General features: G+C 47.0%; 1 protein-coding gene across 1 annotated transcript; it reads left to right on the top strand.

The window, feature by feature from the left end:
• The first annotated feature begins 11,818 nt into the window (after positions 1-11,818).
• Positions 11,819-44,432, top strand: ATP1A1 (ATPase Na+/K+ transporting subunit alpha 1). Its single transcript, XM_068964615.1, has 23 exons — positions 11,819-12,085; positions 23,189-23,293; positions 23,895-23,954; positions 26,658-26,861; positions 27,487-27,600; positions 27,984-28,118; positions 28,228-28,345; positions 28,804-29,072; positions 29,608-29,806; positions 30,058-30,167; positions 32,059-32,193; positions 32,865-33,057; positions 35,226-35,401; positions 36,394-36,530; positions 37,797-37,947; positions 38,521-38,689; positions 38,804-38,958; positions 39,313-39,436; positions 40,728-40,873; positions 40,999-41,129; positions 41,619-41,720; positions 43,795-43,886; positions 44,238-44,432. Exons 1-23 carry the CDS (start codon positions 12,074-12,076, stop codon positions 44,264-44,266), a joined length of 3,066 nt encoding a protein of 1,021 aa, XP_068820716.1. The 5' UTR covers positions 11,819-12,073; the 3' UTR covers positions 44,267-44,432.
• The last annotated feature ends 26,727 nt before the right edge of the window (positions 44,433-71,159 follow it).

Raw genomic sequence — 71,159 nt, 5'->3', positions numbered from 1 at the left:
AGCATCTCTGATTTATCTGAGGCCAAGTCTTCGGTCAAGAATGCAACATCCAGGACTTCCTTGGTGGTCCAGTTGCTGAGACTCTGTTTCCATTGCAGGGGTTGGGTTTGATCCCTGGTTGGAGAACTAAGATCCCTCAGGCACACTGTGTGGCTAATAAAAAAAAAAAAATTAAATAAAAATACTTTTAAAAAGGCAACATCCAATTAAAACACAGATCCCATGGGTAAAATTAGATTTAGGATTTTCCACATGGTTTCCAGAAACATACTGCAGCAACAATCAACTATTTTTGGATATTTTATAGTTGTCTAATGCCACTTAGGAGAGGCCTGTTTTCTTAAATCTATAGCTCAGTTTAGAGAGAATGACTTCTTTGCAATAGTGAGTCTTCCCAGTCCATGAACATTATTTATTCTTGCATTTATTTAGGTCTGGTATCAGTCAGGGTTCAATGGAGAGATAAAAACCAGACCAGGCTTTGAACGGAAAAATTCTAATATAAAATTTTTTTTTACAACGAGTAAAAAGGTGAATATTCAGAACCTTGGATATGCCTCTAAGGGGTACAGAAGGAGCCTCTGTAGAAGGAACCTATGACCTCTGAGGGCAGAGGAATAGTAAATGTGAAGATACTTGGAAAATTTTATTTTATGTATTTGTTTATTTTTGGCTGGGCTGGGTCTTTGTTGCTGCATGCAAGCTTCCTCTAGTTGCGGAGAGTGGTGGCTCACCCTCTAGCTGTGGGGTGTGGGCGTCTCGTGGCAGCGGCTTCTCCTGTTGAAGAGCATATGCTCTAGGGTGCATACGCTTCAGCAGTTGTGACACATGGGATCAGCAGTCGTGCACAGGTTTAGTTGCCCCTTGTCATCCTGGACCAGAGATTGAGCTTGAGTCCCCTGCACTGGCAGGCTGATTCTTAACCACTGGACCCAGATGCATGGAAACTTTGAAGAACCCACTGAAAGGGAATGGAGATTCAGACTTCTTTGGAGGTGTGGCTGCCATAGAAACATGCAGTCCACTAGTGATGGAGAAACAGGAGGGTGTGGACCACAGTTGAGTTGTAGGAAGGAGGAAGAAGTTGCTAGAGGCATGGGCTGAACAGCTGGTCTCAGGACTTCTGTTACGGTGTAGAAGTGGTGGTAATGGGTAACAATCACTCATTCCCAACTTTAGGGTGAAAATGTTCAATATTTCACCAGATTTGTTTTCTTCATGTTTTCAGGGGCTGTAGGCAACACCCAGGGAAAATCACAATGTAGTTTCCCCCCAAAAAGGCAACATTTTATTACCAGTCGGGTAAGAGGGGCAGCCTTAAAAAGGAACATGAGGTTACCAAAGAAATCTCTGATCCCCGTGTTGAAAAAAGTAGGAATTTTGCCACTAACCCAGAAGCTCTTACCTCGAGGGCACTGGGGCTTATCGGTGCCCCCATCTCCCCAGCAAAAGGATCTAGAATCAGTACTACACCACCTACCACCACTATTCCAAAGCGCGGGGATCTGATTTTCTGTACATTAAACATGATCCAGATTCGAGCAGATGGAGTTTTTCTGATTAGAATTTTCAGAGGAGCCATGAAAGGCTGCTCTGTGTTAAGGCATGGCTGTGGATAGATGGATGTTGTGGCAGTAGAGAGAGAAACAAGAGTGGGCAAAGGAACAAGGAGATTTGAGACACTGTCCATTTGGCAAGAAAGAGGAGAGTAATGATACAGTAATGCTTCAGAGGCTATATTACTGATTGTAGATCAATATTGAAAGAGCCCTATCAGACAGAAACTAGTTTTGAAGAGGAAATTGGAACTTAACTGCTTCAAGACAGGATATGGTGGATAAAATATTTTATGGCACCTTTTCAAATTTAGGCAAGTGCCCCTTTATTGGATTAAGAAACGAGATCTGAGCCAGGTTGAGGGAGCAGAAGAGAGCCTGCTGGGAGTTGGACCAGGCAACTGGAGGCTACTCCAAATGCCTCAGACTTCCCCCTCCCCTGCCCCCCGTTGTCTGCCCAAGCCTTACCCCAGCTCTGCTTCCAGTCCCCGGCCCCCGTGCTACCACCCTCTGTGTTCTTTTTCGAATGTTCCTCCATCAGCTGGCAGAAGGAAGAGAAACTTGAGGATGTTGCAGCCGAGACGTCCATGGAATGGAGCTGGGCATTGTCACCCAGCAGCTTGAGGAGACCCCATGCAGGTGTGATACCAGGCCCAGGAGACTGTCACTGAACAGAGAGCAGGCTTCCCAGGAAAGAAGTGCAGGAGCCTCGTCCAAAGCCTGGGACCCCTGCAAGAGATTTTAATTGAATTTTACACTGACACCATCCAAGGCTTCCTTGAAGTGAAGTCGCTCAGTCGTGTCTGACTCTTTGTGACTCCATGAACTGTTGCCTATCAGGCTCCTCTGTCCATGGGACTCTCCAGGCAAGAGTATTGGAGTGGGTTGCCATTTCCTTCTCCAGGCGATCTTCCCAACCCAGGGATCGAACCCAGGTCTACCGCATTGCGGGCGGACGCTTTACAATCTGAGCCACCAGGGAAGCCCAAGACTTCCTTGAATTCTCTCAAATTAAAAATAATAATATGTGTTTTGTCTATGTGTGTGTATCTTTGTGTGTGTGTGCATTCAGATACACCTTCCTTGATGTGAAAAGAGGTCAAGATTTTTAAGATGAACCTATATGAGTACCCAGTGCATCATGGAAAATTCTATTTTCAAAAAGCTTCTTTAAATTACATGTTTTGGATAACCCTCAGTTTTTGGTTTGGAAGCAAAACAGCTCTGTCCTTGAGTAGATGTTTTCAAGTGGTCCTAAAGCAAAGGAAACAGTGTAGCGTGCTGGAAAGATAAGTGACTGGGGTCTCATTTTGACATTAAGCAGGTGGTCGGTTATACCAGGAAAAGCATACGCAGACTTGATTCCTCTGTAAAGGAGGAGAGCATGCCAGGTTATCTGTGGTGTAGAAGTCTCATTCCATAAGCTCAGTGTCCCTTGTAAAACATAACTGCCTGTGAGCAAGATTCTGTCCAGTGCAGAACTCTACTCCCAGCTCTAGTATCCCATGTTGCCTGAACACGGCTCCTAACTGTACTCAGTTCTATTACAGACATTTCAGATACAGGGAAACAGACTTGAAGAAAAGTGTAAGGACTTGCTCAAGACCACCCAAGTTCCCAGCATTCTGTTTCTTTTTTGTGTTTGTTTTTCGATTAGCCTGTATTTCTTTTTTTAATATAAATTTATTTTAATTGGAGGCAATTACTTTACAATATTGTGTTGGTTTTGCCGTACATCAACATGAATCTGCCACGGGTATATCTCTGTCCTCACCAATCCTCCTGCTTGACAAGCTCTGCTGTGCATGTAAACAGGAGGCGGGGTTACAAGTTGCATAAAAGGTACTGACTTTTCCTGGTGTGTTGGTGTCTCAGATCAGGAAACAGGACTGTAACCCCATTCATGCTGCTTGATGGTGCCTCCCTTTGAGGCACAGGGGTGGGAGCTGAGAAGGCTGCTAAGAAAGGCAGAGCATGGCATCCAGCCCATAGACACATGATATTCCTCCCAGGCTGCCCACCCCTCTTTCCACCATCCAAGGAACTGGAAACACTCAGCCTCCCGAAACCTCTAAGAAAGCAAGGTGATTTCACTCACACATATTTCTATGACATGGATGTCCAAACAGGAAGCCAAAGAAAACCAGCTTTTCAGTTTTTGGTTTTTTTAAAGCAGCATGTGACCAGGAATGGATGAGACCAACACACTTCTTTAATTCTAAATGTCTGCAGTCTGAGAAATCTGCCATGCCTTGAGGTAATCTGATAGAACACCGCTTTCGCGACTCAGAAATTAAGCTTTCTGTACTGTGCGTGGACCACGAACCTGCATTTAAAGTCAGTGCAAGACCTCGACTGACACTTCCATACCTGCCAGGAGCTGCTGATGAAAACCAGGTGCCCTGTTTAAGCAGAATTCAATTACCCAGATGGCAGCTGTTTCTTAATTCAAAACTTTAACATCACCTTCCCCCCACCCCCACCCCCCATTATGAAAAAAACCAAAGGGGGAAGAGAATACATTGAGTTTGAGCACTTCTGGTTGATGAGTTTAAAGGCATGACAGGGAAGTGGATTCTTGCCCCCGCCACTCCCAACACCCCCTCTCCCTAGCCCCTCACTCCCCAGCCCCAAGCTCCTTGCAGCTCTAGCCTGCAGCACAGTGTCTGGCAGACTTTTACCAGGAATGGGAGTGATGGTCCTGAAACCCAGCATTCTCTTGGGTCATTCTTAGGAAGAGAAAGAACTCTGGCTTGCCAATTAGAGACTACCTTAGCAGGTGGTATCTTCCTTCCTCTCTTTCTCTTCCTTTCTCTCTTTCTCTCTTTCTGTGTGTGAAGGGGGAGGGAGGATGTAAAAAGGAAAAAAAAAAACAAAACAAAACCTGTAATGGTTTTAAGTTACACTTGGACACAATGCTTTCTCTCTCTCTCTCTCTCCCTCCCTCCCCGTGCCCTGCCCACACCCCATACAGACAGGTTGCCCTGTATCAGCCCCTGCAGTCCAGAACATGGATAGTCAAGCTTCTTATTCCAAAGGTGACAATTTCTCAGTAAGGCCAGTGCTGCTGTGTTTCCGTGCAGGGTTTATTTCCCTGGTCCTCACCTGCGGTTTGGTGATGACTAGACCAGTTCAGACAGGTGGAGTATTACCCAACACTTTCTCACCTAGCTCCTGCATTCTGTACTGTGGTTTCTGCTACAAGCTGGCTGCATATCCCTAGACAGGCCCGCTGTTGGATACAGGAGGTTGCTGGGGCAAGAGGAAAACCAGCACAAAGCAGGTTCTGTTCTCACTCCCTTCTCCTCTAGACAAATTTTTGTGGATGTCTTCATCTTTCTTTGAACCTTGTTTCTTGCAGGCTGAGGAGGAATTTGAAATCAACAAGATCATTCCTTACACTGTTTGAACAGTTACAATGTGACAGGCAATGTTTCCTTAAGAGTACCATGTCAATTGATTCTCACAGCAGCAGCCCTGGTGATATGGTTACAGATAAAATAGGCTCAAAAGTTACATTTGAGGAAGGAAGACTCAATTTGAGCCACCTTTTAAGGTCAGGGATTTGTATCCTAACAGATTGCTAAAATTATGTCCAAATCCCAATTTTCCACCATATCTAGCAACTTGAAAGCCTCTGTTTGGGGGAAGGAGTAGATCATCGGGATCATGATGAGGATCAGGATATGCATGTAAATACACAAAAAAGGAAGAAAAAAATTAACATGCCATCTCAGAGCTAAACATGGATGCCCTGAGATTCTGAATCCAATAAAATGATCAGAAGAGCTTTGGTAAATGCACAGATTATGAAAGCTTATCCGACAGCTCTGGTGGTTGTTGTTGTTAAGTTACTAATTTCTGTCTGACTCTTTATGATCCCATGGACTGCAGCATGCAAGGCTTCCCTGTCCTTCACTATCTCCTGGAGTTTTCTCAAACTCATGTCCATTGAGTTGGTGATGCCATCCAACCATCTCATCCTCTGGCGTCCCCTTCTCCTCCTGCCTTGAATCTTTCCCAGCATCAGGGTCTTTTACAATGAGTCAGCTCTTCACATGAGATAGCCAAGGTATTGGAGCTTCAGCTTCAACATCAGTCCTTCCAATGAATATTCAGGTATGAGTTCCTTTAAGATTGACTGGTTTGATCTCCTTACTGTCCAAGGGACTCTCAAGAGTCTTCTCTACGACCACAATTTAAAAGCATCTGTTCTTCAGCACTCAGCCTTCTTTGTGGTCCAACTCTCCCATCAGTACATGACTACTGGAAAAACCATAGCTTTGACTACTGTTTTTTTAATGGACATTTGTCAGCAAAATGATGTCTATGTTTTTTAATATGCTGTCTAGCTTTCTCATAGCTTTTCTTCCAAGGAGCAAGCAAATACCACCACAGAAATCTTTCCAAAGCACAAATCCGATCATGACACCTCCCTGCTTAAAACCCTGCAGTGTCTCCCTATGGCCTACAGGATAAAGTCCAAGCCCTCAGAATGGTACCGAAGTCCTCCACAATCAACCCTGCTCACCTCTCCAGGCTTATCTCCTACTGCGTTCTTTCTCTCTCTCACACACACACAACCTATGCTCTAGTGATTTTAAACTCCTGGCCAGTTCTCCCCAATAGATTAAGTTTATTTAGGTGCCAAGGGTCTTACTCATGCAGCTGCAACCACCCCACAGTATACAAGCACACACGCGCGCGCCCACAAGAAGCTCCACTTCACGAACTCCCATCTATCTTTCAAGATCCACCCCGGGAAGCCCTTTCAGCTCCACAGGCAGAACTGACCACTTCTTCCTTCATGTCCCCATGATATGCTACATAGATACAGCATCTCTCACTGTGTTACTAATATCTCTTTACATGTCTTACTTTATGCCAGATGCTGAACTATTGGAGGGTAGAAATTGTGTCTTAGTTGTCATCATATGCCAGCATCAAGCATGATGTTAGGCTCAGAGTAGATCCCCAGTAATGGCTATTTTGGATGTTGGGGTTTGTTTGTTTGTTGGGGGGGGTTAAATTTAATGTTTGTTTGTTTTGGCATGAGTTAGCCCTTACTTCTGTTAAACAATGGAGAGTGCCAGAGGTAGGGGTGGGAGAAGGGATGAAATAGAGAGAAATTCTCTAGCGGGCTTATCAGTAAGAGTCCACATGTAGAGGCTTACCCGTCAACCAAATGGCAGCCTCCAGAGTAAGACCTAAGCTGTTAAAAATGAATTGAGCTGGTTACTATTTTTGTACCTGACCTACTTTGGGGTTACTTTCATAAAAAACTCCCAGGCTTTTGTAAATGGACCAAACAACTTTTTGATGATTCTGTATTCTCTCCTATTATGGTGATTTCTCACTTCAATGAAGGGAAAATCTGCCAAGTCCCTGAAACCCCATTTTAGTGCAAAGGGATCTAAGGAAGAGTGTTGTTCTCAGTGGAACTAGCCTTCACAGAACCTTCTCAATTGTTTTTCCATGGAAGATTTAAAGGCCAAGAATAGCAGATCTATCCACCCCAATGGCAGCCCTCATTTCCTCAGTGCTCATGGCTGTATCCCCTGAGAACAAGGAGGGTTCCACGACAGTTTGCTCCTGCTGCCTCTCCTCTGCCTCCAGCTTGCCTGTGCCGGCTTGTAAGCCTGCCTGAAGCCATGTCTCTGCTGCCTGGGTGCAGATAGGACTCTGGCAGTAGAATACTTTTAGTTCCAGACCCTTTGTTTGTTGCCATTTAATTTTTGTTTGCAATGCCCCATGGTGGTTGATTTGTAGAGAACAAAATATGCATTTTTACATGCCAGGATATTGTAACATTTAATAATGTTTTGATACTATTATCACAATAATAATCCCTGGGGTGAGAGGAGTAGCAGTGTGTTGAAAAGTGCTAGAAAAGAAGACCGAGCCTGACTCTGAATTTGACTACACAGTGTAAAACACTTGGGGGGGACAACTAATGAGTCCTTTATAATTGTTTTCTTGACAAAAACTGCTATTAATAAGAGCAAATTAAGTGGCAGTTGTAATAAAGGAGGGCTTCCCAGGTGGCTCAGATGGTAAAGAATCTACCTGCAATGCAGGAGACCAGGGTTTGATCCCTAGGTTGGGAAGATCCCCTGGAGAAGGGACCGGCAGCCCACTCCAGTACTCTTGCCTGGGGAATCCCAGGGATGGGGGAGCCTGGTTCCTAGTTCCCTAACCAGGGATCAAACCCAGGCCCTCTACATTAGGAGCATGGAGACTTAGTCACTGGACACAGTGGTGGGATAGATATTGGCTAGGAGAAACTTTGAAATTGTGAGAAGAACTGGCTTCAGTGCAGTAAATATTGTAACTTTTAATGCAGTAACAGTGGCAGCTAAGTGGCTTCCTGGAGTACCAAGGAAATGGTAAAAAATAAAGATGCAAGCCTAAGATTGTTTCCATGGTACCTCTAGGGCAAGCTGGACCAAAGACTTCTATCTTTCCAGTTTCCGAGCTCACTGATCTCCCAAGTGTTTGCTTCCAATGGAAAATGCTAACTTTGTTGTAGGTTCCAACTCTTTTTCTAAAGCCCTTAATTGCAATGGCATGTTTATTCATTTCAGCAAGTACTTACTCAAAGTGCTAGCACTCTTGGCTCAAAATACTGACTTGCATCATGTTTTTCAGATGTCTCCTGACTGCTCACAATGACTGGGCCAACACTCCGTGGTTGTGTCAAATCCTCCTCACAGCCATCCACATTTGGCAGCCTTGGGGGCTGTAAATGCTGAGTCTCTGGTTCCATCAGTTTAATTGTTTCCCAAGTTAGGAGCTTAATTAGAACTGATAGTATAAGAGGTAGATAGAATAGAGAGATGGAATTTGTCCCCACATTTTCTTCTGGAAGTTTCTTTATCCTCAGCACTGCTCTGGGAGTTTGAAAAGATGCCCAATAGTTTTGCCAATGTTCAGGGACTGTCCGGTTCCAATCACTCCCTGAGCCTCAGTTTCTTCACATAAAATGAGAGGAATGTTTGCTTTCCAAGGTTCCATTCGGAAAGCTCTCCCAAGAGGGGAAAGAGGCCTGTCCTCCAAAATGGTATTTCCCCCTTTGGTCACCCACGTCCCAAGGCATCTGTGACTTTTGCACCTCAGTTTCGTCCACAATATCTCTTTGTCTTCATTTTATAGGCATGCTCAGGGCTCCATTGTACAATCCAGCAGGGATTCTTTTCATCACTCTTTCCCATAAAAAGTTTTCAGCTCCAGCTTCCTTACCATATTTTTTTCCCTTCACCTCTTAAGATTTGTCCTCAACACCTGACGATAAACTTTATCCCTAAAAACACTCCTGAGAATTGCCCAGAAGTGCCTGGACCGTAACACTTGGCTGAGCACTTATAGAAACATCAACATTAGAAGAACAGTAGGAGAAGGCAATGGCAACCCGCTCCAGTACTCTTGCCTGGAAAATTCCATGGATGGAGGAGCCTGGTAGGCTGCATTCCACGGGGTCGGTAAGAGTCGGACACGACTGAGCGACTTCACTTTCACTTTTCAGTTTCATGCATTGGAGAAGGAAATGGCAACCCACTCCAGTGTTCTTGCCTGGAGAATCCCAGGGACGGGGGAGCCTGGTGGGCTGCTGTCTATAGGGTCGCACAGAGTTGGATACAACTGAAGCAACTTAGCAGCAGCAGCAGCAACAACATAACTTGTCTGATACTCTGAAATGTTTTCGTCAAATTATGTGTCTTTCAACAGGACTGAAATTAAAAAAAATGGATTATCAAATGACTTGAAAATGGAATGGGATATACCTTGAGAAGTGGGATTAGGTGGGTGAAAACAGGGGTGAGGGACTGTTTGTTGATCTATAGCAAACATTTTTATAAAATGTTCTGACTCAATGATTCACATGGTACACTGATAAGAGTAGAAATAGGCAAAAGAGGCTCTCGCTGGGGACTTCTTGGTTATAAAAGAGGAGAAGCACATGGAAACCCTCTGTACCTGTGACGACAGCCCCATTGAAAGCAATCAGTATCCTTCCACCAAAAATTCCCTGGTGCCATGCTCAGAGACCAAATTTTACAAATAGGAAGACGGTTTCCATCTTGCAATTTTGAGACCAGGCTCCGTCATCACTAGCTGAGTGGCCTTGTTTTGAGAAAATCCTCAAACCTCCCGTTTCCCACTCTGTAAAATGCATCTAAAGCCCTTTGCCTTCCAGACTTGTGAGAATCCCAGGGAGGATTTTATATGTAAAAGTGCTATGTGGAGCAAAAGTAAATTTCAGATTTTAATACCTCTTCCTTTTATGCCTTTTCCCCAGTCTGGAATATAGCTAGAACTTTGAGGTCCTCTTGAAAGGACCTTCAGCAATCTTCAGCTGCCAAATAAACAGCTGAAAAGGCCAAGGGAAATAAATGCCTGATCTTTCAGGGTTATGTTGTTGAATGAAAATTTTAAAAGTGATAATATTAGTTAGTTGGGTGGTAAAGGTGATCCACCAGCAGGAGAAACCCACATTGTTTAGACTTTTGCTGTCTACATTTTGTCGTTGTTCTTGCTGTGCTTTTTCCGCTGAGAGCAGGGCCCAAGGGATAATTAATCTCAAACAAGCTGAGAGATCTTTAGTAAGCAAAATCCTCCTACAGGTTAGCAGTAATGGGGGATATAGTGCATGAAAATAAAGCATTTTCTAGACCTTTAGAGGCACAGCCTTGATAACACTTCATTAATTCCTTCTGTTGAATTAGCAGCATTGGGAACTCTGTTCTGGATTTAGGGGTTCTTGCCCCAGCAGGCATGAATTTGAATTTACAGTTCCTCTGCTCTTCATGGCCTGCGCTGATTTAACCAAGCCTGAAGGTCGCTGGAGGAGGCACCAGTCCTGAACAATGCATTCTTGGGCAAGAGGAAAGAAACAGTTTCTTCTTAGAAGGAACAAGATTTACTCTAATGGCCTAAGACTAACACAGTTGCTAGTTTTTTCCCCCTTCGATTTTCTTTCTTCCTTCCCTTCTTCCCAGTTTCTTTCAAGGCTTCACCTCTTTATTTTTTCATGTTAAATTAATAGTTGAAATTAACAGGGCCAGTTTTAGCTTGCTTAGAAAGTTAATGTTTTCCCTGTTTGTTGTCAGAATTCCCAGAGACATGAAGTGACTCTCTCCTGCAAACCTTGTGCTTTCCCAGAGCATGCCTGACTTCCTGAAAACATTGTTAATAAAACCTTCCTTTTTAACTTCAGGAAACCTTCAGCCGTTGCAGCCTCTGCAGAAGCTGTAATGGGAGGAATGCCACACCGCGCAGCCAGGCCAGGGCCCTCTGGGGGGTTTCTGGGCTCCTCACCACACTCGGGGCCCAGATCCCTCAGAGAACCAAAGGCTGAGGTGAGAGAGGCCCTGCTGTGCCAGGTGGAAGGCCAGGAGACAGGCCCTCAAACATCTTCCCCTCCGCGGAGTCCCTTTTGCTAAAGATATGCATTCCCTTAGGTTTCAGGTGTTCCTCCCCCGTTAAAGTGAATCCCCAAACAGGACAGTTTATATTCACACAGCAACATGAATGAATTAATCGCAGGCCCTCTGGATTATTATTTGGGAGTGTTGAAGCAAAGGAGGGGGAGGGCGCTTGGGACCTCTGGCAACGCCAGCCCAGGCCCTGTAGGATATAGATAACGAGGATCCCAAGACCATAGGAGGCATTCGTGAGAACACCGAGAGGCTGGCCCCAGAGCCTGGTCAGGGAAGCCATCCGCAGGTAGGCGCGGGGCCTGGGGTCTGCAGGGACGCGCAGTCCCTCCTGCGAGCGCTGGCTTTTCCTTTAGCACCAGAGGAGCTCCCTGATTCCCAGGAAGGCCCCTCCGCGCGACGATTCTGTCCCGGGCCCGCAGAGATTCGGAGGCTCAGTTCCACGGACATCCCCGCACCCACTGCGGACCTTGCGCGCGCTCCAAAGCGGGCCGGTCACGCTGGGCGGAGAGAGGAGGTACGCGGGAGCTGCATGGCCGCCGAATCCCCGCTGCCCAGCCGGCCGGGGCGCCCCGCAGAGACACGGTCTCGGCCGCCCGGGACGTGGGCACGCGCGCCCCAGGCCCCGGCGCCCTCCTGCCTGGAGCCCGGGCCGGTCGCAGCCGGCACGGCCCCGGCCTGGGGGTGGGGTTGGGGCGGGGGGCGGAGCCAGGCCCGCGGTCGGTGTCAGGTTGCTCCGGTAACGGTGACGTGCCGGGCGTGGGCGGGGCTAGCACGCAGGTTGCATATTTTAGGAAGTGAGGAGGAGGCGCGGGCTTGAGCTGCGGCGGGGTCTGGGGCTCAGAGCAGCGGCGGGAGGAGGCGGACACGTGGCAGCAGCAGCAGTAGCAGCCCCGGCGGCGACGGCGGCGGCAGAAGGCATCGGCCGGAGCCGCCTGCCGTCTTCCCTCCTTCCCGCCTTGCGGCAGCCCTAGCTCCTTCCTCTTCGCTCCCCCGGCCGCGCTTCTTGGCCGGGAGCCGCTCTCTTTTCTCTCTCATTCTCTGAACAGAAGGACCCGGCGCGGGGCGCAGACCACCGCCGCTATGGGGAAGGGGGTGAGTGTCGGGCGAGCCAGGGGAGGGGCGCGGGGAGCCCTGGTCGGGAGGCGGAGGAAGGGGAGGAAGTCTGGAGGGCGACCGCAGCCGGCGGGAGGCGAAGGAGGAGGAAGCGGCGCAGCGCGGAATGGGTTGGCACAGCGGCGAGGCTTAAAAGGCGACGCACTTTGGAAATGGAGGGAGTGCGGTAATGAGAGGCGGACGGGGGCGAAGAGAGCGCCCAGGGGCCGGAGCGCGGCAGCTCCGGGCGGTGCGCAGACCCTGAGGGGCCGAGCGCGCCCGGGGTCTGGGGCTCCTGGAGGCGGCGCTCGGGAGCCGCCGGCTCTGGAGGAGAAGGAGGGAGCACGGCAGTCGGGCGGCCCTGGCCAGGAGCGGGCCGCCGGCGGCATCCCCAGCCCGCTCGTTCCCTCCCTCCTTCCGCCCGCCCTCACCTCCCGTCTCTCGCCTTCCTTTCTCCCTCCGCCCTTCTCGCCGGGAGGAAAGGCGTGCTCCTCCCCTTCCCCTGTGGGCGCTCTGCCCGGCCGGTTCCCGGGCTGCGGTTCCCGCCGCGGCTCCGGCCCGGGCCCTGGGGGGCTTGCCATGCGGGGCCGGCTTTGGGGTCCTAGGCTCCTCCTGGAGGCGCCAGGGTTTAGCCAGTTGTCCGCAGAGGCGGCCGCCCTCCCCCAAAGGGTAAAAAAAAAACCTGGCTTTCCCTTAGCGTGGAGCCGGTCAGGCGGGCTGGTGCCAGAAAGGGTGTGCCTTCGCTCTAGGATGGCCTTGAAGGTATACTTTTGAGAGCTTTGATGGGCCACTTTCCATAAACACGGGATGCACTCGGGGCAGCCTGAGCAACAGGAGTGGTCATCTTGTTGGTGGGGAGGGTGAATGTAGATTTTTTTGGAATAGCCTGGAAAGAGCACAGGCTAATCCACCAGAGTCCCCGGGTACTATAAATACGAAAAAAGGAAGGGAAGCGAGGACAGTACAGGTTAGGAGTGTCTACGCACGGAAGAGAGATTCTAGAAGCAACGAACCTCCTCCTCCCCGGGCAGGAGAGGTGAGCACTGTGGGAATACCAGAACGATGGCTGGTTCCTGCATTTTTGTAACTCAGTTAACCTATAGGCCCGAGGCCAAAGTCCAGTCGAGAAAAGTTTATACAAAATGACCATCAGAAGTATCAATTGATGGGATAAAATGACCAGGTCGTGAGAATACCAGTAGGAGAGAATCCCCTCCATTGTGTCCAGGGCTTGCAGGCTATCCGGCGGTTAGTAGGACTTTGAAGGGTCTGAGGGCTCCTCCGTGTGGAGTGAGTGATGGGGGAAGAGGGAGGGTTCATTCTTTGGGGACTCTAGATGGATTTTGAAGGAGGTCATTGAAAGGTTTGGACCTGGTGGAGAAGGGAAGGAGAAGTGGGAATGCACAGCTTGAATCTTTTAAAAGCATAAAATCTGGAGGGCTGCTGGCTCAGGTCAAGTAGCTGAAGAGAACTGAGTGCCAGCCTCTGTCCTCGGGGGTGCAAACTAGGTTAGTGGCCTATGCTTATACACACCATCAAACCCTAGGTCATTCCAGTAAACAGGCTCTTAAAAGCTTATTTCTTTGTCTCTTCCTCCTCAGAAAAATAGTTGATTTCTTGAGCCACACATTACTGATAGCAGGACGGTAGAACCCTGTAGATGTGTACCCAAGCTTGGCCTAGGAAGGTGAAGGGATTTGCTCAAGGTCAAATGGTTGGTTCGTGACACACCAGATGTCCCTGATTCTTGAACAGGCTGTAGTGTCCAAGCCTAAATACTCACTCACTCCTTAACAATGACTTATATGCAGAACTCTTAAGTTATTTTTCAGATGAAACTGGGGTATTTGTTGGATTAGTGAAAGATCTTTGAGTAAATTTAAATTATGTCCGTAGACCTGTATGTCCCTTGGGTAACCACACACTTGCACAGTAGTGGTAAAGATAACAGCGTACCCGGGCTGTGGAGGTTCAACCTTGATGTCTTATGGATTCTAATAGCATGTCTAGGGGCTAGCAAACCCAAAGTTGGAATTGTAACTGGTTAACACAGGCTGATATGCTGCTTATCTGCTGGGTTGTCATTAGTATTTTGAGTACTCTGATGAATTGAACATTAGGGAGGGTGTATCTCTGTGTGTCTGTGTTCTGGTGGTGGTGGTTAATTCTTCTGGGATAAAATAACTGCTTTTGTCCCTAGTGACTTACTCTGATAGTCCAAATGTTCAGAAGGATATTTTATGCTGAAATGTTGGGATTTTTCCACATGGGGATTAAAATGTGGGTGGAGTGGTGACTAAAGCCCTGCTGATAATTGGTTAACCAGGAAGCCTGTGCTGGCAGCTAATTTTTAAGGTCATTGTTCATTTCTTCCCCTCCTCTTCCCACTACTGTTGGGGGCCCAGGTTTTGACTGTATTTCAGGTGATTTTAGTTCTCCTTAAAAAATCGATCTCCTAAGCTTTGGGTAATGAAATGAAAGAACCAGCTCCTGCTGAATCATTCCTGGATGAAATAGGATTTTGTCCTTTTTTTTTTTTTTTTTTTCATACTGGCTGCTTTTGCCAGTGACTTGGCTTAAATCTGCAGCTCGGCCTACCACCCACAATTCTTTAGCCAACCAAAGATATGCAAGAAACTTTATTTTTCTCAAGTTTACAGAAGACCAGGGTGGGGAGGAGGGATGTCACTAGGCCTTTCTCCGCAGTTCTCCATTGTTAGAACATTACCTTAGTTACCTAGCTTATGGGTAGTGATGTAAAGAGGAGCTGGGGAAAAGGTGCAGGTTACACAAGGTATACACATGTCAGCAGAAATCCTGGTTGCAGGGTAACACTGTCAGCTGCCCTTTTGGAGCTCAACTTGAAAGTGACTGAATCTCCTATGGCTGTTGTAAAGCCAGGACTTTAGACTGAAAACATCATAAGGCAGAGTGCTCAGGATGGAAAGTTGCCTGGGCCCAGCTGGAACAAGTGGAGTGGTTAAGGGAGGAACTGGGGACAGAGAAGGTTGGGGTTGCATCACATCCTTTGCCTGTCAAGTGTTCAGTGTATCTGAGTGTGATTTTTTTTCCCCCTGCCACCCCCCCCCCCACGCCCCCACTTTCTGTACCCTGCTGCTGCTCTGAGGGTGTATTCTCTTTGGGTAACTTACTGTTGGTTAATTTGTAGTTTTCTCTGCCAGTAAGTTTGTAACACTCTGGTGACTCACCTTTGGGTGGGAGGGTAGGAAAGGGGAGGTCTGCATCATAAATCTGAGAAGATTGAGAGTAGGCTCAGCCTGACAACCCCCCTCCCCCAAAAGGAGGGGGAGGAATTTTTAAAAACCTAGTAAAATGTTTAGGCAGGGGAAGAGTAAAGCTTAAAATATCCAGCCCCCACCCCCTGCCCAAGTGTTATTCTTAAATTGCATTTTAAAAAGAAAAAAGTGGATTCAACGTTTATAGCCCATCCATTCTCCACCCCAGAACCCTTTTAGAGCATTGTTTGCTGGCCATTATTTTAGCAGCAAATGAATAGATTAGTGACTGTCTTCAGTCAGGCTGTGTTCTTTCACATAGTATATCCAAATTTAAGACTGACAGTGGCTTTAAAGATAATTTTCTTGAAAGGAGTTTGTGTGGAAAAGTAAAACTAGTTTCTTTATTTAAAACAAAAAAGGTTATAAAAGCCCCGAAGCGTCCGTTTCTCATCTGACCCTTAGCTAGAGTACTCACACGTTTATAGAGTGCAAGGCAAGTGAGAGTGGCACCTGTTATCGTTGGTCTTTTGGCATTGAGAGATCAAGCATGTATCAAGTATGGGTTTGTGCTGTTCACCAGTTAAGTCTTAAGCCTTTTCAAAACTAGAAAATAGTTTTTCTCTCACCTGAAAAAAAAAAAAATACTGAGGGTTGGAAAGAATGGAAAGTATTATGAATTACCCACCCCAGGGAGGCCAAGTGAAAGTGTCAGTGGCTAGGATGACGGCTTTTTAAGTTCTCATCTACTTTCACTTTTCAGGTAAAAGGCTTTACATTTTCAGAGTCTTGGTCAAGGTCGTATGAAATGAAATGGGCTTTTCAGCCCTCTGAGGGGTGGGAGGACTAGCATCTGTGCTGTGGTGCCTCCTCCTAGCTGCCCAGGGCCCTCTGCCAGCCAGCAGGCCAGAAGAAGAAACACGAGTGTCAGATCAGATGGCCTCACAGTAATCAGAGTGGCTGCTTTTGGCCAGCACAACACTGGGCAGAATGTTTCCCTGGCCCTGCCAGAGCTGTCCAATTCTGGATTCCGCTGAAATTACATGTCCAGTAAGTGATAATGTGAAGGACAGAGATTTTTAAAATCCACTAACTATTTTCTTAAACTCATCTTCATTTATGTATTTTTGGAAAAGGAGACGTAACCAAATCAGGCTTGAACTTTCTCATGTTGCTATGAATCGAGTGTGTGTGTGAGAGGAAGTGTATTCTTTGGCTGGAGTCGGAGAGAGACTGTTCCTCTGCATATGAGTCACCTCCTTAGTTGTGCTTAAATCTGTCATCAGGAATCCACAAGAAGTTCTTCATTTATTTGACTAATGTTTGAGATAGCAGATTCTGTCAGTGAGAATAGAAGCACCCCACTCTACCCCCCAACCCACCCTCCAGTTTTCCTCTCTGGTTTCATATGGATCCTGAGTCGAGGGAATTTTGGCCAGTAGACCCCATTCCTTAGTTCCGTTTTGACTTTACAGTGAATTATATCTGGACGTTAATTAGTTCTGTATCTGGTTTTATTCAAACCCTCTGTAGTAACAGCTAGTAGATTTTTTTCTGTTGGTGATCTGAACAGTGGATCCTTGATGCCTGTGCTTTGATCTTTGGGACCTGCATTGTTTTCAGTGTTCAGGTTTCGTGGATCAGGGGGCTTGGCACTCAGTTTATCTTTCCTGTTTGTCGGCATGGTGAGGGCAGATCCTCATGCACTTTGGGGTGTTACCCTCTTGTGTTTTTCTTTCATCCTCCATATGATGCTTCTGTAGTGCCATATTGGTTTTGTTTCAACCCAGGGGGCATTTCTCTAGGTTATCACTGCCTTTGTTCTTTTCAGCCCTACAGCTATATTACTTCCCACCCTAGGCTTCGGGGTACCAATTGAGGGGAGTGATCAGGACTTTGGAAATTAATTCAGTCTGCTTTTAATGCTTGTGCCAGTTGTTAATCCATGGTCTCTCAAACCGACAACTTCGTTCGAGTAGCACTAGCCAGAGTGGTCTGACAAAGTGAGAAAGGGATGAGGAGGGCAGCAAATGGGGGGAATAGGCAGAATATTTTAACTCTTTACAACCCAGGCACCTAGTGTAGAGGTAGAAAGTAACACCCCATTTTTAAAACTGAAAAAGCACATTTTTAAAGAGGTAGTAAATCTAGAGTATATTGATTATTTAGATGCTTTAGATTTTTTTTTTTTGAATGATCATAAATGTATACTAACTATTGCAGGTAGGGTGGGCTGTCAGGCTCCTTAAATTTCACATGCAGGTAGATTGGAGAGGAAGGTTAAGCCTTGTTCATTTTGGGCTGAGGGAACCCGCCGGCTAGAGCTGGACTCTAGCTGCACTCTGCTGGCTGATGGACTGCAGCCCAAGTTTGGAGGGACTGAGCTGAGTTCACGAAGAGACCCACTGCTGTGGCCTGGCTGCTTGGTATTCCCCAGGTCCACCACGGTTTAGGTAAGGGAGAGAAGGAGTGTGAAGGTAGGGTGTTCCCTTGGGTCACCTCCTGTTCCTCACTGCCCTAAATGCTGCTCTGGGCTGCTGGCTGTAGAATCACAGCAGTGCCTGCCCTCTCCCATCTCCAGCCTCAGATCCCTGGCCAGAGAACATTCTTTGTACATAAACTTCTTAGTCATTTGGGAGTGATCAGAGCTGTAATGAACTTGGTGTGATAATAATTTCTGTTTTCTTTGTTTTAGTTGATGATAAAATTTAAAAATGCCCAAAATGAGGTTTCTTTTTTTAAGATTATGACTTTTCATAGTCAATGAGGGATGGCAGTGATATGTCAATTAAAACCAAGTTATAATAACTGTCATGTAGTGCTTTGCACAGTACCTTCACATACACTATTGGGTTTGATAATGATGTAATAATACATCAGGAAGATCCGCAGGCTACCCCCCCACCCCCGCCCCCGTCCCTTTATATATAAAAGAAAGATGTAGTCTACTCTAGGCAGTATTCCTAGGCAACCAGCAGGATCAGAGAGAGATCATCCCTTCGACTTCCCTGCCTAACTGGAATCAGAGGTACCTTTTCTACAGCCCTCTTGGCCAGCTTTTAAACAGGCTGCATTTGGGGCAGTTACTTTTACTCTTCTTCTGGCCCCTCTTGATAGTCCAAAGCTTGCTTTGTCAGTTTTAGAAACAGTGCTGGCTTTAGGTGTTTTGGTTTTGGATTTGATGGTAGCTCCTTGATTCATCAGACTATTGGAATGCCATCTAGAGTCTTTAGTAGTTACCCCCAAGTGTTATTTCCATTTTAGACGAGGAGGAAACTGAGGCTGACTGTTCAGGATTGTCTTGCTGGCATATGGCAGAGCTAGAATGACCTGGGGCTGACTTAAAAGCACCATCCATAGTCCCATCCCAAGGGTATAGATGTCTTTGCTCCCAAGTACTCTCCAGACTTCATCAACAGCAACTTCTGAAGTCTGAAGGTCTCTGACCTCCCTATTGGCTACAGGGGATTGTGCTGATAGGGTGGGAACTGTGGTCAGATGTCCACTCTGCTCAATTGAGAACATCTCCAAGGCCTGCCCTCCTGGGGGCTTGTAGAGATGGATCTGAGGGCCTCGGGGCAACTTTAGCTTATGCAGACCTCCAGTGACTCAACCTCTGGGATAGAAACGTCTCTCCTAAACTCCTTGTACCTTCTTTGTGTGCCTTTTAAAAAAAGTTAGGGATAATTCTTGGCTTCCCTTATGGCTCAGCTGATAAGAAATCTGCCTGCAATGCGGGAGACTCCGGTTCAATCCCTGGGTCAGGAAGATCCCCTGGAGAAGGAAATGGCAACCCACTCCAGTATTCTGGCCTGGAGAATTCTATGGACTGTATAGTCCATGGGGTCACAGAGTCGGACACGGACACGACTGAATGACTTTCACTTTCATATGGATAATTCTCTGTACCTGTCATATCTGTTTCCCACTCCTCCCTCTTTAAATTGTCAATTACTGAAGAAGAGGAAGGTGCCTCGTCAGCCCCAACAGATCATGCTCATTGTAAGGATTCAGTCTGTGCTTTTAAAGAAGTGAAGGTTGGGGCCTCGGCCTGGGGGCTGGAGTGCTGAGGGTGGGCACCTCCCCTGTGCTGCATACCAGCCCCATTCTGCTGTGTGCATAAATTCACAGACATGAATAGATGACAACAGAAAATGGTATTAGAGCAGCGAAGTGAAGTCGCTCAGTCATGTCTGACTCTTTGTGACCCCATGGACTCTAGCCTACCAGGCTCCTTCATCCATGGGATTTTCCAGGCAAGAGTACTGAAGTGCGTTGCCATTTCCTTCTCCAGGGGATCTTCCCAACCCAGGGGTCGAACCCAGGAGGAATCAGCAGCTTTGTACAGGAAGCTTTGGAAGATGTTATTTACTGTTGTCTGCCTGCAGTTGGGACAGAATTGAACAAACGAAAGGGGTTTGGTGCTTGGGGCTGTGGGGAAAGCTGCAAGTGAATTCTGTTCTTTTCTATCAGGAGAAATCACTGAAACGAATGAAGCTCTTGCCAAAAATCCAGGGCTTGTCATCGCATTTTGTGGTGAAGATGGTTGGCTAATCAAGATGACACTCAATAACCATTCAGAACTAGATGAGCTAATTCAGATGAAGAAGCAACTGAGAAATACATAATCTGTCGAGAAGTGAAAATGAATCCCCTAAATAAACGAAGTTGAAACAATTTAAAATAAATACTAAATAAATGAACCTTGCTCCAGGTTTCAGCCTTGGCTCCTTTGGTTAGGAATTTTCTCTCCCTACATCCTGAGCACCGTTTTCCTCTACCCAGATCAAAGGGTGGCAGAACTTATAGTGAACCTTTGAGAAAATGAAATCCCCTGGAAGCACAGGGTGAAGTAATAACACTTTTGGTTTGAGGCTGTGTCACACTGGGCAAGCCCCTGCCCTTGCTGTGACCTCCTACTTCCTAAATTAGAACGGGGTGTGGGGGAAGGTTTGCAAATGGCCCTTTTGAGGAGGGTGTAACAGTAACCTTGAGCCTCCGTTGTATTTATCCTAGGGAGACAGCACAGTGGTGCCCCAAGGGTGCTGCCCACAGAGCGTGGTACCTGCCTGGCCTCTGGGCATTTCCTAATTAAAAAATGACTTGTATACCTGAAGGAGTGGGAAGGTCATGGGAGTAGGTTGGGGAGGCCATGTTACCATTCCCCTTTTCATGACCTTTGTTTTTCCCAAATGCTTTTCAAAGAAATAATAGAATATTATCTACCCAATTTTAAGTTGTTCCCTGTTCCACCCTGCATTCCACCCTTCCACACAGACAGATTCCCACTCCCCCCACCCCCCGCCTTGAAACTAGTAATTGAGATTGGTAGGGACTGGAGTAATGTTTGGTTCCCATCAAGATGAGCTGGTATTATTGTTTTACTTGTAGGAAAGAACTGAATTGCATAAGTAGCCTGGTCTTCTGGACAAACAGTGCCTAGTGAAACAATTAAAATCTTGACGGAAAAGAATTATCTCGTTAGTACTTCCCCTGTCTCTTTTACAAATCTCCTGCTTTAAACTTACCCCCTCTTAGTATGCCATGAATTGATGGAGAAAGGGGAGGGTTATTAGGGGGGCTCTATTTCCAGCTACCTTAAGCATTGAGAACTGTGAAGCTTCAGGCAAGGGGTCTGTTTTTGCAAAGGGGGATAGAACTTTGCAACATATCCAAGTTTTAGCTGCTCTAATAACTCTCTCCCCCTCTTTCAGAGTGTAAGATGTTGAAAGCCAGAAAATAATCAAAGCCTGCAGATGGTGAGGCAGAGGGATTTTAACTCTGATTTTCATATATTTAAATTAAATATCTTTTAATGATACTCAACTTTGCTTAGAGAATTTGTGGAATGGATTTTAAAAATAAATACAAACTGGCCACGTGAGTCTTTGAGAGCTCCCTCCCTAGTCAATGTGTTTAACGTTTCAGTGTTGTGCTTCTTCATTAAAAATACGGAGGCAATCCAGTGGTCCGCGCGAGGAGGGCAGAGGGGGTGGCCTTTTTTTTTTTTTTTTGGTTTGTGTTGTCTTGTTTCCTTCCAGTGTGTGTGATGATATTCCATTTTACCTCTGGCACCAGGGCTCTACCAGAGAGGCGCTCACCAGCGTGGTTGCTCCATAGTGGAGAGAATGTTGAGAATGTTGACTATCTTTAGCTCTCCTTCATTCTTAACAGATAAGATACAGAAGCTAAAGGACACTCTGAAAAAATTAATCTGCAGGGAACACTGTAAATGTAACCACACAAGTTGAGCAGTGTGAATACTGTACATGTCCTTATGTCTTGGCAGCACGAACTTGAAGTTACAATCTCTTTAGAGTCTTAAGAGGGTATTTTTCAAATTCAACTCGGACAGTTCATTTCCAAGTGTTAGACAAGAACCCAGTTTCGGGCCCTGGAAGGGGTCCGCCTTCCTGCAACAAAGTGATTATAGTATTTATTTACAACCATATCTGCTATAAGATATTTATATGTTTTGATTTTTTTTTATTTTCAACACAGTATCATTTTAATCTAGACAGTGTTTCTACTTACTGCCTTAGTACCTGGTGTACTCCTGAAAATTAGAAATGAATAAGGGAGAGCCGTGAATGAACAGAAATTGCACCACAGAGCACCCATTGTAAGAAAATTGCCAAGATTGCCTTTCTTTTCCCTTCTTAGGAGATGGTGGTGGTTGCAAGCAGGTTGTGGGCTGGGGGCCTCTGGCGTGGGGGGGGGTCTCTTCTGCTCTGGGGACCACCCTTAGGAGCACTAAGTTCCGGCCTTGTGTAGCTGAGCGCAGGCATTTTCAGCAGGAGGTGGGGGAGTGGAACAATCTAAATTTAAACTATGGAATCAACGTTTTCTCTAAAAATTGTTCCAGTTTTCAAGAGGCGTAGGTGGATCCTGTGAATTGTGTGATAATGCACATGCTTCTCCTATATCCTGCCTCTGTCAAAACATTTCCAGGGACTTTTCATTTGGGGGCTTTATTCTCAGGCTGCAGATTAGGGTGGGGAGTCCCTTTTTTGTTTTTCACTTAAAGAATTTGAAAGACTCTTGGGCTGACTTCTTTTTTTAAATAAGGTAAAAAAGTTCGAAGGTATTATATTTAAAGTTGGTATGTAATGACTTCTTTGCAAAGATAAGAATTAGACATGATAATCAAGTCATTAGCATTTAGGTGTATATCGTTTAGTCCTCTCAAACATCTAAGGGAATGGGCACCATTATCTCTGTGCTAGGGAAGAGAATAGAGCAATTTCAGAATCAGTGATTTGCCCAAGGACACACAGTTGTTAAGTGGTGGAGCCCAGGATTTGATGTCTGATTCAGAGTACAAGAAGAAGGAAATGGCAACCCACTCCAGTGTTCTTGCCTGGAGAATCCCATGGACGGAGGAGCTTGGTGGGCTACAGTTCACGGGTCGCAAGGAGTTGGACACGACTGAGCGACTTCACTTTAGGAGTACAAGTGCATGAGTATAGTGTATTATACTCTAAGTTAGTGATGTGAAGATAGTTTCATCTTTCAGTGGGGAGGATGAAGGGCCATGGTATGGAAATGTTGACAGCACAACCTTCTCTCCCGCCCCCCACCCCAGACGGAAGCAACTGGGAGGGCCATTCTGAGTCCTGACAAGGCCTTCCCACTGGTCTTAGCCCTAGGGTGCAGATGGCCTGTCTTGAGCTAGAGATGGCAGTATTCTGGATCATACTGGATTGTTGTTGAGTATGCCTCATCAGCACATATATTTCCATGGATATTAGCCCAATGACTCTTCAAGATGCTCGCCTAAAACTGCTGAAAATCCTTTCTCCACAACCTTGAATTTTGAGATGCTGTTACTAATTCACAATCACACCTTTCCCTCATTCCTCTATAGGTTGGACGTGATAAATATGAACCGGCTGCTGTTTCAGAGCATGGCGACAAAAAAAAGGCCAAGAAAGAGAGGGATATGGACGAGCTGAAGAAAGAAGTTTCTATGGTAAGTACCAGCAGGAAGGGTACTTTCTGTTCTTAAGTATGAATTGTATCTTATATCCTTGAGTGTGTGGTGCCCCTCCCCCCAGCCATTCTTCAATCAGATTTGCTTCATTTTCAAAGTAAAGAGATTATAGCAGTCCTACAAATGTTACTGAATGGTAGAGGTTGGTAGGGAAATTTTCATTGTAAAAGCTGTCAGCGGGTTGGACAAGTTATTCAATACTCTGTATTCAGTATTCAATACTCAATATTCAACCAAAGGTCCACAGAGGAGCGGTTGATATCATGGGCCTTTGCTTCTGTGTTTCTGAATCATACTGAATGTAGGGAACTTCCAGCCTCTTCAGGCGGTGGAGGCCTCCACGGATGCAACCTGTCTAGAATTTGCCTGGTCAGGCTGTGAAGGCCCCCATCATACAGCTTGAGCCATTCTCTGTTGAAGACCACTCAGTAGGAGCTGTGTGGTCACCAAGCCATTGGCAATGGTGAGAGTATATATACTAACTTGTGTTCTGAGCCTAATGATAGTGAGGGATGACACTGATGGTTTTTTAATTCCTTTTTTAGTGATAAAATGTTTAATTCTTTTTGTTTTCCCATAGGATGATCATAAACTTAGCCTTGATGAACTTCATCGCAAATATGGAACAGACTTGAACCGAGTATGTTGTAATTTTTGTTTGTTTGCATCGAGTTCTGCTCTTTCCCATCACATTTTCCCCTGGTATCGCAGGCCTAACCTTGGCGACTCTGGAATAGTGATAGCCACCATCCATATCATGTCTGCCGTGTGACATGCACAGAGCTTGGGCTCTTATGTGCTGTTTTACTATTTTGTTTCCCCTGAAACTTTTTGAAAATAGTCATTATTTTCCCCATCTTGTAGCAAGTGACAAGCAACAAGTAGGAGCTCCAGGATTTGAAACCAAACAGATCCAAGGTCATGCTTACCACCTGACCTTGTGGGCACAGATGTTCCGTTTATTCTTTGACATTGTTAAATTGAGTCGAAAATTTCAACTAGTTGAATCTTGAACAATTCAGATTTTTGTATTTTTATCAGCTAGCTCATGGTAGTAGGTCAGAACCTTGGTTTATTCTGTCATTTATTAGGAACTTTTTTTTACCCAGTTGAAAGAAACTTCAGTAAAATATGTACCTTATACCCTTGTTATCTAGTGGATTTTGATATTAACTTTGCCACAAACAATATAAAAGTAAAATCGGGGCGGGGGGAGTTTGTTCTTTTCTGGACAGTCACTAATAAGTCTTGAGGAATGACTTGAGTGCCAGCTACGATGGAGCTGTTTTTTCAGTAAGTTACCAACAAGCTCTGAGAAGTTTGGGGCCTTAGGCTCTGAGAGGAGGCCCGGCGCTAAGACCCAGCAGGCAGTTGTTCTCTGAGCACCTCATGTGGGTTATCTCACTGAAGTTTACTCTAGGTTCCTATGACGTGTGTTCTCTGCAACCTAGGTCAGTCACTTACTCAAATGCTGTGGGGCTGTTGTCTTGTAAAATGGGGTAAATGAAAGGGTTGGGTAAAGGTTGTGGTGAGAATTAAAGTTAACTGGAAGTACTGGATTCAGTGCCCAATATGCAGAGACAGCTCAGATGGCTGGTGTCGGTGGTGGTCATTCTGTCCAGGGATCGTGTCGTGAACTTGAGGCAGAGGAAGGTCCTGAAATAAGTCCATGTGGACCCTGTAGGTGTTCTTGTCCCTTTCCCCATATTCCCTCCTTGATTCTGATATTAAAGATAACTTGAGAACAAAATATATATACATGCTTCAGGCAAACATGTTTTTTATGTCTTTTGTGAAAGTAACCACATTTTCCCCTCATGGTGGGAGCCGTGTGTCTCTTATCTGCTGTCAGTGCATCTTGGATTAAAGGCCATTAGAAAACAGCAGGGCCTCAGTACAGTGGGCTCTTCTTCAGTTCAGTTCAGTCGCTCAGTCGTGTCCGACTCTTTGCGACCCCGTGAATCGCAGCACGCCAGGCCTCCCTGTCCATCACCAACTCCCGGAGTTCACCCAGACTCATGTCCATTGAGTCCGTGATGCCATCCAGCCATCTCATCCTCGGTCATCCCCTTCTCCTCCTGCCCCCAATCCCTCCCAGCATCAGAGTCTTTTCCAATGAGTCAACTCTTCGCATGAGGTGGCCAAAGTTCTGGAGCTTCAGCTTTAGCATCATTCCTTCCAAAGAAATCCCAGGGCTGATCTCCTTCAGAATGGACTGGTTGGATCTCCTTGCAGTCCAAGGGACTCTCGAGTCTTCTCCAACACCACAGTTCAAAAGCATCAATTCTTTTCTGCTCAGCCTTCTTCACAGTCCAACTTACACATCCATACATGACCACAGGAAAGACCATAGCCTTGACTAGACGGACCTTAGTCGGCAAAGTAATGTCTCTACTTTTGAATATACTGTCTACGTTGGTCATAACTTTCCTTCCAAGGAGTAAGCACCTTTTAATTTCATGGCTGCAGTCACCATCTGCAGTCATTCTGGAGCCCCCAAAAATAAAGTCTGACACTGTTTCCACTGTTTCCCCATCTATTTCCCATGAAGTGATAGGACCAGATGCCATGATCTTCGTTTTCTGAATGTTGAGCTTTAAGCCAACTTTTTCGGTCTCCTCTTTCACTTTCTTCCCAGTGAATGCTTTTTTTTTTTTTAAGATTTTATTTGTTAATTTTTTGGCCACCCCAGATGGCTCATAGGATCTTAGTTCCCTAACCAGGGATCAAATCTTGGCCCTTGGCAGTGAAAGCCCACCAGAGAAGGCCCCCAGTGAATACTTCTCAACTGATGGGTGTCCTGGGGTTATTAGCTTCAGATATTACACGTGTGACCCCCTTCCCCACCAGACAGGTGTTTTAATTGCCATCCAAGGAATAAAGTTCTATACTGAAATTTGGCAGTTAACCAAGTAACAGGATGGATTCTGACAGATTTTTTTTCCTCCTTTGATATTAATAGTGTTTTTTTCTTTTTCCACTTCCTTGACAGATTCAATACACAGGAAACTCTTGCAAAACTGAATCAATTAGTTAAGGTGGATATCTTTTTGGTAAATGCAGTTTGGCGTGAATTCCTTCTGTAAAACTCAGAAGAGACCATACCAGATTCCAATCTGTCCATGGATCAATTTTAAAAGTATTTCAGTCTGAGTGTTGTAGGTTTCTCAGGACATTTGGGCTCTTGTTTGCCTGAACCATAGGGTGATCATTAGGATTTTGTAGCTTCTGCATTGGCCTGGGACATTTAGTTTCTCTCTGCTTCCTTCTCAGCTGTCAGGTAGCTGTGTTAGCTTGTGAGCTCTGAAGCGCTTGGTCTTACTTATATCCCTCTGTTTCTCAGGGCTTAACAACTGCTCGAGCTGCTGAGATCCTAGCCAGAGATGGACCCAATGCCCTCACGCCCCCTCCCACAACCCCTGAATGGGTCAAGTTCTGTCGACAGCTGTTTGGGGGGTTCTCAATGTTACTGTGGATTGGAGCAGTTCTTTGCTTCTTGGCCTATGGCATCCAAGCTGCTACAGAAGAGGAACCTCAAAATGATAATGTGAGTACCATAGTTCCTAGTGTGGATTGTTAGGTATGCGTAAATATCTGCCATCTATTTATTTTCAGTCGCTATGGGTTACTTGATGGTTTTAAACTCTGGGGAAAGTAACATCAGCGTCAGTTGCCTTCAGGGCCCATACGTCTTCCTTCTTCACTTCAGGTTCTCTCTCTGTCTCCTGCCCTGTGTTGAGATGTTCTTCCAAGCTGGGCATCTACCCTGCACACTGCTGCCCTGAACGGGCAGCTCTGCTCAGACCCTGTGCAGGTCCTGTTGCCACTTTGGTGGAGGGCATAGTTTTTAACATTGGAACATTACACGCATCCAGAAATTTTTGGTAGCCATTCTTCAAGTCACAAGTTGTCTTGAAAATACGTTTAACAAAACAGGAGAAACTGATTCATCTGGACCACTTCCCCAAGCTAGTGACCAGTATCAGTGTGACTCCATTTCTGACTTTCTTGGACACTGTCTCTAGGAAGAAGCATGAAGGCATGAGTTTTGTATTTCTGAAGCCTTGATCTCTCTCTCTTTTTAAGTGTTTTTTATTCAGTCGAAAGTTAACTGACTGTTCCCAGTCCTTTACCGAGAGCTCTGCTGCCCTAACTCGTCTGTTCTGTTCTAGCTGTACCTTGGTGTGGTGCTGTCTGCCGTCGTCATCATAACCGGGTGTTTCTCCTACTATCAAGAAGCTAAAAGCTCCAAGATCATGGAGTCCTTCAAAAACATGGTTCCTCAGGTACCTGCTGCTTTTTGTCCTTCCCCGTCTGGTAACTTGACAGCACCAAGAGTGTGAACCAGTGTGAGCTTAAGGCCTTCCGAGTATTCAGTGGCTCCACCAGAGAGAGAGGGACACCTCCCCTGACCCAAGACCACATCTGTTTTTCTTATACCCCGGAAAGTGAGTGTCTCCCCTCTGAGCGTACCACACAGTGGCAGCATGAAGACTGCCTCTTAGGTAACCTGAGCAAGCTTTCCTTAACTTGGTATAAATAAAAAGCTAAATCTTGGTTGTAATGCAGATAGTTGAGATTATAGATGGTTTTGTAATTTTGATACTACCTTCCCGGTGGTATCCATTTTTACTTGATGGATTGGTGTAAATGTCTCCCCTTCCAAAAGCAAGCTCTCGTGATTCGAAATGGTGAAAAAATGAGCATAAATGCGGAAGAAGTTGTCGTCGGAGACCTGGTGGAAGTGAAAGGAGGGGATCGAATTCCTGCTGATCTCAGGATCATTTCCGCGAATGGCTGCAAGGTAGGTTTAAACAGCCTCCGTGCTTGGGGCAGAGGGAATGGAGTGGTCCCGCAGCCCCAGATGAGGCTCGTGTTGCTCATGTGACATGTTTGACTTTATTCACGGGCAGGTGGATAACTCCTCACTCACGGGAGAATCAGAGCCACAGACCAGGTCTCCGGATTTCACCAATGAAAATCCTCTAGAGACACGGAACATTGCCTTTTTTTCAACCAACTGTGTTGAAGGTAGGACCATTTTGAAGCACTCTTCAGCACAGCATGGCATTTATCTTGGGCTTTAATGACAACCACCAAAAAAAATAACCCCGCGGCCACAATTTCTCTTTGTTTTATGGGTCCCATTTTTGACCACTTCGGTCAGACATGGCAGAAGCAGTTGACATGCTGGCAGGAAGACACAGTAAACCTCGTGGCTGCTTTTCCCCTCTTCCCTCTGCCTCACATGTCCCTCTTGTGTTGGCAACGCTAATCTCAAGGAAGGTTTGGAGCTGTGGTCCTGCTAATGGAGTGAAATCCCTTTGCCAGAGTCCATATAGTTTAAAACAAACAGCATATACCACCAAAGATGTGGCCCTTAAAATTATGGGTGTTTTTTCTCTTTTTTCAACCCTGGTGTGTAGTTGTGCAGATTCTGCAGCTTCACTGATAAAATCGGGTACAATTTCCCGTACTCTTTTTTAAAGGCACTGCACGTGGCATTGTTGTGTACACCGGGGATCGAACCGTGATGGGCAGAATTGCCACCCTGGCTTCTGGGCTGGAAGGGGGCCAGACTCCCATTGCTGCGGAAATTGAACATTTTATCCACATCATCACGGGTGTGGCTGTGTTCCTGGGCGTGTCTTTCTTCATCCTTTCTCTGATCCTTGAGTACACCTGGTTGGAGGCTGTCATCTTCCTCATCGGCATCATTGTAGCCAACGTGCCAGAGGGTTTGCTGGCCACCGTCACGGTAAGAGGCTGGGGAAAGGTGATGCTTGCCCACTCTGAAGGCCTGCCTCAGTGTGAGGTTCATCCACTACCCTGTCCTAGGGGGATGCTGACTTGGTTTTTTGGTTTTTTTTTTCTTGCATGTGTTTATATGTGGGTTTTCTTCGGAGCCAGCTGGGTAGGGTTAAACAGTGAGAAGACCTCAGCACATTTTTATGTGGAAGATAGTAACCCAGAAGCATACTTTTTTTTTCTCCCCCCTTGAATTATCACATGATCCAGAACAGTGTAGCCCAGAAAGGAGAAGGACTTAGGGCTAAGTGGGAAAAGAAGAATATGGTAAATCCTGACTGTTTTCACTTTGCTTAATAGCCTTTTTGGAGGGGGTGGAAGGAGCCCCATATACACGTGACCGTTATTATTTCTTCTGACTTCAGAGAAAGGTTAGAGAGATTTAATTTTAAGAAAGACTTCTATGGGGGCAGGGGTAGCCAGAGTTCCTATAGAACGGCTGCCTGGCCATTTGAAGTGTTAATAATCTCTTCCCAATGCGTTAGGTGTGCCTGACCCTGACTGCCAAGCGCATGGCCAGGAAGAACTGCTTAGTGAAGAACCTGGAGGCTGTGGAGACCTTGGGATCCACGTCCACCATCTGCTCAGACAAAACTGGAACTCTGACCCAGAACCGAATGACAGTGGCCCACATGTGGTTCGACAACCAAATCCATGAGGCGGACACGACAGAGAATCAGAGCGGTAAGGCCGGCCCGCCCCCACAGCTCAGCCTCCCCTGCCTGAAGTTTATCGTTTGGTAGAACGTCCTGGGTTTTTGATGTTTCTGGTTTGGGGGTTTCGTTTTGTTTTTTTGCATGTCAATTCAAGCATGGTTGGAAAAATGCCTGAAACCTGACTAGTTTATGGGGAAAGGAGGTGTGCCATTTCACATCTTTATGGGACTTCAGTACAAAGCTAAGCACTTTCTTCTTGTCTCTTTTTGCCTCTACCAGGTGTTTCATTTGACAAGACTTCGGCCACCTGGCTAGCTCTGTCCAGAATTGCAGGTCTTTGTAACAGGGCCGTGTTTCAGGCTAACCAGGATAACCTGCCTATCCTGAAGGTATGCTCAGCAGCTCTGTTAAGATTGCCTTCAGGTTGTGCACAGGCCACACCGGAACCACCGCCTGAAGGTTCGCTTTAAAAAGCACGTGACCTTTGGGTCTTGTAAAATCGTTGTCTATTGTAAGACACTTTGCTGTGTGTAACTTGAGTTGTATTGCCTGTAGATCCCCAAGCACTTACAGTACCCTGTGGTCCATAAAGATCAGTAAAGGGGGAATGTATGGGAAAAACTGACTAAAGTGGGAGTGAGGGGCAGGCCGTCCACCTAACTAGTAAAACCCAGCTTGACTCCTCTTGAGTTTATATGCTAATCACCTCACCTAGTGGACAGTGAGGGCTACTTTTGTGACCCGATAATCGTATTTGCAAATTATGATACAGCAGATTCCAGCCAATCCCTTAAGCCATTTATTTTCTTAAAATAGCCCAGCTGTTTCTCTTATCTTATTTGTTCTTAGCTTGCTTACTAATGATGCAAAAATAAGCTAATTAAGCTCAGCCTCCTGGAATTCACATGAAATTTGCAATGACTAAGATATTACGGTGTGACCCAGTAAAGACTCGGTCCCAGAAAGGTCATGAGCTATACAAGGCCCTTGAGGCCGAGAGGAGCTACGTGGAGCCCCTTGGGGTGGCTCACTCTCCCTGAAGCTGCCTGTGGTGGATCTGGGTGGAAACTGTGTTGTCCGAGAGAATATGGCTCAGATGGAACGGAGATGACCTCTGTTTTGAGGATGGGGCTCCTTTATTCTTTAAAGGAGTTTCTTGGCATTGAATCGATGCTGATTTGGGGATGTTGGCTCATCTTGGGATAAAGCTTGAGATGCCTGCTTCATCATTTTCTTTACCTTAAAGTGGAACTTTCTAGGCTTTGAGCATGGGGACTCATAAGTATCCAACCTTTTCTCATTTCAAAGCTCCAGAAAGGTAGCATGAGCTGCTGTTTCTAAGTTATTTCAGGGGTCTGGGGCCATGTTATGTTAATGACATTATCAAAAAAAAGAGGGACCTACAGCCCTGTTCTGCTTTGATAATTGCCTTTTATTAAAGTGATCCTACTTACTGCTTCTTATGAAACCTGGCCACATTTCTTATTAAAAAGAACTCCTATATCTATAAGGGAGCATTCATTTGCCCATCTGCACGTGTGGTCTGGTGTGCCACAGTTGTAAAATACTCTTCTGTGTGGAAGTTGAGTACAGCCGAAAGTGCTTTTTAGTGTGTCAAAATGTGCCACAGTGTATAGCACACAAAATGCTTGATACCTGAAGTGTGGGCTTCAATTAAAACGGTAGCTAATGACATTAATGTTGGAACTAATAATAACTTTGAGTTCGCATCATTCAGGCCCAGATAATCCTGCACAATTAAATCACGTTTAAAGCGTAAAGTCCTGCTTAGTCTTTGACACAGACCATTTGCCCTCTATCCTGAGAACCCAGGGCGTTTTCTTCTTAAATTGCAGGGCAGTGAAGGGGACTATAACTGTTTACATTCTCACTCTGTATTTTCTGATTCATAACTAGAAATAGGTGGTTGGGAATAATACTGTCTTTGAGACTTCTCAGCAGGCCCAGGGAAGCTTAAAAAAAAAAAAAAAAAAGGCTGGAGTGGGTTGGAAGAGTGTGTCATGCCTCCCCCAGGGCTCAGTGACACCTTGCACGAGTTTGGGTAGGGTGAGGAGGGCAGGCCAGGAAGAGTTTGGAATTTGAGAATAAAGGACTGTGATGGGTGGTCACACCCCAGAATGGTGCTCTTCCTCGCCCACCTTCCCTCTTCTGTCAGATGGGAAGACAGTCCAAGCTTTCTCCTGGGTTTCGGTAGTGTAGTGCTGATGTGCTACAGGGCGAGGCACTTTCAGGGTGACTAATGGAGACATCTGTTCACAGCGGGCTGTAGCAGGTGATGCATCAGAGTCTGCGCTCCTGAAGTGCATTGAGGTGTGCTGTGGTTCTGTGAAGGAGATGAGAGAGAGATATGCCAAGATCGTCGAGATCCCGTTCAACTCCACCAACAAGTACCAGGTCTGAGGATCTGGGGCCTCATTGCTAGGGGGCACAGAAAGGAAGGACAGAGGCTAGAGAAAGATCCCTCCACCCTTTTGGAATTTTCCAGGTTTAAATGCTTTCTAAAAACGAATTAGTCACACTCTTTATGAGTGCTTGAATTTAACACCTGTGTCCGTGTAGGAAATTCTAATTCATTTGAGCATCAGTAGGATAAATGGAGCCTCTTCTTTCTAGAGTGTTGTCCAGGCCCTTTGGAGTTCTCCTTTGTGGGCTGGAGTGGGTGTGGGCATGGGGGAGAGGGCTGGGCAGGGCTGCAGGTGCACATGAGTCTGCCAATCCATGTTCTGGATTTTCTTTGGGAAAATTGTGTACATGAACACGTGTCAGGGATGCATGAGCACCTTGCCACACTCGTTTCCTCTGTAGCATTCAGAGTGTGCTACAGGGTGTGATACACTAAATTCAGAAATAAGGGATCTTGTATCTTTTCAGAACAATTACTAGGAACTTACCTAGTGCTCCGCTGGTTAGGATGTGCTTTCACTGCCAAGGGCCTGGGTTCAATCCCTAGTCAGGGAACTAAAATCCCACAAGCCACATGTCACAGCCACAGGAAAAAAAAAAACTCCCTCCCTGGGCTGTGAGGCCCAGCTGTCTAACGTTTGCATGCTTACCATTCTTTACAGTTATCCATCCACAAGAATGCCAATGCAGGTGAGCCCCGGCACCTACTGGTGATGAAAGGTGCTCCGGAGAGGATACTGGATCGCTGCAGCTCCATCCTTATCCATGGCAAGGAGCAGCCCCTGGACGAGGAGCTGAAGGACGCCTTTCAGAACGCCTACCTGGAGCTGGGTGGCCTGGGAGAACGTGTGCTGGGTACGCTGACTGTCCGGGAAACAATTGCAAGTTACCGCGTTAACCTCTGCTTCTCGTTAACTTCCCTTTATTTGCCCCCTTTGTTTTGAAAACCATAAACACTGCAGACACCGGGCAACAAAATCCTGCCGGTTTGCCTCTGATTCTGACTTAGACCTTTGGTCTCATGCTGGTCAGTTCTGTTTGCTCAGAAAAGGAGGGGAAGAGAGTTGTTGTCTGGCTTTTGTTGCTATGTCCATGATCTGTAAGCTTCATGAAATGAAAATTCATTCATTCCTAGGGTATCTAGAATAAAGCCGCTTCCCGGCTGCCACAGAATGGCTGTGAATTTACCTGGGCACTTGTGTTACCAGCTCACAGATTAGGTGAATGGTGAACTTGGAGCCTCGGATGCCACTTGTTCGGTGTCAGCCACTGCGGACAAGAAGCACGTTCACCCAGTGTGTCATAGGGAAAGTAGCATCTGTCATCTTTTGTACAGATTAAAAAAATGAATGTAATTCCTCTGTTCTCCTTAGTTGGGTGACTTAGATAGAACTGATTACCTGCTCTTCAGTCTTACTTGAGGTGTCTTAGGTCTCTATTCAACTGAAAGGTCATTCTTAAGTGTGGTTTGTTTGGTTTTTTTCTGTTTCTGCACCTCCACCACCCCACAGTAGAAGCAGTCTCTCCTGTGAGTCCACAAAGCACCTGATATCACTTTAAAGGACATTGTAACCTCCACACAACATCGAAAGAAATGTCTTAAGTATCACGATTCTTGTATTAACAACAATACTAGATGATGAACCCCTTGGGCAGAGTGTGTCTGATCTGCATTTATCCTCGAAGCTTGGCCTCTTTCTTCTACACAGCTGCTCAGCAGTATATGTTTTGGTTAGATGAACAGTGAGTAGACCCATGGCCTTGGTTTTTTCTCCAGAGAGGAGAGTAGAGACAAGTAATCACATGATGTGCCAAAGTCCAAGTAAATGAGGGGGCGGGTCTCAGTTTACTTCCATTCAATTGCTCAGTCATGTCTGACTCTGCGACCCCATAGACTGCAGCACTTTAGGCTTCCCTGCCCATCACCAACTCCTGGAGCTTGCTCTAACTCCTGTCCATCGAGTCGGTCATGCCATCCAACCATCTCATCCTCTGTCGTCCCCTTCTCCCGCCTTTAGTCTTTCCCAGCATCAGGCTCTTCCAGTGAGTCAATTCTTCACATCAGGTGGCCAAAGTATTGGAGCTTCAGCTTCAGCGTCAGTTCTTCCAATGAATATTTAGCACTGATTTCCTTTCGGATGGACGGGTTGGATCTCCTTGCTGTCCAGGGGACTCAAGAGTCTTCTCCAACACCACAGTTCAAAAGCATCAATTCTTTGGCACTCAGCCTTCTTTATAGTCCAGCTCTCACATCTGTGCATGATGGAAAAATCATAGCTTTGACTGTATGGACCTTTGTCAGTAATGTCTCTGCTTTTTAATATGCTGTGTAGGTTTGTCATAGCTTTTCTTCCAAGGAGCAAGGCTCTTTTAATTTCATGGCTGCAGTCACCATCTGCAGTGATTTTGGAGCCCCCAGAAATAAAGTCTGTCACTGTTGCCACTGTTTCCATTGTTTCCCCATCTATTTGTCATGAAGTAGTGGGACCGGATGCCATGATCTTAGTTTTTGAATGTTGAGTTTTAAGTCACCTTTTCCACTTTCCTCTTTCACACTCATCAAGAGGCTCTTTAGTTCCTCTTCGCTTTCTGCCATAAGGGCAGTGCCATCTGTGTATCTGACGTTATTGATACTTCTCCCAGCAATCTTAATTCCAGTTTGTGCTTCATCCAGCCCGGCATTTCTCATGATATACTCTGCATATAAGTTAAATAAACAGGTTGACAATATACAACCTTGACCTACTCCTTTCCCAATTTGGGACTGAAACCACAGTGCTCAGACTCCCATTTCTCCACATTAAACAGAGCCTCATCCTCTGAGGCTTGGTGATGGATTCTGTCTGTATTGAGTGGTTTCCAAGGACTCTGTATCATTCATAAATGTTCAGTGAAACTCATTTGGTTATAAAAGTAGAATTTTAAAAAAGCTTTCCAAACTAACAAACTGCTGCACAACAAGCTGGTGTCCTGCAGCTTCCTCTGTCACCGGAAGTCCTCACAGGCTCCCTGCCCTCCTGCAGGTTTCTGCCACTTGATGCTGCCAGATGAGCAGTTTCCTGAAGGCTTCCAGTTTGACACCGACGATGTGAACTTCCCTGTTGATAATCTCTGCTTCGTGGGGCTCATCTCCATGATTGACCCACCACGGGCTGCTGTCCCAGATGCTGTGGGCAAATGCCGAAGTGCTGGAATCAAGGTACTGCCCCACCCCACCGTGGCATCACCTCTTAGCAGTTCTGGGCACCCTCCTTAGTGCCCCTCAGGGTCCATGTGATCACTGGTGTTTCTCACCTGGAGGATCGATTTCTCATCTGCAAAGCTTTTTAGTTACCCCTGGAGAAAGCCAAATGGTATTAAAATGTTGGTGTAAGCTGCAGATGAGGGATCGAAAAGTTAAAAAAAAAAAAACCTTTAAGAGAAATGAAACTAAGCAAATTAAAAAGTGCTGAAGACTTGGTAAGGTTTTAAATTTTGAAATATTTGCCTTATTCTAAATTAGTACTCATCATGCAATGAATGCCTGTCTTGTGTTTTCAGATAGTTGGTTTTGAAGGGAATGTTTGGTGTATACTCTGTGTCTGTCTTAAGTTGCAGAGTGTTTGGGTGCGCCGATTCAGTGTGGTTTGTACAGTCTGCAGTGTTACCGGCCATTTGGCTTATTTCCAACTTCTCATTCTCATGAGTAATACTGCTCTGAAAAGCTTTGTAAAAACTCTTCTCCTACCACTTTGATTATATTCTTAATGTAATCATAGGGTCAAAAAGAACAGCAACTGATTTGAATTCTTGTTACTTATTGCTTTCCCTCCAAATTGGGCCAGTTTCAGGATGCTGACCAGCAATGTGTGGGCCCTATTACGCACCAGCATGAGATTTTCATCCTTTTTTGTTGTTGTTGGGTTTAGTAAATTTGAGTATTTTTGTTTGATGGTGTAAAAAGAAAAAGATAGCTGTTTATCCTGTGTGATTGTGTGCCAAGATAAAATCTGGGTTTTGCTTGGTGTCTTCTGTGAACTTGTGTTTGTGTTTTGGGCTAGTTCGTGTTTATCAGTTTTCTATTTGCATTTCTTTCCCTTTGATGTTGCAAGCTGAGTCATCCTTGATATTTATTCCTGCCCACTTGTAAGACTTCTCAAGGTCATTTGCTTGGCAGCTGCATTCAGCAGATTGTCCTCTCTTTTGCCACAGGTCATCATGGTCACCGGAGACCATCCCATCACTGCCAAAGCCATTGCCAAAGGTGTGGGCATCATCTCAGAAGGGAATGAGACTGTAGAAGACATTGCTGCCCGCCTCAACATCCCAGTGAGCCAGGTGAATCCCAGGTAAGGCGGGAAGGTCAGCACTGCTGCCTTGAATATGCAGATGCTGGTGGTTGGGCATCTTCAGCTTGGTTGTACATGGTTTCCTTCTAGGGTTACTCTGGGTAGGGAGGCCCCTTCAGTGGCAGAAAGCAGCCTTGTTCCCAGGGAGAGTTTTCTTCTTTCTTTTTTTTAAATTTAATTGGAGGTTAATTACTTGACAATATTGAGGTGGTTTTTGCATTACATTCACGTGAATCAGCCATGGGTGTACATGTGTTCCCCATCCTGACCCTCCTCCTCACCTTCCTCCCCATCCCATCCCATCCCATCCCTCAGGGTCATCCCAGTGCACCAGCCCTGAACACCCCAGGGAGGGTTTTCAATAAGGCAATCATTGTAAGCAACACTTAGATGGTGCTTACTATTCTAAGCATTTGCTACAGAAGCCACAGAGGTCGGTAGTGCTCCCAGCTTGCAGAGCAGGGAAGCTGAGGCCGAGTCTCGCAGTACACTCAGCAGTCAGGCTTCTGAGTTCATGCTGTTCCCCTCTCTGCTTACTGCCCAGCACCTAGCACCTTGTCATTTTCAGGTCCACACTAACAAAATGGGCAAAGCACTACGACTCAGGCCAGAAAGAATTTTGGCAATAAAGTGAAATAGATAACTTGAGACAAATTAGATTTGCTTTTTTAATGCTTTGTTAAGGCTTAGCGCCACCCGCACCGAAGCCTACTTTGGCCTACTTTGGGTTTGGTCTTTCGTCAGCTCTGCCAGTGTCTAAAACTTAGTTATATTGTTTTGATGCATCCTGTAAACATGGGGTAAGGAAGGTGAGAGACAGGCCTGCCTCATGGTGCTCGTGAATCTTGAATGAGATAATATACATGAGTATGCTTTATAACCTGTAAAACACTGCACAGGTAATACCTTTTACTTAATGGGACAGTTCCCCCTGGCTTTATGGTGTTACGCTTCCCTGGTGGCTCAGACGGTAAAGAATCCACCTGCAATGTCAGAGACCTGGGTTCAATCCCCAGGTCGGGAAGATCCCCTGGAGGAGGAAATGGCAATCCATTCCAGTATTCTTGCCTAGAGAATCCCATGGACAGAGGAGCCTGATGGGCTACAGCCTCTGGGGTCACAGAGAGTCGGATATGACTGAGCAAGCAACGCAACTCTGCGTAGTGAGACAACTTTTTTTCTCAGTGAAGAGGGGACAGACAGGTGACCTTTATTTGTGTTTTTTGGTGGGTTTTTTTTTTTTTTTTTTTTTGGTCCTGATCGTAGGGATGCCAGGGCCTGCGTGGTGCATGGAAGTGATCTGAAGGACATGACTCCTGAGCAACTGGATGACATTTTGAAGTACCACACGGAGATTGTGTTCGCCAGGACCTCTCCGCAGCAGAAGCTCATCATTGTGGAAGGCTGCCAGAGACAGGTTGGCACACAGCTGGGGCGGGCTCTTTCAGACGCTGCTGACCTCAGTGTAGACAAAAAGCAAGGCAACAGTGCTGGAAACCTGAGCCAGCTAGCGCCTCTCTGTCTCAGTACACATGGGCCAGTAAGAAGCTCCAGGCGTAGAGGATGGTGACTGGATCATGGTTTAGCCAAGACACATACTCTCCTGTACTGGTCTTTGCTGTGGCTCAGAGTCAGAGCTTCAGCACTCAGCACCAGAGGAGCAGTGCAGGGTCCTGATGTCCACACCGGGGATGTGAATGCCCAGGGGTCCATCCCGTACCTGGGAGAGACCTGGGGGTGATGTGCATCAAGGAGCGGGGCTTTCCTGAGTGACACTCACCCGAGTCACGGCTTCATGTAGACCTTGTGCACAAGGTGGGGGTGTCTCCTGGATCCTGCTGTTTGGTATTAGCTGTGTGCGTTCCTGGCTGCGATAGTTCTAAGTCTAGATGAGTCTCAATGGGAAAGGAGCAGTGTCTGTAATGAGAAGCAAATAGAGGCTGCACCACACTTATGCCCAGCCACGCAATTCCACCCCTTTTCCTGGCAGGGTGCCATCGTGGCTGTAACTGGAGACGGTGTCAATGACTCCCCGGCTTTGAAGAAGGCAGACATTGGGGTTGCCATGGGGATTGCAGGCTCAGACGTGTCTAAGCAAGCTGCTGACATGATCCTCCTAGATGACAACTTTGCTTCAATTGTGACTGGAGTAGAGGAAGGTGAGAGTGCTGCGTGAAACCTGACCCAGATGCTGCTGAGCAGTAGCCATTTCTGTGTGTGATTTCCGGTCCTTTTCATTAAGCTCTACAGTCAGAACAATCTTGTTTTCACAGGTCGTCTGATCTTTGATAACTTGAAGAAATCCATTGCTTATACCCTCACCAGTAACATTCCTGAGATTACCCCCTTCCTGATATTTATTATTGCAAACATTCCACTCCCCCTGGGGACTGTCACCATCCTCTGCATCGACTTGGGAACGGACATGGTGAGTGACTGGCACACCTTACACACGTCACAGTGCTAAACTGTGCTCTCTGGGTCCCCGTGGCCAGCATTTTGGAATGTCACTACCGAGAATTTTTTGGCCTGTGTGTGGCAGCCTCAGCATCAAAGATTCAGTGTTAAATCATTCTTTAAAACAGCTGTCAATACCTATTTATCAGATAGGAATCTTCCCTTTTGTATCATTTTGCCCTTTTTTTTTTAAAAAAAAAAGGGGGACTTGTAATATCTCATTATGAAAAACTTTTTTTTTAAGGGAGAGCAAGAATTTGAGAACAAACGAAAGGGTCACAGCATGAGCTTGCCGGTTTCTGATGACTTCTCGCCCTTCCTTCAGGTCCCTGCTATCTCCCTGGCGTATGAGCAAGCTGAGAGCGACATCATGAAGAGACAGCCCAGAAACCCCCAGACAGACAAACTCGTGAACGAGCGGCTGATCAGCATGGCCTACGGACAGATTGGTGAGCTGGCAGATGTCGAGTTTCTGTAGGGGTGGTGTCCACCTCAGACAGGGTTCTGAGGCTTCAGAAGTTGGGTAACTTCCAAATCTAAGATGAGCCAGGATCCTAGGGTAAGGCTGGGGATTTTTTTTAGATTGCCTTCCATGTGAGAAGACATCTTTTGCCATCTTCCCAGAAACCTTAGTTCTTTAGATTGGGCAGTTGTAACTGAGCTCATCTGCTTTAGAACAGAGAAACACCCCTGCTCATGGAGCCTTTTGAATGCCAGGCACTGCTCCTAAGAACTGCAGTATTCACTCAAAGGCAGCTTTTCTGGGGAAATAAAGTACTACCACTGATTGGACTCAGCAAACTCTTAACTCTGCACCCAGTGGAGTTTGGAGGTTTGGCTGACTGGTCACCATCACATGGCAACTCTGCACCCTCACTCTCCTCACCCCCAGTGCTTGATTTCTGTTCCACTCACGGAGCAGAACCAGCTAACAGGTAGTCTAGATGGTGGACAGTGAAAATGCCCTTTGATCCTAGACACTGCCTTTAGCAGAACTTCATAAAGCCACCAGCAGCAACTTGTTCTTCTAGACTGATTGCATCACTGTGAACACTTGGGTGAAAATGAGACAAATCAAGTATGTTATGGAAATATGGCAAAGATTGATTTAACCATTTCTGACAACCAAGTAATTGGCTGATGGCTGCTGTTGCTGCTGCTGCTGCTGCTAAGTCACTTCAGTCGTGTCCAACTCTGTGTGACCCCATAGACGGCAGCCCACCAGGCTCCCCCGTCCCTGGGATTCTCCAGGCAAGAACACTGGAGTGGGTTGCCATTTCCTTCTCCAGTGCATGAAAGTGAAAAGTGATGGCTAGAAAGGCCTAATTTTGAAGTAGGAAAATGGTCCAGAGTATAGGATGAAATCCCACCCCAAAGAGTTGATCCCAGAGAGAAGGATCCTGGAATTGGGGAAGTGGAGGATCAGGTCAGAAAGTGCCACATTCATGATTTTCACAGTGGCTGGCAAAAAGGCCATGGGTAAAAATTTTGAGAGATGGGACAGGAGTCATAATGTTTTTTCAGGAATTAAAAAATGGGGATGTGGATTTTTACCCCTAAGGGTCATGTCCTGATGGAAGCAGATGACCAAAGAACAGAGGTGGGTGTTTTAAGAACAAGGGCCGGGTCCCTCTTTTAAGCTCTCATAAGTGACTCACAGTGGGACAGGTGTGGGTGAAGAGTGTGCCTGCAGATGCCTTGTACCAGGCCCTGGCACTCACGTTCTTTTCAACTTCTCAGGTATGATCCAGGCCCTGGGGGGCTTCTTCACTTACTTTGTGATCATGGCTGAGAACGGCTTCCTCCCTAATCACCTGCTGGGCATCCGAGTGACCTGGGATGACCGTTGGATCAACGACGTGGAGGATAGCTATGGGCAGCAGTGGGTGAGTGAGGGCTGCCCGCCTGCCAGTGCCAGACATAGCTCCTCTAGCACCAGAGGGCAGGGCCTCACGGGCTCTGGACACATCGGCCAAGAGCCGGGCTCATCGGCCTGCCTTGCGCGTTTCAGACCTATGAACAGAGGAAGATCGTGGAGTTCACCTGCCACACGGCCTTCTTTGTCAGCATCGTGGTGGTGCAGTGGGCTGACTTGGTCATCTGCAAGACCAGGAGGAATTCCGTCTTCCAGCAGGGGATGAAGTGAGTAGGTCATAGTCGGGGGTCTCAACTCAAAGACGGGTCTGGTGATGGATGTCTAAGCCTCGTGCTAAATAAAAAGCCCAGCATCTGACACATTGGACAGAAGTTCTAGAATCTTCTTTGGGGAGCTAATTCATGAAGCAAAAATGGCATTTTCTGGGTTTTTTCATCTGACCTCAGGTTCCTAAGTACAAATACATAAAGACCTAAGAAGACATCAACCTGCCATGTGAAACATAGTAGGGATTCCCCTGGCACTCCAGTGGTTAAGATTTCCCCTCCCAATTCAGGGGACATGGGTTCGAACCCTGGTCAGGGAGCTACATGCCTCAGGGGCAAAAAAGACCAAAACATGAAGCAGAAGCAATATTGTAACAAATTTAATAAAGGCTTTAAAAGTGGTTCACATTAAAAATAATATAATAAAAAATGTTAGGAGATATACTTTTATTTGTAGTTTTTTAATCTCTTGCCCCTCCTTGTTTTTAGGAACAAGATCTTAATATTTGGCCTCTTTGAAGAGACAGCCCTTGCTGCTTTCCTTTCCTACTGCCCTGGAATGGGTGTTGCCCTGAGGATGTATCCCCTCAAGTAAGTCCCTCTTCTTCTAGGTCCAAAAAGTTGGAAATAACCAGCATGGCTTGTTCCTCCCATGGCACATGTTAGTAGCTGTCTTTTTTTCAGAGCTGTCGGCTGATAGGTATAAGAATTCCTCTGGACTGGGAAACAAAGGCTGACTCAGTGATGCAGACCAGGGATCGGCGTTGCTAGGGCCACCCAGGCTCTGACCCTTGGGCTTGCTCACCAGCCAACTGAGCTGAGCGCCAAAGCCTGGTTGTCTTGAGGCCAGCGGGGGACATCCTCAGCTGTGAAGTTGGGGTCTCAAGTCCAAATCTTGGTTTGCTCACCCAGTGAGTGATGTGCATCACATCGCAAGCCCCTCATCTCTGGGGCCTTGACTCCTCTGCTCTCAGAAGAGGAGGGTGGAGCCGCAAATCTGAGGCCTTCATAGTCGAGCCCTGGTAGTGTCAGGAGACCATGCATAGGTAGAGATTCAGAGGAAGCCAGCCACTTGTCTTTGGTCAGAACCCGACTGGCCTTGAACATGGTGAATGACAGCACCTTTGATAGACTGAATTTTCACATGCAGAATTTGCCACAAACTCCCAAGAGTGTTTTGAAGGATTGAGTGTGTTTGTGGTATCTGCCAACTGGTTCAGGTTAGGCAGCTGCATCCTCATTAGAATATGCTAAGCCACAGAAAGTGGGACTTGTGATCTGAACAGCAGTCTCCCATCCTTGTTCTAACCCATCTGGACTCTCGCTCAAGTAGCCTGTTGCCCTCAGCACTTCTCCCTGTTCTCATCCCAGAAGTAACCAGACCTCGTGGGTTCCCTGTCTTCCTGTCGGCGGTGTAAGGGTAGGCTGGCATCCAGGGTCTCGTTACTGTGCCAGACGGTCTTCCTAGCCTTGGACCCATCCAGGCTTACTTTAGGTGAATTGAGCACTCCTCCTCTGCCTTCATATTTGGGAGGCTGTTCCCTTCCCACTCATCAGCCCTGACCATTCTTCCAGGTTGCTTCCCTTGGGGCTTGTCCCCCCTGTGCTCTTGGCTTCCCGGGCCCGTGCAGCTGCACCCCTCCTTTGCCATTGTTGTCACTGTGCACGCCTTAGATTATAATCTTCAAAGCAAGGACCACAGTGTCTTTTTTTGGCTTTGTATTCCCAGCCCCCTGCACAGAGTTTGCACACGACAGGGGCAAACCTTGCCCAAGCTGAATTCTATCATCTTGGGCCATTGTTTTAAGAGGAGGCTAAGAGGATCAGAGCTCTCTAAAAAGGCCAAAATGAGAAGTCTCAAAACAAACTGATGCCTCTGAGCATCTTTTACTGTGACTTGCGAGAGAACTTGTATGGACTTACGTGGAAGGTGGCTTAGTTACAAAGGTCCCCAAGTCAAGCGAAGTTGTCTTTTAGGAGCTGTGGAGGACACACCGGACAGGAAGAGGGGGAGATACCAGAGCTCTGCCCTGGGACAGCCTTCCTCCTGTGGTTGCCCTGGGAAGTTGGGAGTCATAGTGTCAACCTCCTCTAGAGGCTGCCCAGGGTGCCTGTCTCCAGGCTGGGGACTGTGGCAGTAGCCCCTGGGTCCCCAAAGGCCTCAGATCTCTGCTAGGCTTCAGCTGCTTACTCCCCAGCTCTGGGACTCAACACACTCCTGACTCTCCTAAACTCTACTGTCAGAGACCAGATTCAGGGGATGATTAAACCAGTCATGACCCACACTGGCAGTTCTTTTATCTTCAGATGCCAGGACATGAGACAGACGTACTTGAGTTTCTTAAATATTTTAGCAAAGGAAAAGAGGAAATATCCTGTTGGCTCTGGAATTGTCAACAACAAAAAAGCTGACCTACAGTACCAACCGGTTCTCATGGAAACCCAGGTGAAGGAGGCAGTCTGCTTTCTGCTGCGCCTCTAGGCTCTGAGCATCCGGGAAGTGGGGTGTTGTTAGAGTTCTGTGTGAGCGCTCAGCAGTTACCCGGCACTGTGCCTGGCTTCTCCCTTGGGGCCGATGTGTTTCGCTGTCCCCTTGCTGACGTGCCGTCTCTGCCCGCCTCTGAGTGGTGTCCGCGTGTAAACTGCCGCCTGGTTCTGCTTCCAGACCTACCTGGTGGTTCTGCGCCTTCCCCTACTCGCTTCTCATCTTCGTGTATGACGAAGTCCGGAAGCTCATCATCAGGCGGCGCCCTGGCGGTGAGTGCAGGCATTTTCAGTTAGGAGGGGGGCTGGGGAGGGCTGCCTCGTTCTGGCTTTTGCTCTGTTTCTTTCGAAGTGTCTGGGCTCCTCCACAATCAGCCTGATTGGCTAAGTCCGCTGGATGCTACCTAACTCCAGTCACAGCCCATCCTCAGAATGGAGATCTCAACTGAGGTTTCAAAATTGACCAAATACAACCTGAATAGGATGGTGGTAGAAACTTGGCCAGAAGTCTAAACCGTCTTTCTAACTAAAACATCACTCTTAAAAACCACATGCAGTTGAGGGCCCCGTCGGCTGTTCCCCGAGGCTCACAGTCCCTCCCCTCTGTCTCTCTGCTACCCGCAGGCTGGGTGGAGAAGGAGACCTACTACTAGCCCCCTCCTGCACGCCGCGGAGCATCGCGCCACAAGCTCTGCGCCCACCACCCACCCCCTCTCTGTGTACTTCAGTCTTGGAATTCAGAATTCCACCCTGGTAGGAAAGCACCGAAGCATGTGGGGAAGCGAGACGTCCCGGAATGAAGCATGTAGCTCTATGGGGGGGGGTGGGGGGGTGGGGGGAGGGTTGCCCGAGAAACATCCGTCTGTGGAAACAACCGTGGGGAAGGTTTTTATGTGCCTTTTTGTTTTTGTAAAATGGAAAACTCGGAATGTATGAAAGAATACATTTTATATTTGGATTTTTACAAATAAAGATGGCTATTATAATGGAGTCCGCCTCACAGCCCTCATCAGTTCTGTGGTCCAGATGTCGGCGCAAGATTGATCTGGAGCGGTGCTTCCCGGCGCATGCGTCCCTGGCTGGCAGCCTCATCAGCATCACCTGGGGACTGGTTAGCACAGCCAAGCCACGGCCGTGGAACGAGACGCTAGCCGGCGATCTGTTCAATAAGTCTCCAGGTGATGCTGATTCACATTCAAGTTTCAGAACCACAGGCTGAGGGAAACTTCCTGCCCTTTTGGAGTCTGAGGAGACAAGCTCACCCGAACGGGTTTCCCCATGGGCTGTACTGCAGGGGATATGGCTGAAACCCCCCACTGCTGCCTCCACACCTGTTTCTTGATGAACACACCTGTCAGGAGAAAGATTTTCAGACCCTCAGAGAAGGCCCATCTCCACCCCCACTTCCCATCCTGGGTGCAGCCGCAGCTGTGGTCTCTAATCACAGGACCACTCTAGCCTCAAGTGTCTCTGTACCAAGATCTGAGAAGTAGGAAGCTGCCTCTACACAGCTGATTGGAATACATGTGCACATCACCAAGTGCTTCCCTTCCGCATAACTCGTTCCTAATTTAGCATAGAATAGCTCCATTTCAGAGAGGGGTTATGTGCCAGAAGGTACTTAAGAAAGAAGGTGGAAAGATTTGTTTACTGCAGGGTCGAGATCAAGTGTTTTTTCCGCTTTCATCAAGTTAGTGTAAAAGGCCCCTTCAAGTCCCATCACTCAGTAATCCATCCTGAGTGCTGTTTACTAGCTGTACTTCAAGGCCGTCCTTGCTTCAAGTAGACGCTATAAGGGGGGAGCCCTTATCTCTGGCACTAGTGATCATTATCTGCCAGGTGATGATAGTTTGGGTTCAAGTTTGTGCTTTTTCTCTGAAAAGCTTGATTCATTGCTCCTGCCTCTTGCGCTACTCACTTCCAAGCTACGCAGAAGGGAGGGGAATAAGTGACTCGCACGTACAACCGGGCATTGTCCGCAGCCTCTCCCACTGGGGAACTGGGAGGGCAGGGTGACCTATGCCTCCCTCATCCAAGACATCAGTTCTTCCCTTCTTTCTCCAGGATCATCTCTATGCCTGTGGGCAAGTCATTGCTAAAGAGCCGCTTGTTCAGCCCAACATAAGGAAACTTAGGATAAAGCTAAGAACTAACAGATCTCAGGCTCAGGGCAAGTGATCGCTGTGTCCTCCCTGAGAATATACAGCTCTGCAGGCAGGAATGAGGCTGCCCACGTGCTTACATGGGCAGGGACTTCCAGAGGCTTGCTGTCTCTAATCCCCATCTGTTTTCTGGCACCCCTGGACAGCTGACCAGTGAACATAACCCTGATGAAGGTCATGGATATTCCCTGACTTAGAGGCATTTGAAGCAGCCTGACACTGTAGACTTGTAGGTGACCACGGATAGCTTTCTGCCGGGGCTCCTTGTGCTCTATGCAGGCCTGGACTTCGAGGAGCATGGGGAGGCAGGGCCAGAGCAACACAAAGGCTGGCCAGAACCTCCTGCCCTCTTTCCACCAGAATCTCTCTGCCCTTGTTCTGTTTGACAGTCCCTTGCATAAAAAGTTTTATAGCCAAACATTTCATCTAGAGACCTAAGATATGGGGGTAGGCAAAGCTGGCATCAAAGCCAGGCCTCCTAAAGGGCCAGATCTTCCCAAGCCTCCTATAGGCAGCCTAGGCCTCCTACCAACACTCCTACCCAACACTCACCCATTAACTTTAGCCCTGTTAGTAAGAGCTACGATTTGCTCCAGAAAAGCAAACAGCTCCTGAACACCGACGTCAGCTACTGTCTACCCCTACAAATCTGCAACTGAGCCCTCCTGACCCCCAGCCATATTCCCCCGCAGTGCCTCCCAAACATCCCTGGGGTAATGCCCTCTTGACACTTCTGACCACGTGCCCCTTTGGCCACATCAGTATCCGAGCTCTGGCCAGTCATTTTTTGGTGTCATTACTGACTGCTTCTCTCTTTAGCTCACCCCCCTTCCTTTCATGGGCAGGCCTCTAAGGAGAGTACCCATCACTTCTTCCCTCTACTGGCTCATCTGCCATCATCCCGCCTGCCTCCTCCCACTGCCTCCCGTTAACTCTGGCCCACCAGAATTGTTGCGGCTGAGGCTGCCGCTGACCTGAGTGTCAAATCCACTGGGTACTCCCCTTGATCTCTGCACCATCTGTGACGCCATCACACGTCTCCTGGAACCAGCTGCCTTGTCTTTCTGACATCACCTCTGCCCTCTCCTTACCTTTCCGCCCCAATCTCCACCTGCCCCTCTGTTGCTAGGTTCCTCGGGGAGGTCCCCACCCCCTTTCCCACCTATATTCTTCCTGTGTGTGTTAGTTGCTTAGTCATGTCGGACTCTGCGATCCCATGGACTGTAGCCTGCCAGGCTCCTCTGTCCATGGAATCCTCCAGGCAAGAATACTGGAGTGGGTTGCCATCTCCTTCTCCAGGGGATCTTCGCGACCCAGGGATTGTACTCAGGTATCCTCCATCACAGGCAGATTCTTGACCGTCTGAGCCACCAGGGAAGCCTGAGCCCCAGACCCATAAATCCATCTTTCTCGACGTTTATTCAGAAAGAGCACAGCACACTGTGGAGTCTTAACCCCAGTGACAGAACTGAATCTGAGTGAGGTCCCTCACAATGAACGTGCTCTGGGCAAAGACATCTGTCACCCTGTGGCCACGTCAGAACCCTAGAAGTCACCTGAGGCTTCTCTCCCTGATCCTGCTGTGGCCCCACCACCCCACCCGTCACCACCCACTGCTGGTTCCTGTGTGGTGGCTGAGAGCAGGGGCTCTGGGTCTCAACAGCCTGGGTACAGTGGTCCTGTCACTAACTGACCACGGGCATGGCATTTAGTCTCTGCTTCATTTACTCTAGAATAAGGGTGGCGTTTCAGAGTTGTTAAAAGGATTATGTGAGATTACACATAAAGAGATTAGCGCAGTGGCTAGTGCGGTAAATCCTTTTCTCTGCTGTCACCGCCCTTGACATCTGGATGTCCTGGCTGGTCTCCACTTTCTGCCTCTATTTCAGTGGCTCTCAAAAAGGGTCATCTCTAGACCAGCATCACCTGGGAGCTTGTTAGAAGAGTGCATTCTAATTCGAACTATTGAATCAGAAACTGGTGGGGAGAGAGAGGGAAGAGAACCGCAGTCTCTTTTATAAGCAGGTGATTCTGATGTATGTCAATATCTGAGAACTATTGCTCTACACCATCTTCTAAGCTCTACTTGGCTGCCTCTCACCAGGCCTGTCTTCACCCTTGACCTCAGCACATGAACCCATCTCTGCTCAGTTCAGTTCAGTTCAGTCGCTCAGTCGTGTCCGACTCTTTGCGACCCCATGAATCGCAGCACGCCAGGCCTCCCTGTCCATCACCAATTCCCGGAGTTCACTCAGACTCACGTCCATCGAGTCAGTGATGCCATCCAGCCATCTCATCCTGGTCGTCCCCTTCTCCTCCTGCCCCCAATCCCTCCCAGCATCAGAGTCTTTTCCAATGAGTCAACTCTTCACATGAGGTGGCCAAAATACTGGAGTTTCAGCTTTAGCATCATTCCTTCCAAAGAAATCCCAGGGCTGATCTTCTGAATGGTCTGGTTGGATCTCCTTGCAGTCCAAGGGACTCTCAAGAGTCTTCTCCAACACCACAGTTCAAAAGCATCAATTCTTCGGCTCTCAGCCTTCTTCACAGTCCAACTCACATACATACAAGACCACAGGAAAAACCATAGCCTTGACTAGATGGACCTTAGTCGGCAAAGTAATGTCTCTGCTTTTGAATATGCTATCTAGGTTGGTCATAACTTTTCTTCCAAGGAATAAGTGTCTTTTAATTTCATGGCTGCAATCACCATCTGCAGTGATTTTGGAGCCCCCCAAAATAAAGTCTGACACTGTTTCCACTGTTTACCCATCTATTTCCCATGAAGTGATGGGACCAGATGCCATGATCTTTGTTTTCTGAATGTTGAGCTTTAAGCCAACTTTTTCACTCTCCACTTTCACTTTCATCAAGAGGCTTTTTAGTTCCTCTTCACTTTCTGCCATAAGGGTGGTGTCATCTGCATATCTGAGGTTATTGAGATTTCTCCCAGCAATCTTGATTCCAGCTTGTGTTTCTTCCAGTCCAGTGTTTCTCATGATGTACTCTGCATAGAAGTTAAATAAGCAGGGTGACAATATACAGCCTTGATGTACTCCTTTTCCTATTTGAAACCAGTCTGTTCCATGTCTGGTTCTAACTGTTGCTTCCTGACCTGCATACAGATTTCTCAAGAGGCAGGTCAGGTGGTCTGGTATTCCCATCTCTTTCAGAATTTTCCACAGTTTATTGTGATCCACACAGTCAAAGGCTTTGGCATAGTCAATAAAGCAGAAATAGATGTTTTTCTGGAACTCTCTTGCTTTTTCAATGATATAACGGATATTGGCAATTTGATCTCTGGTCCCTCTGCCTTTTCTAAAACCAGCTTGAACATCAGGAAGTTCACGGTTCACGTATTGCTGAAGCCTGGCTTGGAGAATTTTGAGCATTACTTTACTAGCATGTGAGATGAGTGCAATTGTGCAGTAGTTTGAGCATTCTTTGGCATTGCCTTTCTTTGGGATTGGGATGAAAAGTGACCTTCTCCAGTCCTGTGGCCACTGCTGAGTTTTCCAAATTTGCTGGCATATTGAGTGCAGCACTTTCACAGCATCATCTTTCAGGATTTGAAATAGCTCAACTGGAATGCCATCACCTCCACTAGCTTTGTTCATAGTGATGCTTTCTAAGGCTCACTTGACTTCACATTCCAAGATGTCTGGCTCTAGATGAGTGATCACACCGTCGTGATTATCTGGATCTTTTTTGTACAGTTCTGTGTAATCTTGCCACCTCTTCTTAATATCTTCTGCTTCTGTTAGGTCCAGACCATTTCTGTCCTTTATCGAGCCCATCTTTGCATGAAATATTCCTTTGGTATCTCTAATTTTCTTGAAGAGATCTCTAGTCTTTCCCATTCTGTTCTTTTCCTCTATTTCTTTGCATTGATTGCTAAAGAAGGCTTTCTTATCTCTTCTTGCTATTCTTTGGAACTCTGCATTCAGATACTTATATCTTTCCTTTTCTCCTTTGCTTTTCGCCTCTCTTCTTTTCACAGCTATTTGTAAGGCCTCCTCAGATAGCCATTTTACTTTTTTGTATTTCTTTTCCATGGGAATGGTCTTGATCCCTGTCTCCTGTACAATGTCATGAACCTCATTCCATACTTCATCAGGCACTCTATCTATCAGATCTAGGCCCTTTAATCTATTTCTCACTTCCACTGTATAATCATAAGGGATTTGGTTTAGGTCATACCTGAATGGTCTAGCGGTTTTCCCTACTTTCTTCAATTTGAGTCTGAATTTTGTAATAAGGATTTCATGATCTGAGCCACAGTCAGCTCCTGGTCTTGTTTTTGTTGACTGTATAGAGCTTCTCCATCTTTGGCTGCAAAGAATATAATCAGTCTGATTTGGTGTTGACCATCTGGTGATGTCCATGTGTAGAGTCTTCTCTTGTGTTGTTGGAAGAGGGTGTTTGCTATGACCAGTGCATTTTCTTGGCAAAACTCTATTAGCTTTTGCCCTTCTTCATTCCATATTCCAAGGCCAAATTTGCCTGTTACTCCAGGTGTTTCTTGACTTCCTACTTTTGCATTCCAGTCCCCTATAATGAAAAGGACATCTTTTTTGGGTGTTAGTTCTAAAAGGTCTTGTAGGTCTTCATAGAACCGTTCAACTTCAGCTTCTTCAGCATTACTGGTTGGGGCATAGACTTGGATAACTGTGATATTGAATGGTTTGCCTTGGAAACGAACAGGGATCATTCTGTTGTTTTTGAGATTGCATCCAAGTACTGCATTTTGGACTCTCTTGTTGACCGTGATAGCTACTCCATTTCTTCTGACGCCTGTCTTCACCCTTGACCTCAGCACATAAACCCATCTCTGCTCAGCCATCCAAATTCCTGGGCAGTCCTAATGGGCTCTACACTGCTTCTGTCAGTCTGCAGTTCCCTGGGCATCTTCCTTCCAATCATCCACCTTGGATCAACTTGCTAACCTAGCCAGTCCTCCTGGCTAATCGACTCACCTTTCCAGGTGCCTTTCAGGCCTTTGCTCCCTCAGAAAGGTTCAGTGGCCCCTCCCTCGTGCACACCTTGCTGCAGCCACCAGACCTTTGTTTATTGGTTTATTCCCTCACCAGGGAATTAGAGTTCCCTAGAGCAGTGAACCAGACCACACCCTCCTTAACACTGGACACGATCGGTGCTTGTTGAATGAATGAACACATGCTTGTTTCCAGATGTTTTTCCTGCTGCCCAAAAGAGCCATATTTTTAACATTTCACCTTCATCTTGGGTCTGTTTTTGGATCAGAACTGACAGTCCCCAAAGGAAATCCATGCCCAGGCTTGCCAGAAATCTATGAGTTAGGGCCTCTCCCCATCTCTCAAGACTCTGAGGCTGGAAATTAGGGATTATTAAAAATGAGTCATGGATGGAATTAGGATGGCAAGAAATGGACTGGCAGACCATGGCAAGTGACACAAGAAAATAGAGAAGAGGAGGAGATGTACACAGAGCCACTAAGACGGGCCTGCCTCAGTTCCAGAGCTTTCAAATCCCTGGGCCTCAAATAATCTCACGAGAAACCCTTCCCACTCCTGATTATGTTAGAGTCTCTTTTTAGGTAGTTGATTAGTACTCTGCTTCTTCATAGAACTCACTGTTCTCACTATGTATTACTCAATTATGTAATAATGAATCTAACATCTATTTTTGCCTGGGAACCTATAAGCCCCATGAGGTCTGGGAGCTGGTCTGTTCTTTTCTGTTTTATCCCTGGTGCTCAGTTCAGCCCCTTAAAAAGAGAAGTTGGCACTTAGCACAGTGGCCAACACTCTCTATTTAAAGAGAAGGCGGGTTCCGGCACAAGATGACAATGTAGGAAGATCCTGAATTCACCTCCTCCCACGGACGTGCCGAACCTGCAGTGACACATGGAACATTTTCCTCTGAAAACGAAAACCTCTGAAAAACTAGCTGAGCAACTCCTCCACATCAGGCAAAGCACTTGGAAGACTTTACCCACTGTGCAATGACCCACAATCAGGGGGAAATCTAAAACCAGAGTTTCTTCCTGGGGAGCAAGGGCACCCCTACTTTAAGACCTGCACTTGAGAGACACCCCCCACCACCACCCCCCACCACCCCACCCCACCCCCCCCACCACCACCCCCCACCCCCCCACCCCACCCCCCCACCACCACTCCCCTGCAGACTTCTAGCTTTGAAAACCAATGGGCCTCATGGCCACAAGGCTCATAGGCTGTAGTGAATGGAGGAACAGCTGTTAAAGGGCTCCCGTGTTTGGGCTCATCCCAGAGACCAGCGCAAAGGGAGCCAATTGAAAGGCGCCCGGACCTTACATGAAACAGGCTTACTTGCGTATCTTACAGCATCAGTCCGGGGGCAGACACCTGATTCAACACACATCTAGGGCCTGCAGGGTTCTTTCCTGGGATGAAGCCTACTGTCAGACACCATCAAGCGCCACCCCCTCTGCCTTGCCCCCAGCTTGTCAGGACCTCCCAGGAAGGAGCTTCTACCCCCTTCTGACATCCTGATTTTTGTGGCTGCCACTCAAGGGACACCTTGAGATCATCCGGCTCTGGTGCCCAGCAAGGCTTTTATGCTCAAGGGTCCCACAAAACTGTGACCAAAGGAGAAAGAGTTTTTAAACAGCCAACCCCCACCCCCGCAAGGCATACAGCATAAGGCAATGGTTTCCAAGGAGCCCGGTCTTTCTATGAAAGAGGCCTATAGGCTATCTTCATAGGTGAGACCTGAGGGTTCCAACCAGACACACATTTAAGGTTCTATGGAAACCTTTCCAGAGACTCAGAATATGGGTACTATCTCTGTACTCTCTCTCTGTACTCGAGAGCATCAGCATCTCCTGGAGAGGAGTTTTTGCATATGCCTGGTGCCTCAGGTTTTCAGTCTGGCACCCAGGAGACACTGATTGCCTGGCTCTCCTGGCCAGGGGGCCTTGCATCCCTGAGTCCCACAGGCCTGTGACAGATAGACCATCCCACCCCAGAGAAAAGCACAAATAGCAGACTGAAATACACTCCTAGTCTTCCTGAGCAAGAGGCCTACTTTCTTGTCCTGAAGCTCTAGGCTGAGGGGCAGCCTACTGGTTTGGTACACATCTAGGCCCCTACTAAGGTGCACGTGAGGGATTATGGAAGCCATCTCTGTGCGCTCCTTCTCCCTCATTCCAGGTAACTGCAACCAGAACTTGAAGTTTCCAAAAAGGAACTTTCATCATCTAGCAACCCCATTTTTTTTCAGCAGCTACCCAGAGGACATAGTCACATTCAGTTCAATTCAGTTCAGTCGCTTAGTCATGTCCAACTCTGCGACCCCATGAATCACAGCACGCTAAGCCTCCCTGTCCATCACCAACTCCCGGACTCTACTCAAACTCATGTCCATCGAGTCGGTGATGCCATCTAGCCATCTCATCCTCTGTCGTCCCCTTCTCCTCCCGCCTTCAATCTTTCCCAGCATTGGGGTCTTTAACAAAGAGTTCTTCACATCAGGTGGCCAGAATATTGGAGTTTCAGCTTCAGCATCAGTCCTTCCAATGAACACTCAGGACTGATCTCCTTTAGGATGGACTAGTTGGACCTCCTTGCTATCCAAGGGACTCTCAAGAGTCTTCTCCAACACCACAGTTCAAAAGCATCAATTCTTCGGCCCTCAGCTTTTATCACAGTCCAACTCTCACATCCATACATGACCACAGGAGAAACCATAGGCTTGACTAGACAGACCTTTGTTGGCAAAGCAATGTCTCTGCTTTTTAATATGCTAACTAGGTTGGTCATAACTTTCCTTCCAAGGAGTAAGCGTCTTTTAACTTCATGGCTGCAGTCACCATCTGCAGTGATTTTGGAGCCCCCCAAAATAGTCTGACACTGTTTCCACTGTTTCCCCATCTATTTCCCATGAAGTGATGGGACCGGATGCCCTCATCTGGCTCTAATGGCCTGTAGGACTTATGCTTGCAGTCCCATTGGACTGTATATTATTTTCATACTTTAAAATCTATTGCCTGAGGTTCTGGGTCCTAGTCACTCTGAATCTAGGTGCTGAGATCTTTTCCTCTGAGACACTGACAGATCTTGGCACACCCTTAACTACGGGGTGGCGGTGGTTGTTGTTCAGTTGCTCAGTTGTGTCCGATTCTTTGCCATCCCATGGACCGCAGCATGCCAGGCTTCCCTGTCCTTCACCATCTCCCAGAGTTTACTCAAATTCACATCCATTGAGTCGGTGATGCCATCCAACCATCTTATCCTCTGTTTCCCTTTTCTTCTACCTTTGGTCTTACCCAGCATCAGGATTTTTTCCAGTGAGTCGGCTCTTTGCATCAAGTGGCCAAAGGATTGGAGCTTCAGCTTCAGCATCAGTCCTTTCAGTGAATATTCAGGGTTAATTTCCTTTAAGATTGACTGGCTTGATCTCCTTGCATTCAAGGGATTCAAGGGTCTTCTCTGGCACCACAGTTCAAAAACATCAATTCTTCAGTGCTCAGCCATTTTTATGGTCCAACTCTTACATCTGTATATGACTGCTGGAAAAACCATTGCTTTAACTATATGGACTTATGTCGACAAAGTGATGTCTCTGCTTTTTAATACACTGTCTAGGTTTGTCATAGCTTTTCTTCCAAGGAGCAAGCGTCTTTTAATTTCATGGCTACAGTCACCATCTTTAGTGATCTTGGAGCCCAAGAAAATAAAGCCTGTCACTGTTTCCACTTTTTCCCCATCTATTTGCCATGAAGTGATGGGACCAGATGCCATGATCTTTGTTGGATGCTGAGTTTTAGCCAGATTTTTCAGTCTCTTCTTTCACCCTTATCAAGTGGCTCTTTAGTTCGTCTTAACTTTCTGCCATTAGAATGGTATTGTCTGCATATCTGAGGTTATTGATATTGCTCCTGGCAACCTTTATTCCAGCTTGTGATTCATCCAGCCCAGCATTTTGCATGATGTACTCTGCATATAAGTTAAATAAGCAGGGTGACAATATACAGCTTCAGTGTACTCCTTTCCCAATTTGGAACCAGTCTGTTGTTCCGTGTCCATGTCTAATGGTTACTTCTTGACCTGCATACAGGTTTTCTCAGGAGACAGGTAAGGTGGTCTGGTATTCCCACCTCTTTAAGAATTTTCCACCATTTGTTGTGATCCACACACTAAAAGGCTTTAGTGTAGTCAATGAAGCAGAAGCAGATGTTTTTCTGGAATTCCTTTGCTTTCTCTATAATCCAACAGATGTTGGTATTTGATCTCTGGCTCCCCTACCTTTTCTAAATCCAGCTTGTACATCTGGAAGTTCTTGGTTCATGTACTGCTGAAACCTAGCTTGAAGGATTTTGAGCATTACTTTGCTAGCATGTGAAATGAGCACAACTGTACAGTAATTTGAACGTTCTTTGGCATTGCCCTAACCACTAAAAATAGACTGCTAAGACAATCACAAAGGTTTGAGAGGCAACCAAGAGCTAGGGCAAGGTTGAACAATAAAGTTCATCTCTTACATAATGTCACTGTTTCATGACTTGGAGAGGTGGCTGTTTTATCTAATGCATAAAAATCAAAAGAGAGTCGAGGGAAATGAAATAGGGGAATATGTTCCAAATGAAAGAACAAGACAAAATCTCAGAAAAGGTCCTTAAGGAAATAAATGATTTATCTGAAGAACTAAAAATAACGATCATAACACCCTAATTGGGAGAAAAATGGATGAGCACACTGAGAACGTCAATAAGAAGATGTAAGAGATACATGAAAGTACCAAATAGAAGTCACAGAGCTGAAGAATATGATAACTGAACTAACAACAACAGCAAAGCACTGGAAGAGCTCAACAGCAGACTAGACGGAGGGAAAAAAGGATCTGTGAACGCAAGGAACCAGACAGTGGACCCTACCCAATCAGACCAAAAAGAAAAAACACATCTTCTTGATGCTGGAAGCCCGGAGAGTTTCAAATAAGATGGAACCAAAGTGACTCATACCAAGACACGTTATAATTAAAAGAGGCAGAGACTTGTCCATAACATCATGTAGCTGAAAGCAAAGGCAAGGCCTCGCTGGTGGGTCTCCCGCTGTCTGTCCTCCTGGAGGCAGACCCAGGCGTGCAGAGCTACAAAGAGCCTCCTGGCTGGGCTCAGATGGCTTCAGGTGCTGGGTTTCCTTTTTATTCCTTGTCCCTCTCAGCCTGTGTGCCTAGAGAGAAGCGGTCTCAGCAGTGGTGTGGGAGGTCTGCTTCCTCAATCTGTGAAGCGGGAGGTCTGGACGAAGATCTGGACTTTCTCTAAACCTCCTCCTGGGCTCCCCGGGTGGCTTAGCAGTGAAGAATCCGCCTGCCAATGCAGGAGACACGCATTCAATCCCTGGGACCGGAAGGCCCCACGTGCCACGGAGCAGCTAAGCCCACATGCCACACTATTGAACTTGTGCTCTAGAGCCCAAGAAGAGCAACTCCTGAGCCCATGGGCCACAGCTATGAAAGCCTGAGCGCCCTAGAGCCTGCGCTCTGCAACCAGAGAGGCGACTGCAAGAAGCCTGGGCGCCGCAACAAGAGAGCAGTCCCACCTCATATACCCAGAGAAGAGCCCCCGTAGCAACGATGGCTCAGTATAGCCCCAAACCATAAATGATTAAATAAACAAACCTCCTTCTGTCTGCAAAACGGAGGCAACTGAAGATTACATGAGGAGTCCCCAACTCTTCATCAGGGTTCATTAAAGGGAAGCTCACTTCCCACACTCGCCCACCAGCACATCTGCACAGTAACTGGGCTTCAAGTACCCCCTGAAGACAAACCTAGGAGAGCAGACGTGATGTTCCCAGAAGAGAAATAGCTACTTGGGCCAGGCAATGGCCTATACTACAACTATTTTACAAATGAGGAAACAGGCTCAGAGAAGGGGAGTAACTTGCCTGAAGTCACACAGCTAAGGAGTAACAGAGATGGGCGAGTCTGTCTTGAAGCCCAGACTCCTAAGACTTTGTACCTGGCCCATATTTAGCAAGCACTAAGAACATGTCTGCAGTCCATGGGGTCGCAAAGAGTCGGACACGACTGAGCGACTTCACTTTCACTTTTCACTTTCATGCATTGGAGAAGGAAATGGCAACTCACTCCAGTGTTCTTGCCTGGAGAATCCCGGGGATGGGCGAGCCTGGTGGGCTGCCGTCTATGAGGTCGCACAGAGTCGGACATGACTGAAGCGACTTAGCAGCAGCAGCAGCAGCAAGAACATGTTGGCATCGTGGCAGAAAGCTAGTGCTGGGGCCAAGAACTGCAGAAGGGCAGTTTTTATGAAAAACAAAGGTTAGAGTTGGTTAAAACATAAGATCATGGAAAGTTTCTTGGAAGTTAAGCACATGGTGTTCAACAGTTACTCAAATGGATTTGCCCTCAGGAGCTGCTGGGTGACTAAGCCTGCAGTTTGCATAACTGGGCAGTGAGCGTGAAGGCGGGTGGTTGTAACCTCAGGCCAGCTCTGTACTGCCTCTCCTGTTAGGCTGGTGCTGGATCTGCTTCCCAGAATGTTGCAGAACTGTGAGTGGAAGGATGGCAGGTCCCTTACATTCTCAGGTTCTGTGTTAATGATTGCTTGTCAGTGATCAGGAGCTCACATTGCCCTTCCCAGCTCTGCCTTATGTAGAAAGCAGTGATCCCTTCCCTTCTAGCATTCCAGGCTGCCCCAGTGTAGTTAATTTGTGCACAGGAAAGCAAAGTTGCTTAAAGAGGTTGCTCATTAACTCAAAGAATATCTTGTAGTATAAATAACTGCTCCCTTTAAAACTAGTTGCAAGGGGCTTCCCTGATGGCTCAGATGATAAAGAATCTGCCTGCAACTTGGGAGACCCAGATTTGATCCTTGGGTCAGGAAGATCCCCTGGAGAAGGGAATGGCAATCCACTCTAGTATTCCTGCCTGGAGAATTCCATGGACAGAGGAGCCTGGTGGGCTACAGTCCATGAGGTCGAAAAGAGTTGGACATGCTGGGTGACTAACACACACAAAACTAGTTGCAAGTTTTTAATTTCTTCCCAAAATTACAGACACACAAGGACATCTTGCCAAAGAAATTGTCCCAGAAATCGAGTTTCAGCCTTGAGTTCTGTGGGGTATTTTCTCCCAAAGAATAGAGAGCAAATCACTCCCAGCCAGAGTTTCATCGCATATGGGTGAGCTGGGGGGAGAAGCCCAGAGTCTTGGCAGGTCACCTGTTTCAGTTCCTTTATCTCTGGTGCCTGGAGAATCCCAGGACAGAGGACCCAGGTGGGCTACAGTCCACGGGGTTGCAAAGAGTCGGACACGACTGAGCGACTAAGGAAGTATGTCTTGTGTCAGCCGGGCAGCATTTTCTAAAGGAAAGGGAACTAACATTCCCTGAACATGTACTACGTGCCTTCAGCACTCTCTGGGCTTTAGGTTTATTTCACTTAATCCTCCAAAGCAGATACAGATAGGTAGACATTGTTCCCACTTTACAGAGGAAGGAAACTGAGGTTTGGAGAGATTAGGGGCTTCCCAGGTGGCTCAGTGGTAAAGAATCTGCCTGGCAGTGCTTGCCAGTTACAGGAATCACAGGTTCAATCCCTGGGAGAAGGAAAGGGCAACCCACGCCAGTATTCTTGCCTGGGAAATGTGGGCTATCTATGAAGCAAATAGGTAGATATTGTTCCCACTTTACAGAGAGGGAAAACTGAGGGCTGGAGAGATTAGTAGCTCATAAAAGGTGGTTGAGGAAGGAGCACTGGTCTATAAGCCGTGAATCTTTCAACTATATCAAGATGCCTTCCTCCAGGGACATAAAAGCACCCCAGGTTACCTCTGGTAGCTTTTACCCGGACTTACTCACCCTAAAGCTTTGAACTCCTGCACCCTCACACTGGCTCACAGAGACTCCTGAATCCACACTTGTGGGCATCCCTCCAGGTATGCTTGTTCCAAAGCAGCATGGAGTTATGGCAGCAACTCACTAGTTTTTCAGCAAATGATGCCCCTTTCCTCCTGAGCTCCCAGTGAGACCACACTTCCCAGTCTGCCCTGAAAGCTGCAGCTACACTCCTACAGGTCACCTCCAGGCCTGGCCCATACACCCTTCAACGGAGAGAGTCCTCACTCTCTTTCCACATCCACCTGTGGAATGCAGGAAGAGACTGATGTTGTAGCCTCCAGGCTCCTCTGTCCATGCGATTTCTCAGGCAAGAATACTGGAGTGAGTTGCCATTTCCTTCTCCATGGATCTTGCTGACCCAGGGTCAAATTCGCATCTCCCACACTGGCAGGCAGATTCTTTACCGCCAGGCCCCCTGGGAAGCACAGGAAAAGGTGTGTGCATGCTCATTTGCTCAGTCACATTCAACTCTTTGTGAACCCCCACCGGGCTTCATGAGTTTCTCCAGGCCAGAATACTGGAGTGGATTGCCATTTCCTCCCCCAGGGGATCTTCCCAACCCAGGGATCTAAACCTGCGTCTCCTGTATTGGCAGGCAGACTTTTTACCACTGAGCCACCTAGGAAGCCACAGGAAGAGATAGTAAGGCCCTAAAGCAGTGGTTCTCATCCTTTGTTGCAAAACGAAATCAGCTGGAGAGCTTTAATGATCTCCATGGCCAGGCTACTTCCTAGGCCAGTTAAATCAGGAGCACAGGAAGTGGAACCCAGCCAGTGGGAGTTGTCAATGTTCTCCTGCTGATTCCTCCTTGCAGCCAAGGTGAAGAAGTGTTGCCCTAGAGGGGTGGTTCTCAGTATACGTACATGTCCAACAGCATCGGCATCACCTGGAAATGTGTAAGAAAATGCACATCCTCCAGCCTCACCCTAGACCTGCTGAGTCAGAACTCTGGGGAATCATGTTTTCAGCTCTGCATCTGGTTCTGCTGAACACTGAAGTTTGAGAGCCACTGTCCTCAAGAAAGGAAGCCACGAGACAGCAGGAACCTGGGTCCCAAGCTGCTGTATCAGGAATACCCATGTTGGAGTATGAGTGAGAAATAAACTTTTATTTTGTTAAGCCACTGGTCCGGTAGGTTAATGTTTGCAGAGCTTAAAAGAGAACAGGGAAGAGTTGAAGGTGGGACTAAGCAGTGGTGTGTGAGAGCTGGCTCCTATCAGCTCACTTCATTGATCCATCTTTGGAAATTTTTCAAGCCAGGCGACTTCACATCAGTAGCTTGACGCTGGAGGAAAAGGAGACTAGAATATTTACACCTTGGAAAATGTCAAATGCTGCAAACCACGGCTTGTTTTCCCAGAGAGCCAGCTGTTAAACATTAACCAGCACATTGTTAGGACCAAGTATCAGGGTGAGACAGCAGCATGGTGCACCCCTCCTGAGCGGTAATGAAGCATCAAAAGAAATGCCACCAATGTGTGAGGCTCCCTAGACCCAGCCAGCCCTCAGACTTCTCTGGACAAACTCTGTCTTGGCCAAGTCCTTGTATTTAGAGCTTCTGGAGGCTTGAGAGACGAGGGGCTGTAAGAAGCAGAGGGGATGAACGGTCAAAACTTTCTCACAGATTGAGTGAGTGATAAGTTCAGAGCAGAGTTTCCCAACCTTGGCACTGTTGACAGCACGTTCTTGTTTGGGGGGCTGTCCTGTGCACTCTAGCTTCTTTAGCAATATCCCTGGCCTCTGCCCATTTAGATGCCATTAGTCAGGTACTGCCAAGTGTCTCCTGGAGGGCAAAGCCACCCCCAGTTCAGAAGCACTGATTAAGAACTACCTAGAAGAGAAGAGACCGAGGAGGGAAGAGACACGCCAAGGACTGCTATGTTCAGCATACCATCTCAGCCCCAGAGCAATTTTGAGAAGATGCTGTTGGAGTCAGTTGCAATCACATACTGGCCTCCTGCCACTGTCCTCAACAAGCTCCTTCCCTTGGTTTCCCATCTCCTTGATCAGGCCGTTTCTTTCTCAACGGTGCCTGCACTCCCGGAGTCTTACCACCACCTTTAGCTCTCCGTTTAGGAGTGTCTCTGCAGGTTCCATCCCTTGGTCGGGAAGATGCCCTGGAGAAGGAAATGGCAACCCCCTCCAGTACTCTTGCCTGGGAAATCACATGGACAGAGGAGCCTGGCGGGTTACAGTCCATGGGATCGAGAAAGACTCGGACATGGCTGAGCAACTAAACAATAACAAGCTGGCACTCTCAAAGTGCTGCAGGTATGTTCAGTTCTCCTCATAACACCAGTGGCCTTGCCCTCTCCCTCAAGACAGTGTGATACAGTGGTTGAGGATATTGGTTCCAATGGCAGATGGTCCAACTGGACCCTGCCCTGCTGAGTTTTAGCTGTGTGACTTTTGACACATTTCTTAACCTCTCTGAGTCTCCATTTCCTTGACCAAATGCTGCTGCTGCTGCTAAGTTGCTTCAGTCATGTCCGACTCTGTGCGACCCCATAGACAGCAGCAAATGGGGAAAGTACTATTTCCTACTTCATAGGGTTCTTTGTGAGAATAAAATGAGACAATACTCAATAAGCCTTGGCTATTGTTGTTTAATAAACAGAACTTACGGACTGCACCTGGTGGGGTAGACTCAATACCACGTGCTGGGGATGCACTGTTGTGCAAACCACAACACACGGTCCCACGCCCTGTAACTCCCAGTCTGGGAGAAAGGCTGTGCAGTCAGAGCTTAACATGTTCTGAAGTAGATGCCAGAATAGGACCCTCCCTACTCCTGGGCCTGCTCCTGTGGCCCTGTCACCCAACTCCTATGCTGCAGAAACTCACAGAAGGAGCCTAACCAAGCCTTGGCACGGGTGGGTTGGAAGGAGGCTCCTGAAGGAAATCAATGTGGGCACCATACAGATCCTACTGTTTGCCTGCAAACATTCATTCCGTGTCCCCTCCCTGCCTTATCCTTACACATCCCAGGCTCCACTGGGACATCCCGAGTTTTCAGCACCTTCCTAATGGAACATAAAACATTTCCTCTATTTTCTTTTTCCTTTTATTCTCCAACTTCCATTCCTTTCTTCTGCCTTATAGGTACTGTGTAATTTTATTCCAGCATGTTCCCATAATGCTGGTATTGTTTTTTGAGTGTTCCTTTAAACTTCAATTGTGAAAAATCTCTAAGGTACACAAAAGTAGAAATGATACAACAAAGCTCCACATAGCCATGACCCATTTCGACAACTACCAATATTTTTCCAATTTTGTTTCCTCTACCTTCCACATTTCATGCTCACTTTTTCCTTCAGGAGTATTTTAAGGCAAATTCTGGACATCATATCATTTCACCCAGAAATATTAACACTTCACTATGTATCTCCAGCAGAAAGTGATCTTTTAAAAAAACTCACAACCACCAAGTAGATTTTTTTCTTCCAAAAAACAGTGTTTTTAAGATACACACATGTTGCCATGGGAACCTCTGATTCATCACTTCTAACTGCCGTCAGGGCCTCTGGTGCACCACATTTGGCCTCTTCCTTCACTCGGTGGTGCACATGGGGTTGTGAACAACTCCCCTCCAGCACAGGAAAAGCTGCAGTGAACATCCTCACCCTTCTCTTGTGGCCTTTGTGAGAACTTGCTTGGGAGCAGAATTGCTGGTCACATGGTATAATGCTGTATTTACATAATTTGACCAAGAACTGCCCTCCAGGAAAGCTACAGTAGTCCTCACGCCTACAGGCAGCATGTGTGGGCTCCCATGTCCCCACATCCTGCCAGCAACTGGAATCCCCCAGTTTTCTGTTAATCTAATGGATATAAAAATCTCAGGCTTCCCAGGTGGCTCAGTGGATAAGGAACCCACCTGCAATGTAGGAGACGCAGGAGACACCGATTCAACCCCTGGGTTGGGACGATCCCCTGGAGGAGGGCATGGCAACCACGCCAGCATTCTTACCTGGAAAATTCCAAGGACAGAGGAGCCTAGCAGCTTTCAGTCCATAGGATCTCAAAGAGTTGGACACGACAGAAGCAACCGGGCATGCGAGCACACAAGTCTCACTTGAATTCATTCCTTTAATGATATACTTAGAATATAATTAATCATTATATTCTTTAATGATTTTGAATATTTTGTCATATGTTTCTTAGCTTTTAGTGTTACCTCTTCTTTAAATTGCATGTTCATATCTTCTGCCCATTTTTCTCTTAGGGTCGCTCTCTTTTTTCCTGGTTTGTAGGAATTTACAGTCTAGGAATTAGTCCCATGTCAGTTTTCAACATTACAAGCACCTTTGCTCATTCTGTCATAAAAGCCAGTCTCTCCTTTCTGTGATGTTCTCTGGCTATGACACGGAGCTTCTGTAGCCATCTTGCTACCAGCCTGAGGGTAAAGCCCTCATGAAGGCTTGGTGTCCTTGGTGGCAAAGAGGAGCCTGAATCCAAGTGAAGTCTGTATCCTGAGGCCTTGCCCCATTTCTGGATTTCTTAAGCGAAACAAGAAATATTCTTGTTGCCCACACTAGATTGAGCCAGATATAGCCTCTAAGCCAGAGTCTTTCAATTTTCTTTCTTTCTTTTTCACTACAATCACCAATATAAATTCGTTTCATACAGATAACTGAAACAACGGTATCTTTATTACATCAGATATACTTGGATGGTCTCTTTCTTTTAATGCTGGGTGTGACCTACTAAATTTAATGGTGTCATGACAAATGACTAATGGGTCATGACCTACAGCTTGAAAAATGTTGCTCTAGGGCTCAGTACTTGGGGTGAAGACAAAAGTTCAGGTGTGAAGGCAAAATAAGCATTAGTCAAGTAAGACAGGGGGCTTCCCAAGTGGTGCTAGTGGTAAAGAACCTGCTTACGAATGCAAGAGACTTGAGAGAAGCAGGTTCCATCCCTGGGTTGGGAAGATCCCCTGAAGAGGGGCTTGGCAACCCACTCCAGTACTCTTGCCTGAAGAATCCCTTGGACAGAGGAGCCGGGAAGGCTATAGTCCACGGGATCACAGAGTCAGACATGACTGAGTGACTTAGCACACACACAAGTAAGATAGTGGGCAGGGAGAGTGGCAAACAGAGCTGCTTCTACAAGGTGCCAAGGGGAAGGAACCAATCAGATACCTTCCTCCCCCAAGATGACCGCATGCCCTTAATAAGCTTCCACTGATTAGCTGTGGCCTCTCCCACAACTCTCCTCCCCCAACAATGCTGTGAGCAGATGAGGCTGGAGCTCTTCTCTCACCTCTGCCTGGCCCTCAGGATGCCCCAAAGTCTGCTAATTAGAGATGGCTGGGAGGATTACCAGGGCCCGGTTCTGGCAGCTGTGCCCGGCTCTAAATTCAATAACCAGTGCCCCACAGGGTAAAGGTTCACCTTGATAAGCCCCCAAGACAAAGCAGGGAGACAGACAAGGTTTGTTCTCAACAGAGCCCTCACCCTCTGAATACAGTTTTTGTTTAAGCCCTGAGGCTGGGAGCATTCCACGGCCTGGCCAGCTCCCCATCTTCTCAAGGCCAGTCTTTCCTCTGCATTCCACTTGGGAAACATCTCCCACGGCTGGCCCTGCTCCTGCCCCCTGGCTTCGGGGCCAGTTATGTAACTCTTGAGAAGACCTAGAAATGCAAGCGAACGGTGTCCTCAATTCCCGGCACAGACTGGCTGCTTCACATTTTTAGCTGCTGCCGAGAGACTGGCTTCACACACAGACGAGCATACACGTACGCATCCCTGACTCACACCCACATTTCTGCCGCAGAATTTTTTCGAAATTAAATCTAACATCTGGAGCCATGTAAAGGTGAATGCATAGGACATTTTGTCCCAATAACTGGAGAAGGGAGAAGTGAATTCACTAAATCAAGGGGGTGGCGAGGCCTCTGAGGCAGGATCCAGGGAGGCTGTATCATGGCATCATTGCAATTACAGAGCCAAGTGGTCTTGCGCCCCTGAATTTCGCCCTGAGGATTTGGGTGGGCTGCAGGAAGTTTGCAACTGAATTCCCTAACCAAAGCTTGCTAAGCGTGGTGCTGAGCTTACCAATTCAGCATGAATGCATTATGTGCTTTCAATGAATAAAAGGTTAGTGAAGGAAGCTTGGTTTCATGGGGTGGAGGAGAACCTAGAAAACATGTTCTGCAAAAGGCTTTATTAGAGCCCCAGAAAATGAAGACACAAAGCATTGTATTTAAAGCCGAGGATATGGGCATATATTTAGAGTAGTTGTGAAGAGCACACTATTTATAGATCAGCCTATTTCATATTCTGGCTCTGCTGCTTTCTAGCTGTGACCCTTGACAAGTCTCTTAATCTCAGTTTTCCAATATGTAAAAGGGACAGAACATTGTGAGAGTGATTATAAGAATTAAATGAGATTACAGAGGACTTGAAAGGCCTTTCCTTTGGACAATGGAATGAAGATGTCAATTTTCTCTTCTCTGCGCATGTGCTCAGTGGCTCAGTCACGTCTGACTCTTCTGGAGTGTAGCCCACCAGGCTCCTCTGTCCATGGGATTATCCTAGCAAGAATACTGGAGTGGGTTGCCATTTCCTTTTCCAGGAGATCTTCCTAGCCCAGGTATGGAACCCAGGTCTCTTGTGTCTCCTACACTGGCAGACATATTCTTTATCACTGAGCCTCCTGGGTAGCCCTTTCTCTTCTCTGCTGCTGCTGCCGCTGCTGCTAAGTCACTTCAGTCATGTCTGACTCTGTGTGACCCCATAGACGGCAGCCCACCAGGCTCCCCCGTCCCTGGGATTCTCTAGGCAAGAACACTGGAGTGGGTTGCCATTTCCTTCTCCAATGCATGAAAGTGAAAGTGAAGTCGCTCAGTCGTCTCCGACTCTTAGCAACCCCATGGACTGCAGCCTACCAGGCTCCTCCACCCATGGGATTCTCTTCTTTAGTACTCTATAATTTCTGATTTACTGCAGACAGGAGGAGGGACTGACCACAGCAGGCCCTTGAGTTGGCTATTGCCGGGAAGCTAACCCGGAGGGTCTCACCGACCTGGAGGCTATGGGACCTTCACCTGCTGACTTTGAGGGCTACTGCCATTGATGTGTGCTGCACTCACTGTGCTCAACCAGGACAAGCTGTCCTTGTGCTCACTGCCTCAGAGAACAGGTGTGGGAACTGATGGGTGCAGCAAATACAAACAGCAGGCAGGGTGGGGCAGAGAGCAGATGCTGATGAGTGTCAAGACTGCGGCCTGCCTGGGCATGGCTGGCTCCCTTCTGGCTCTCTCAACTCTGGCAGTATCTGCCCTCTCTCTGCTCCACTTCCACCCCCAACTCATGAGAAGCAGGTGCTAAGGGTGGATGTTTCCAGTGGTGCCACTTGTGTAATGAAAACAGAACTGCTACCATTTCCAAGGGTTTCCCAGATGGCTCAGTGGTAAAGAACCCGTCAGCCTATGTAGGAGATGTGGGTTCGATCCCTGGGTTGGGAAGATCCCCTGGAGAAGGAAATGGCAACCCACTCCAGTATTCTATCTTGAAAAATTCCTTGGACAGAGGAGCCTGGAGGGCTACAGTCCGTGCGGTTGCAAAAGAGTTTGACATGACTGAGCGACTAAACAACATTCTTCAAGTCCTAATTAAATGCAGGTTCTGTATGTGTATTTTCTCACTTAATTCTCACAACACACCTATTAACGCCATCTTACAAGCAAGCTATCCACTGAGAGACTGTTGCAGAGGTCCATTTGTAAGGCGGCAGTAGCGGTAGAGGGAATAATTTATTTTAGCATCAGCCCCTGTGGCTGATGACATAATTAATATAAGCGAGATGATATAATCTGGTTTAATCTTTTTAACACTCCAGGAGCATCATCCTTATTCAAAGGTAAAGGGATTTGGGATCCCTAGCTAGTGCCAGGAGTGTTGACCATGCACGGTCCCTAACAGGGGTACATATGGAAACTCCCCTTTAGGCTGGCTGCCCACGTGGGGCTTCAGTTCAGTTCACTTCAGTCTCTCAGTCGTGTCCAACTCTTTGCGACCCCATGGACTGCAGCACGCCAGGCCTCCCTGTCCATCACCAACTCTGGGAGTTTACCCAAACTCATATCCATTGAGTCAGTGATGCCATCCAACCATCTCATCCTCTGTTGTCCCCTTCTCCTCCCGCCTTCAATCTTTCCCAGCATCAGGATCTTTTCAAATGAGTCAGCTCTTGACATCAGGAGGCCAAAGGATTGGAGTTTCAGCTTCAACATCGGGCTTGGGCTGCGATAAATACTCTACACGCATTACCTCATTCAGTCTTCATACGGCCCATGAGGTAGGATGCACCGGAATAGCCCAGGTTGGTCCAACTGCTTGGTTAGAATAGCGCTCCGAATGCAGGGATTCAGCTCCGCACTACGGCGGCCGCCGAGGGTCCTGCCGCTGAGCCCAGAGCTTTGCGGCGGCTCCTCCGGGCCCTGGCCTTGGCAGCGAGCGGGAAGCTGAGCTGACGTCTCTAAACCCACCCCGCCTTGGCCAGCCGGGAGTGCCAAAGGTTTTTCCGGGCAAGAGCGCTCTCCCCGCACCGGGCTCTCGCTTCCCTCGCCAGGGCTCCTGCGCCCACGGCCGCCATCTGAGCTTGGTCGCGCCCCCAGAGAATCTCCCGTCCGCGCTCGGGGAGACCGGCGGCAGAGTTCGGTCTACTTCTGCATCAGGCTTAAAACCGTAGTGTAGCAAGGAAGCATTCCAGGCATCATAGTCTTTGAAAATACTGAGCGTAATAAAATGAGTTTAAGAGCTTCCCTGGTGGCTCAGACGGTAGAGTGCCTGCCTGCAATGCGGGAGACCGGGGTTTGGTCCCTGGATCAGGAAAATCCCCGGGGGAAGGAAATGGCAACCCACTCCAGTACTCTTGCCTGGAAAATTACATGGATGGAGGAGCCTAGTGGGCTTCAGTCCATGGGGTCGCAACTGAGCGACCACTGAGCGACTCACTTCACTTCTCTTCATAATTCTACCATCAAGTAAATCATTGTTGCCACGTGCATATATTTTCGTTCATTCTGTTTCTATGAAGTTTTACATAGCTGTGATAAAAATGCGCCCACAAGGATTTTCACTTTTATAACAAATATTTTTGTTATGGTATTACAGACTCTTTCCAACTATAATTTTTAATGAAAGGATATTTTTTCATTGGGTGCATATGATAGTATTTACCTGAGCATTTTCCAAATGTTTATTATTCAAGTAGTTTCCAGAGTTACATTGTTATGAATTATTTTGTGATAAACATTTTTGTGTACAAAGTCCTCTCAGTATTTAGATTACTTTCCTTAGGTTATATGCCTGCATGCCTGCTCAGTGGTTCAGTCCTGTCCAACTTTTTGCGACCCATGAACTGTAGCCCACCAGGCTCCCCTGTCCATGGGACTCTCCAGGCAAGAACACTGGAGTGGGTTGCCACTTCCTACTTCAAGGGATCTTCCCAACCCAGGGATGGAACCTGTGTCTCCTGTGTCTGGAGAATTACTAGGTCAGAGTGTATGAACATTTGTAAGGGCTTTTTCAGTATTATTGCCAAATGGCTTTGCGTGGGAGCCTTATGGAAGGTTTTGACACTTGGAATATTAGCACTTATATCCTTTAAAAGCACTTTATATCCTATGAAGCACAAGCTGGAATCAAGTTTGTTGGGAGAAATATCAATAAGCTCAGATACACAGATGACACCACCTTTATGGCAGAAAGCAAAGAATTAAAGAGCCTCTTGATGAAAGTGAAAGAAGAGAGTGAAAAATTTGGCTTAAAACTCAACATTCAGAAGACTAAGATCATGGCATCCAGTCTCATCACTTCATGGCAAATAGATGGGGAAACAATGGAAACAGTGACAGATTTTATTTTGGGGGGCTCCAAAATTACTGCAGATGGTGACTGCAGCCATGAAATTAAAAGACACTTGCTCCTTGGAAGAAAAGCTATGACCCACCTAGACAGTATATTAAAAAGCAGAGACATTACTTTGTCAACAAAGGTCCATCTAGTCAAGGCTATGGTTTTTCCAGTAGTCATGTGTGGATGTGAGAGTTGGACTACAAAGAAAGCTGAGTGCCGAAAAAGTGATGCTTTTGAACTGTGGTGTTGGAGGAGACTCTTTAGAGTCCCTTGGACTGCAAGGAGATCCAACCAGTCAATCCTAAAGGAAATCAATCCTGAACATTCATTGGAAGAACTGATGCTGAAGCTGAAACTACAATACTTTGGCCATCTGATGTGAAGAACTGACTCATTTGAAAATACCCTGATGCTGGGAAAGATTGAAGGCAGGAGAAGAAGGGGACGACAGAGGATGAGATGGTTGGATGGCATCACTGACTCGATGGACGTGAGTTTGAGCAAGCTTCTGGAGTTGGTGATGGATAGAGAAGCCTGGCATGCTGCAGTCCAGGGGGTCGCAAAGAGTCAGACATGACTGAGCGACTGAACTCAACTGATATCCTTAGTTTTCTTTTAGGCAAATTTCTAAAATATACTTCCACTGAGATGTAGTCATCCTTTCTGAATGTCTAGATTTAGATCAGAGTCAGTGTTCGAAATGGAAAGATCTGTGCCCTAATGGTGGGCCTTCAGGCATTAGTAAGTTAGGGAGATTCTTTGGGGTTTGGAGGGTTTTTCTGGTGACTCTGAGCAGCTGGCCTCCTATCTTGCCCATGTGTAAGACTAATATTGATCCTCAACCACTACAGAGGGTTTTAAAGGAGGCCAAGTGTCACAAGGCAGATGGGAGAGAGTTCACTAAGAAATAATTCACGAGTCCAGAGACTATAGATAACCATACACTTCCTTTCACAGCTGAGAAGATAACAAAGAGTGATGATAACATGTGATGCTACGGCAATGCCCCCAAACAGCTATATGTGCACCACCCACCAAAGCCTATATATATTGCTGAATTAACTCTGCTGTTAGAGTGCAGATTTCTGGGGTGAGAGATAAAGAAGCCAAGCCCAGGACAGCATCATGCTTACTCTGTGTAAGCCTACTTGGCCGGAATCTTTTGGCCAATGTCACCACCATTTATTCTGGCATTTCTAGTAATGAGTGGGAAGTAATCTTGCAGGGATTGAGGTACTGGGAGGCAATGAGAAACGTCCCTCTGAATCAACTCTTTGCCTGGATGGGCAAATCCATACATCTCTTTCTACACACTCTCTCCCTGTTCTGGACTGTCCCCTATACGCAATGCTTGGAGGGCCCCCTCCCGGTCACTGAAACCCACCCCACACTTGAACTCTTAATCTAGGTGTAGTGGGCTTTGTGATGCACTGCTCTAGAACTGATGCGTTTATCCCCTAACTGCTGGGAGTGTCTAGCAGGTAGCCATAGGCTGTCTTTTCTAGGAAGTCTCTCTACAGAGTGCAATGTCTTATCAAAGTCACCCCTTGTCCAGGATGTCCATATCCAACTCAGGTATAAAGGGTTAGGTCTCTCACCACGGCTTAAAATTCTGTAGGAGCTCAGCTATGGCCTTTGTTGAGACTGCTTTGAAGCCCAACTTTTCTTACTGCCCAAATCATCTTTCTTACTTCCCTTCCCTTCCAAAGGTGTTGATCCCAAGAGCACTCCCTAATAAATGTCCTACATGGAAATCTCCATCATCTGGGGGAATCCAACCTGTGACCTCAATCCCACATGAAATACTTGATATTCTCAAGTTCTCTCTTTAATTAACATTGTGTGTGTTAGTCGCTCAGTCGTGCCTGACTCTTTGCGACCCCATGGACTGCAATCCACCAGGTTCCTCTGTCCATGAGATTTTCCAGGCAAGGATGCTGGAGTGGGTTGCCATTTCCTTCTCCAGGGGATCTTCCCAACCCAGGGATCGAACCAGGGTCTCCTGCATTGCAGGCAAATTCTTTACCAACTGAGCTACAAGGGGAACCCCTTAATTAGTGAGCAATAATATGGGGGATAAGTCATAAATCAAAATAGACTGATTCATGTCTCTGAAGCTTCTTTTGTGTTACTTTTTCTGTGTGATCTCTTTTCTGATCCTCCAACAACCTGTTGTACTGTGACACCTATTTCTAGTTGTGGTAGACAGAACAAGAGCCCCAAAAGATGGCTATGTGCTAATACCCAGAACCTGTGAATATGTTAATTGCATGGCAAAGGAGAATGAAGACTGAAGATGAAATTAATACTTGGGGCAGATTGATAATTGGGTGATCTGAAGACAGAAAAATTATACTGGACTGAATGTAATCACAGGATCCGTGAAAGTGGAATAGGGGGACAGATGAGAGTCAGAGTACAATATGACTAGAGAAGAGGGTCAGAAAGATGCCATATGAAACGTACTCGTTTCACCATAACAGGCTCTGAAGATGAAGGAAGAGGCCACAAGCCAAGGAATACAGATGGCCTGAAGAAATGGGAAAAGATAAGGAAATGGTTTCTCCCCTGGAGCACCCTGAAAGGTACACAGCCATGTTACCTTATTTTTAGCCCAGTGAGGCCTGTGTCAGAT

The sequence above is a fragment of the Capricornis sumatraensis genome, chromosome 2 (assembly GCF_032405125.1).
Source record: "Capricornis sumatraensis isolate serow.1 chromosome 2, serow.2, whole genome shotgun sequence".
Lineage (NCBI taxonomy): Eukaryota > Metazoa > Chordata > Mammalia > Artiodactyla > Bovidae > Capricornis > Capricornis sumatraensis.
This window is presented reverse-complemented; position numbering and strand designations above follow the sequence as displayed.

Coding starts and splice junctions, on each gene's coding strand:
- ATP1A1 (XM_068964615.1), top strand. Junction 37,948..38,520: donor TGGAAGGCTGCCAGAGACAG/GTTGGCACACAG, acceptor TTTTCCTGGCAG/GGTGCCATCGTGGCTGTAAC. Junction 39,437..40,727: donor CATGGCCTACGGACAGATTG/GTGAGCTGGCAG, acceptor TCAACTTCTCAG/GTATGATCCAGGCCCTGGGG.